General features: G+C 39.5%; 5 protein-coding genes, 1 long non-coding RNA gene and 1 other non-coding gene across 8 annotated transcripts; 3 read left to right on the top strand and 4 right to left on the bottom strand.

Moving 5' to 3' along the window:
- Positions 1-4,091: 4,091 nt before the first annotated feature.
- LOC131020194 (uncharacterized) lies at positions 4,092-4,843 on the top strand. Its single transcript, XM_057948886.1, has 3 exons — positions 4,092-4,266; positions 4,344-4,454; positions 4,756-4,843. The coding sequence occupies exons 1-3, from the start codon at positions 4,102-4,104 to the stop codon at positions 4,810-4,812; spliced, it is 333 nt and encodes a 110-aa protein (XP_057804869.1). The 5' UTR covers positions 4,092-4,101; the 3' UTR covers positions 4,813-4,843.
- Positions 4,844-19,203: 14,360 nt separating this feature from the next.
- On the top strand, positions 19,204-21,819 carry LOC131020193 (uncharacterized). The gene is made up of 2 exons (XR_009100633.1): positions 19,204-19,603; positions 21,548-21,819. It is a non-coding gene; the product is annotated as an uncharacterized LOC131020193 (long non-coding RNA).
- A 3,495-nt stretch (positions 21,820-25,314) lies between these two features.
- On the bottom strand, positions 25,315-26,274 carry LOC131020192 (uncharacterized). 2 transcript variants are annotated; one of them, XM_057948884.1, is made up of 3 exons: positions 25,899-26,274; positions 25,780-25,814; positions 25,315-25,601 (listed from the first exon to the last, which is right to left on the bottom strand). In XM_057948884.1, exons 1-3 carry the CDS (start codon positions 26,155-26,157, stop codon positions 25,482-25,484), a joined length of 414 nt encoding a protein of 137 aa, XP_057804867.1. In that variant the 5' UTR covers positions 26,158-26,274; the 3' UTR covers positions 25,315-25,481. The 2 variants fall into 2 exon arrangements, with proteins under 2 accessions (XP_057804867.1, XP_057804868.1); XM_057948885.1 differs by having other exon boundaries at positions 25,315-25,598.
- A 3,941-nt stretch (positions 26,275-30,215) lies between these two features.
- LOC131020190 (aldehyde oxidase GLOX) lies at positions 30,216-32,186 on the bottom strand. Its single transcript, XM_057948883.1, has one exon. The coding sequence runs from the start codon at positions 32,116-32,118 to the stop codon at positions 30,457-30,459; it is 1,662 nt and encodes a 553-aa protein (XP_057804866.1). The 5' UTR covers positions 32,119-32,186; the 3' UTR covers positions 30,216-30,456.
- Positions 32,187-32,844: 658 nt separating this feature from the next.
- LOC131020189 (NAC domain-containing protein 83-like) lies at positions 32,845-33,952 on the bottom strand. Its single transcript, XM_057948882.1, has 3 exons — positions 33,641-33,952; positions 33,304-33,554; positions 32,845-33,225 (listed from the first exon to the last, which is right to left on the bottom strand). The coding sequence occupies exons 1-3, from the start codon at positions 33,846-33,848 to the stop codon at positions 32,995-32,997; spliced, it is 690 nt and encodes a 229-aa protein (XP_057804865.1). The 5' UTR covers positions 33,849-33,952; the 3' UTR covers positions 32,845-32,994.
- Positions 33,953-58,803: 24,851 nt separating this feature from the next.
- LOC131020188 (mitochondrial import inner membrane translocase subunit TIM8-like) lies at positions 58,804-61,312 on the top strand. The gene is made up of 2 exons (XM_057948881.1): positions 58,804-58,972; positions 60,921-61,312. Exons 1-2 carry the CDS (start codon positions 58,925-58,927, stop codon positions 61,101-61,103), a joined length of 231 nt encoding a protein of 76 aa, XP_057804864.1. The 5' UTR covers positions 58,804-58,924; the 3' UTR covers positions 61,104-61,312.
- Positions 61,313-62,979: 1,667 nt separating this feature from the next.
- On the bottom strand, positions 62,980-63,051 carry TRNAQ-UUG (transfer RNA glutamine (anticodon UUG)). Its single transcript has one exon. It is a non-coding gene; the product is annotated as a tRNA-Gln (tRNA).
- Between the last annotated feature and the right edge of the window lie 6,009 nt (positions 63,052-69,060).

Here is a 69,060-nt window from a genome sequence, read left to right as displayed (position 1 = left end):
TCTGGAATCTATGTGAATTCCATGGAATTTAAAATCCATGGACTTTTTAAAATCCGTGAAAATCCACAACGAATACACCCCCCTTAGATTAATTAAAACATTTATCATGGTAGCAAGTTTCGAAATACACCCTTCATCCTATTATTTTTTTTTTTGAAACTCAAGACGAACTCATATATTAAGGATAGTCCACCAATAGCAAATCACGGAGCCATCGGGGAAATTCAGCAATCCAGCAGACAGGTTGCTGACAAGAGCGCGCAAATTGCGCGAGATTGTGAGCTACAGTATTCGCCTCCCTATACATATGATTAACACTAATAAGCATTGACGAACGAGCTAAAACAAGAATGTCAAGGATGTCATCTGGCAAAAACCGACCCTCTTCCTCCGGCCAAGCCATCACCCTCGCCGCCATCATGGAGTCCGTAAACAGCTCAATGGGATAGAAATCATATTCAATACACCATGTTATACCTGCTACAACCGCCATAATTTCCATCAGAAGGGCCGAATAACTCACCCGAGAAGCCTTTGCCGCTGCAAGCTTAACTCTACCCAAGTGATCTCTAACCACCACTCCAACTCCGTATTGCCGTAGATGAGGGTCATATAGCGCATCAACGTCACATCTCAACCTTCCCACCCGCAGTGGGTACCATTTCTTTTTGCCAAGTCTCATACCCATTAGATTCTCCACAGCAAGCGTGGGTTTAGCATTACCAAAAGCTGCCAAAGCAGCGTGACATTCATCAACCGTAGGGAGCACCGCAGCTTGGCCTTTCTCATGGCAAACCTCGCAGATGAAGCACCACATCCGGTACAAAACCATGCACCACAACGCATAATCATCATCATTAAAGTGCCTCCTTATCAATTCCGCAATCTCCAGCAGCGGAAGATCAGTACTATGTTTTAGAAAGCACCAAAAAATCGATCTTTTCCAAGTGTTACGTACCAAAGGACAAAAGAGAAGGCTGTGCTCCGTAGAATCCCACCTGCTAAAGCAATGCCTACAAATCCCATCAACCGGCACCTTATGTTGTCGTAAATTCACGCCCGTCGGAATAATATTATTTAGAGCTCTCCAGATAAAGACCTTCACTTTTGGCGGAACAGTCGGATTCCAAACAAGCCGAGTCCATCTCTTTCGATCACCCTTGCTCTGATTCGGTTGTTGATCATAATATCCCAAGCTCAAGAGGTAAGCTGTCTTCACCGTAAAAATACCTCTCGTATCCCATTTCCAACTCACCGTATCAACCATCCCAAACTCGCCAATCGGAGTTTGTAAAATAGCTTCCACTTCATGTGCCCAGAACATGTTCGACAAAAGTTCAGCGTTCCAGTTTCCATCCTCATCAATAAGTCTCGCCACTTTCAGCTCATTTTCGGCACTATGCACTCTTCCACAGACCTTACCAGTTGATATGCCATGCACCCATGGGTCCTGGTAAACCCTCACTCGTTCAACATATGTCTATTTTTTTTGTTAAAATTAAGTTTTAATTATAACTTAATTAATCAACTAATTAATTAACCTATAAATATGAAAATCCTAAAACATTTTGGCACACACCCGTCGTGCGGTGCGGACAAAATACCTGTGTAAGCCCAGTACGGACAATACACGCTCCTACTTCTCACGACAAGGACTTAGTCTTAGCGGTAAGCGTAGGGTCGAATCCCACAGGGAGTGAGGAACCACTTTGTTCTCCGTTGACAAACTGAGGTGTCACAATTCTCAATCTGTATATGCTGCACAAGAAATAAACACAATCAATAATAACAAAGGGGTGAGGTTATTCGGTTAGGTCATAACTGTTGTTAACATTCGTTTCGGTCATAGGCACACTGATGATCCGTCTATGATCCATGCAATTCCAGGGCGTGGCCCAAAGACATTGGGGCGTTTCAAGGAATTGTACTTCACATTTAGGATGGTTGATCTCATTGTGGTCACTTGGTCCGAAGGTCACACAATCCCCGGTCACAAGGCAGCGCTTCACTTCTCCTTAGATAGTAGTCATACCCGTTACTCACCAAGCATGACCCTCACCAACCTTCTCTCCCGAGGTCCCCAACTCCGTACTAGAGTGACACATGCCTCCTGGACTCAACTATTTCCGGCCTTGTCGACCGACCAGTCATAGACATGCTACGGCGCCGAGATTGCTTTCCTCGTTTGATAACCATGGCTTTATGCCTCGTCACAGTTGATGGATAGTCTCTAGAGAAGCCCAAGACTGAGGGAGGGCAGTGTATCCCATCAACCCTTTCCCCACCTTTCGGATCTACAACGCCTTTTGTTGACGTTGCTCAGCTACTCAGTCTTGGGTATACCGGTTATCACCCCCTGGTATACCCTGGCCTTTGCTTGACACGGACAATGTTTACCGAACGAGGGTCTCCCGTTAGGTCTCTACTGCCCATGATTTCGAACAGATCTTTCCGGAACCACGAAATTCAACCGAAAGAGCAAGTGCCTCACGAATGTTTACATGTTAACAACAATTATTTCCTCCCCTAAAACCTCACCTAAAGGACTACTCACACATAATAAAATTCATAGATGCAAAAGGAATTAAACTCATGATTGAACGAAATGAAATACTGAAATAGATAAAATAATACCTAGGCTTCAAGCCTTCGAACTTTTTCCAAAAGTAATAATCACGACGAAATTAAAGTACGGAAATGTAAGTGTTTTGGATGCCACACACGGCGAATAAAAGTAATAACTGGAATGAAGTAAAATGTTCGGGGGTGCCAAGAACTTCTTCACGCTGCACAACATTAGCCTTTTATACTGCCGAACGGTAGAGGCCTAACCCTAGCTGCGCCGGTTCCAAATCTTCGCCGGGATCTTCTTTCCTTAATTAGCTCGATCTTTGATTGATCCTGATTGAAGATGGCGTCCAGCTGCAAGCTTAGTCAACCTTTCCCATCCCTTCGGTCCTTCTAGTCTCTTCTTCAACCTTCCGCTTGTTCCATGAGATCTCCGAGATTGACCTTCCTTTTATGGCTCTGGCTGTCTGCTTCTTCTGGTAACGATCAGACCGACTGCTCTTATCGGTGTGGCTCATACACTACTACAAAAGTTTACATACATAACAGTGCATAGATAACGGTTTTTTTTAAAAACCGTTATCTATGAGCGCATTTTTGGAATAGATAACGGTTTTGAAAAAATCTGTTATCTATGTACTGTTGTCTATATCCATAGATAACGGTTTTTGAAAAACCGTTATGTTTTTGCGTTATCTATTAGTTGCATACATAACGGTTTACAAAACCGTTATGCCACCGTTATCTATGACCATCTTTTATAACGGTTTATTCATAACGTTAAAGAACCGTTATGTATAAGAGTCATTTACAACGGTTTTGGAACCGTTATCTTTGAGCGTATCTAAAAACTGTTGTGTATAATTTTTTTTTATTAATTTTTTTAAAATTATATTATATTATATTATATTATATTATATTATATTAAAAAATAACATATAAATTGTTTATCCTAAAATCTGAATTTATTCCTAGATATAGACTTTGAAAAATAAAAAAATCATAACATTTTTTTGTTTTATCATTAAGTAACACTTATATAAAATCTAAATTAAAAATCTAAATACCAAAAATTGAATATTAAAAGTGAAAAAAAAGAAAAAGACAAAAGGAATAGATTTTGCCCTTATTTCTCTTCAAAATTTCCCCCAATCTCTTCAAAAATTTTCTCCAATCCTGCGCTGAATCCAATCCCGTCCTTCCTGTCTCTCGACTCTCTCTCTCCCCTCTCAACTCCGCCGCCGGCGCCGCTGCCCTGCACCGGCCCGTCGCCGCCCACCCTCGCTGCTGCCCCGCACCCTAGTTCTTCACATTCGATTGGTCGAGCCCTAGTTCTTCTCTGTTCGGTACAACCCAGCCGTCGCCATCTCAGGAAGACCGGCGAGCTACGCGACCTAGAGCCCGCCCATCGTTGCTGGTGGTCCGAGGATCGGCGAGCCGATGGTGTTCTACGGCCGGTTCTCTTCTCAACTCCACATAATCGAGGCAGGAAAGGGGGAAAGCCCTAATTCTCCAATTTGCAATCGAGAGCAGATGAGGTTGACAATTGGGCGTCGAACAAGAGTTTTGCCCCTTCTCCCTCTCTCTACCTCCTCTCTGCGCTGCCTTTGTCTCCGGCGAGCAGCCGCTAGCCGCCACCTTCTCCAGCCTGGCGTCGCCCTCCATCCCCATCACCTCTCTCTCGCTTCCACCACCACGGTATACTCTCTCTCTCTCTCTCTCTCTCCATTTTCTATATGTATTTCTATCTTTGCGTAATTTTTGAATTTGGGCAGAGCAACCTCCATCGTCGGCTCAGCGCCCACCACCGCTCCAATCGCACCACCACTACCCCTGGCACCTGCCTCCAGCCTCTGACTCCGACAACAGTCGCCCTCATTCTTCAGGTAACAACTAAATGAAATTGAAGAGTGCATTAGGTAGCAAATTTTAGGGCATTTTGGACTCGAATTTTAGGGATTTATGGCTTGAATTTTCGCTAGTTTTTTTTTCTTGTTTCAGTTCATCTCATCTTTTTGTTCTTGGTTATTCTGAATTGAGAATATTGAACACTGCTTTCTGAAAAGAAGTTGCTTAAATTCATCGCCATTGCTGCCCCTATCTCTGATGAGCGCCACTTTCTCCTTCCCAATAGGAGAAATTGTTTGTTTTCCCAAAGTTAGGGCTGAAACTGTGCATGCTAATTAGGTTGTTCGAAGCAGAAGAAGTGTTGGAATAACAAATCTGCTGCTGTTGCTGCTTTGATATGTAGGTTCTTTATGTTTTTTTTGTTTTTCTAAACTTTGTTTCCTGTTTTGGGTTGCACCTGATTAATGGATTTTACCTCAAAGTGCAGAAGAAGACCAAAAACTCATGGATTCTCAGAATGTTTATAGTGCTGATGCAGTTAAAAATGATATGCATTTTCATCACTTTGTATCAACATTGTCAGTAGTTATTAACTTGGTGTGCTTATATTCTTGTTTTTTATGTGAAGGTTAACTTAGTGAATGATGGTCTGGTGACAATGCAGCTTGAATAAAGGGAATCATCTTAAGTAAGTTAGCCTCTTGTAAGATACTTTAATTGTTGACATTCTATTTAATGTTAGTTGTGTGCATTTCTGATTATATTAGTGAAAAATAGGATCTTTTACTCCGTATTTTTGTGTGTATTTTATTTGGTGCATTACCATTACTGTGTGTATGTCAGTGTGCGTAATAAATAGGCATGTGAACTGATAATGAAAATGGCCCTCTTAAATTGTAGTTGTAGTCCCTCTCTCTCCCCTCCTCTCCCTTTCTCTCACATGAAAGTAACTTTAGTCGAGTGTTCCAAGGTTTCGAGTTGAATTTCATTACTTACAACAATAAAAAAAATTAAAAAACTACATGTGCAGATAGTTGCAATAAAGATCAAGAGCCATTATTATTAGTATGAGGGAGGGTTGTCATTCTCCCAGTCACAACCACAGAGGAGGAACCATGGCTGGAGCCCTGATGTTGCTGCTTCCCCTTCTCTTTCCAACTCTTTTCACTCCTTTCAGCCATGCCTTTCCCTCAGTTCTCTCGGTATGTATTTGATGTTTTGGCTTTCATTTCTATGTTGATTTATGCGTTGTATGTGTGAAGTTGTCTTTGTGTTTGGTAATTTTGCTTTTTTGTTCGATCTATGCCTAGTATGTGCGCTTGTCATTGTGTTTGGTAAATTTTGCTGTTTCGTTTATTAGTTATAGGAGAGAGGTGGTTGCAAAAGGGGTGAGATTAGAATAGCAAGAAAACTTTTACCTTGTATGAGAAATGGCATTTTGTGGAAGTTTGGGAATTGTTAGGTAGGTAAGGAAAGATTTGTTTTTTGAAATACTATTATCTACTTTGCTGCTGTTGATGTGAATATTGTCACTATAATTTGAAGTGGTATGTGAGTTTTTAACTTTAGTTAGAATTTCAACTTTAGTTTCTGCAGTATGTTGTTTTAATTAAACAAATTATTTATCAAGGCATGTGTTAAAACCCCATATATTATCAAGTTAGGTATAGGTATAGGCTACCTTATTATTGCTCAATGAAAATATCTTTTTTAACTTAATTTTTTTTAGTATACTTATTATCTAATAGTATACTTTTTAGAAATTTGCCTCTTAGTGTCACAGCTTGAATCTGAACTTTAGAAATTTAAATCTGTTATTTCTGAAATTGTTGGATTTGTTTGATTTTTGTATTTGGACTTGCAGAGGTATGGGCCTAAACCTTTGGCTGATATAATCTGATTTTCTATAGTTGTTTAATTCATGTCATGTTTCTTTCTTGTGGAGGATGACAAAATCTTGGTTAGTACTATTGTTGCTTTATAAAAAGAAGGAAATAGTGCATTTCACTTGGTCAGTATAGATTTCTGTAAGAAAGAAATATGTAGCCAAAAGAATAAACTTTATGATTGTTTGACTACGTACTTGATTGAAGTCTTTTGCTTTTCCTTTTTTCTGTACATAGTGTAGCTTCTTGATAAAGCTTATTCCTACTGAGTTGATCAAAGCTTATCAAAAGGCCATACTGAATACACATCCGTCGCTTCTTCCAGCATTTGGTGGAAAAGGGTATTACGGTATGAAGGTGCACGAAACAGTAATTGCATCTGGAGCAAGGTATGAAAAAATGCCAACCATTTTCACTTTTTTTTTCATTATCAGATGATTCTGCTGCTTCCGTTTTCCTTCTCATTATCACTCTGATGTATTTTTTATTATAACTAATCTGATGTTTACTTTTACTATCAAACTATATTTGTTGTTTACTTTTATATTAAAGGCCCTTGATTATTTGGTTTGAAGTAATTAAATGGAGGATATGCATCACATCTAACTTATAACTTCCAGATAAAGAAGAAGAAAAGTGATGCAGGAGAACCAGTAAAGTACATGGGCTGTGGGGACTGCGAGAATCTCAGTAAAGTACATGGGCTATGGTAGCTTGGGATGGCTTGAGGTCAAAAGACAACCAGAGAATCATAGCAGGTTGATTAACTAGTTCTTGAGGACTTGGTGCTAGAAACATTGTATGATAGATTTTTGTTTTAGCTATAAGGTAGTTGGTATCTTCAATTTTGAATCGGAATATGCAACGATGATGTATACTTGATATTTGGTTCATTTGTATAATAATGTATGAATTTTTTGGATGATATATAATATTGTTATCGTTGATTTTATCATTTTGTCGTTTTATAAAAATTGCAAAATTTAAAAATATACTACAATTATATAAAGTGCAAAAAACTGTTATAAAAGGTGCAAAAAATCGTTATGTATTCTAATTAAAGATAACGGTTAAAATCGTTATAAAAAGTGCAAAAATCGTTATAAAAAGTGCAAAAAATTGTTATAAAAAGTGCAAAAAACCGTTATGTATTCTATCAAAGATAACGGTTAAAACCGTTATAAAAAGTGCAAAAAACTGTTAACTATGATAAAAAAAAATGAATACATAACGGAAAAATCTTAATACATAACGGTGAAAAACCGTTATGTATTCTATCAAAGATAACGGTTAAAACCGTTATAAAAAGTGCAAAAAACTGTTAACTATGATAAAAAAAAAAAATAATAATAGATAACGGAAAAATCTTAATACATAACGGTGAAAAACCGTTATGTATAACCTTTATAGATAACGGATGCATACTGTTATGTATGACGCATCGTACCGTTATCTATGCTACTATACATAACGGTTTTGAAACTGTTGTGTATGACGTATAGAATAGATAACACCACTATACACAACGGTTTTTTTGCTCATAGATAACGGATAAAATCCGTTATCTATGAGCGTTTTTCTAGTAGTGATACCAGGTGGTTGCTCCAGGTTCCCATGCCCCAAGTTGAATTGGAGAGGTACTTGTTGGCCGAAGCTCCATGCTGGCAAACATGATTTGGCAGTCTGGGCTCGGTAATGCCCATTCTGACCGCATTTCTTCCGTTTCCGCTCTACTGATCTTCCTTCCTCCACAACTTTGTTTTTCCCCTGGACAGACCTGAACTGACACAAATAAAGAGAAAAAGAGGGCCAAATGGCCCAAAAGTCGAAGACGCATCACACCTACACACTTAAAGCATACTTGCCCTCAAGTATGTAGGTGGATTCACAGAAGACACGGACGAAAAGGGCGAAAGAAAAGAAATAAAACTAAGAGACACGAAACTTGCATATATTTCAGGATCAGATCATACCAACATGCATCATTCAGTTCAGTCAAACCACAAACCAGAGTACTGATCATGCATAAAGTGTGATGGTAGTCTCTCTTCTCGCTCAAGCACCGGGCTATGTGTTTGCACTCATAATTTGCTGTGCTAGTTCCTCTAAGAGTTTGATCGAAGACCACAAATCAAGCACACTAGTATGACTTATCAAAGGGTCTTTGTTGGGTTGTAATGGGTCATACGGAGCTAAGGTGGGAAAATATGGTCCAGTGGCTAATTTCAGTATCACCCTTACTCAGCATACACATTCAGTACAGCTATAACCAACCCTTAATTTCCCCGCTTTCAATGGGGTTCAGTTCCCTTTTGATTCTTCTTATGGGCAATCATTTTAATTCACAATTTTTTTTTTTTTTTGTGCCCAGATTTCTTTCTTTTCTTATAATCCCCTGTTCACCATTTCATTCATTTCACAAATTCTTCCTCCTAGATATAGCATTATCAAAGCTTAAGAAAGAATGAGTTCGGCTCAAGTTGGCATACTAGGGATTATTTTCATACTAGTCATCAAAGAAAATCTGGGGCCATAAGTCAAAGAATCGTGCCCAAATCACACAAGTCATGTACTAGCAAAATTGAGTCCTCAAACAAAACCAAGATTCCCTAGTCACAGCAAATTCTCACCACAAGCATGCATTTTTTTCAATTTGGTCCTGATCTCACCGGTGGGGTATTCTCTGTATCCTCACAACTACCATCATGCATTTCATACTCAATCCACCAATCATACCAAAACAGAAATCAGCATGCATAATCTTTCACCATCAAACAACGCAAGTAGACTCGACATCAAAAACAGATTAAACGGACACTAAAATAAGAAAAGCAAAAGATAAAATAAATCCTAATCTACGAGTTCAGGGGAAAGTACTTAGTCATTTTGGTCGGAGGATCTCACCTCCGCAGCCATCATTTCTTTGATTTCCTTAAAGCAAGCTTCCATCGCTTTGAATCCTTCCTCCACAGTGTCCCTCAGTGTGGCCACTTCTCCTCCCAGCATCACCAGCTCGTCCTTGATTTCTTTCAGTTCGTCCGTCAGTTTGATAATCTCGCCATTGAGTGGGCGAGAAGTTCCTTGTTCCCTTGCAACCTTCGGTTCAGGTCGAACTGAGCTGCCTTCTGGTTGGACTAAACGGTAGCTTCCTCCTTCATCCATCTCAACAATCCGCCACCGCACCAGCCTCCCGATATCAAAGAGTCGGGTTTCTGCCACAGCTGCCTCGTCTGGGGTTTTCTCGTCGAAACCAGCAAGCTTCTTCGCCAAGAGGGTCACCAGTGGGCATAGGGAGAGATACTTGTTGGTATGGGTTACCCCATACTGAAATTGTAGTGCAGCGGTGAACCCAAAGTTCACCCTCTTTCTCTCCACCATGCACCAAAGCACAAAGAGCTCTTGCTGCGTGATGACGTTGGATCCCTCAATCCGGCCATAGATGTTATAGGCCAACCAACGATGGCAAATCTGCAAGGCTGGGTCGCGGAGTTCGTTGGATTTGCTAATATTCTTCACATACTTGGTCCCTGTTGAGAGTTGGGACCAGTACTGGTCAATCTGACTGCGCCACTCCGGTGAGGCCATGGTCTCGGCTTGCCTGTATTCATCATCATACACCTCCTTGTCCTCGATTACCCCCAGGTGGATGTTCAAGTCGTTGATGGACAGAGGGAATATCTTCCCTCGCAACTGGAAGCGGAGGGTACCTGGTGTTTCAATCGAGTAATTTCCCTTTGGCTTGAATTCCACCGTGCTCATGAACTCTTCCGACAAGTTCTTGAATGCCAACGCATTCCACTTCAGAATCTTTCCCCAACCAATGCTCTTAAATATCCTTCCACACGCTCTTTTATTCCGAAATTCTCCAACACTTCAGTCACCAGAAAATACCAAGGGGTGATCTCCCGGCTTTTTAAGACGGCATACCTCTCACTGTCTCTCGGTATGACCGTTTCCGTAGTGCTGGGTCGCACTACTCCCTTGCGCTTGACGCCTTTGGATTTTGAGGTGAGTGTGCTCGTTACCGGCTTAGCAGGGGCAATCACATCCTCTGAGTTGGAGCTTTCAACCGTCTCGGTTCTCTCTGGATCTACTTCCATTGGCTCCTCCATCTCCTTGGCCTTCCCTTTTTCGACTGCAGTGGGTTTCCGTGGCTTCTTGCTCTGTGCAGCTCTGATTCGGGTCTTACTGCCTGCCTGCGTCGGTTTGGCCTTCACTGGTAGTGGGGGTTTTGCAACATCTAGCTTTCTCTTTACTCCAGGTCTCTTGCTCTGGGGTGTTGGGATTTCCACTTCCTTCTCTCGAATTGCCTCAACTTCCTCTGCTTCATCAGCCTCCTCCTCATCCACCTTCTCTTCTTCGCTCTTCTCCTCCTCCGCTTCTTCTTGTTCTTTCTCCTCCGTATCCTCGGAAGCTGTCCTTCCTTCCTGCATGGAGGTTTCCAGAATTTGTGGTTGGGGTTGAGTTTGAACAGGTGGTGGCGCGACAGTTGATCGCGCCGGAGTTGCTTTGCTCTCCTGACCCTTCTTCGATTTCTTCACAAGAGGGGTGAGCTCGGGCTCCCCTTCTCCCGGTTGAGTTGACTCAGCGGCTGTTTTTGCTACTTCTCGCTCCTCTTGTTGAAGGACTTCGGCACGCCCTCTGTCTTCGGGCTGGATTTTCAGCAAAGGATCTTCAGTGATTTTGGTAGAAGTCTCCTCCGAAGCGCTTCGCCTTGTAGTGCGCTTTGGAGGTGGAGGTTTGGTGCCTTTCTTCTTTGGTGGTTGGGTGTTTCCGGAGCCTGCTCCTTTGGTCTTTGCCATTGTGATTTGCAGAGCTCAAGAAGATTTAGGATTTGTGCGGAAGTTTTGGATTTTGTGGGATTTCCGGAGGCGAGGTTGGTCTTTAAGAAAGGTGATCGGCAGTTATGGAAATTTAGGGTTTGAGGTGAGTGGTGATCGTGGTGTAGCAGTTTTCGGAGGTTAGGGTTTGTGGAGAGGAAAATCGTGGGTTAAGGCTTTGAATATGGTAAGTGTGACGGTTATGGCAGAAAAAGAAATTTTAAGGAAATAAAAATCATGGCCAAAATTTGAAATTCAAATTTTCTGCGGAAACCGAAGGGTTGCAGTCACTTCGCCGCCTGCCCCTGACACGCTTGCGTCATTTCTCTGCGTAAGCCCTTTCCCAGACCGTTCCAATCCCTAGCTCTCCACCTACACACTTTGCAACGCAAAGTGGGCTCGGATCAACCTCTGGGCCTCTTCCAAATTATCTCGGCCCGATTTCCCTGCAAGTTAGTGCATCCAAACACAAAACAAAACAACTTAAAAAAAAAGAAAAGAAATTTTGGTATAGACCATACCGAAGTAACCACACTGGGTTGCCTCCCAGCAAGCGCTCTTGTTTTCCGTCTTGAGCTCGACCTCCCTTCACTCTTCACTCGTACTCAGGGTCGAGAAGGTAGCATTCCTCTTTCTCCTTCTCTATTTCAGCAAGCTCGTGATAGGGCTTAAGGCGGTGCCCATTTACCACGAACGTATCAACTCCGTTGTGATCATATACTTCAATGCTTCCGTTTGAAAAGATTTCTTTGATCACGAATGGTCCTGACCACTTTGATCGAAGTTTCCCAGCCATCATCTTGAAGCGTGAGTTGAAAAGTAGGACCTTTTGTCCCGCCACGAACTCTTTCTTCCTGATCTTGGCATCATGGACCCTTTTGGTTCGTTCCTTATAGAGTACCGCATTGTCGTAAGCCTCCAACCGCAGTTCCTCTAACTCACTCAGTTGCAGCTTCCTTGTTTCTCCAGCTAGGGTCATACTGAGGTTGATCTGCTTGATTGCCCAGTACGCCTTATGCTCGATTTCCACGGGCAGATGACATCTTTTTCCATAAAGTAGGCGGAACGGGGACATTCCAATGGGTGTCTTAAAAGCAGTTCTGTATGCCCATAACGCATCTCCCAAGTGGTCACTCCAGTCTTTACGATTGGGATGCACCACCTTTTCCAGGATGCTCTTGATTTCCCTATTGGAAATCTCGGCCTGCCCATTTGCTTGGGGGTGATATGCAGTGGTGACCTTGTGTGTCACCCCCATCTTCTTGGTTAGTGATCTGATAATGGCATTACAGAAGTGCGAACCTTGGTCACTGATTAGAATTTTTGGTACACCGTATCTCCCGAACACTTGCTCCTTCAGGAAACCTGCCACGGTATGGGCATCATTGCTTGCGGTTGCCTTGGCCTCAACCCACTTTGATACGTAGTCCACTGCCACCAGAATATATTCGTAGTTCTTTGACTTTGGGAAGGGTCCCATAAAGTCAATCCCCCATACGTCGAAGACTTCGACCGGCATGATTGGAACTTGTGGCATTTCATCCCTTGCGGTAATACCTCCAGTCATCTGGCACTTCGGGCAGCTCTGCACCCATTTTCTTGTGTCCGCAAATATGGTGGGCCAGTAGAATCCACTCTCCAAAATTCTGTGGGCCGTGCGCTTTCCTCCAAAGTGTCCGCTATTTGCCGTTCCATGACACATGTCCATTATTCGGGCATGCTCATCCTCAGGTATGCATCTTCGTATGACTTGATCTGCTCCAATTTTCCAGAGATATGGGTCCTCCCAGTAATAGTAGCGTGCTTGCGCAAGTAACTTCCGTTGTTCGAACCTTGTCAATCCTGACGGCAACTCTTTGGTAATCAGATAGTTAGCTATATCCGCATACCAGGGCTCCTGCTTGGTTAGAGCGTATAGTTCTTCTTCATCCTCCAGGATGCTCATGGAATAAAGTTTTTCGTCTGGGAACGTATCGGTAATGGGCATACCGTCATCCTCCTCTAGTTGCAACCTGCTCAAATGGTCTGCCACGAGGTTTGCAGCTCCTTTCTTGTCCCTTATCTCTATATTGAACTCTTGTAGTAGCAAAATCCACCTGATGAGTCGAGGTTTGGATTCCTTCTTGGCCATCAAGTACTTCAACGCGGCATGATCCGTGTAGACCACCGCCTTCGTTCCCAAAAGGTAGGAACGAAACTTCTCTATGGCAAATACCACCGCCAGGAGTTCTTTCTCCGTAGTTGTATAGTTGCACTGTGCTGGGTTCAGTGTTTTGGATGCGTAGTAGATCACGCAACTCTCCTTGCCTTTCTTCTGTCCCAGTACTGCTCCAACGGCGTGGTTGCTGGCATCACACATGATCTCGAACGGTAAATCCCATACTGGAGGTTGAATAATGGGGGCCGACACCAGCTTGCTTCTCAGAATCGTGAAGGCCTCCTTACAATCATCATCAAACTCAAACGGCACGTCTTGTTGGAGAAGTCTGGTCATGGGCTGGGCAATCTTGGCGAAGTCCTTGATAAATCGCCGGTAGAAGCCTGCATGGCCGAGGAATGCCCGTATGTGCTTTACGGTTGACGGGTAGGGTAATTTGGCGATGGAATCAACTTTCGCCTTGTCCACTTCAATTCCCCTTTCTGAAATCACGTGCCCGAGCACTATTCCTTCTCTCACCATAAAATGGCATTTTTCATAATTGAGGACCAAGCTCTTCTCCACACATCTTTTCAAGACGAGTTCTAGGTGTTTTAAACATGTGTCGAAAGAGCTACCATACACGGTGAAGTCATCCATGAATACTTCAATGCAATTCTCCAATAGGTCGGAGAAGATGCTCATCATACACCGTTGAAAAGTTCTCGGTGCGTTGCAGAGTCCGAACGGCATTCTCCGGTATGCAAATGTCCCAAATACGCAGGTAAAAGTGGTTTTCTCCTGGTCCTCATGTGCCACAAAAATTTGCATGTATCCGGAGTATCCGTCCAGAAAACAGTAATAGGCGTTACCGGCCAACCTTTCCAGCATCTGGTCGATAATGGGCAGTGGGAAGTGGTCCTTCCTGGTTGCATCATTCAGCTTCCTATAATCAATGCAAACTCTCCATCCAGTTTGCAAACGGGTGGGCACAAGCTCGCCTTGATCATTCTCTACAACCTGTATCCCTGACTTCTTCGGTACGACATGGATTGGACTCACCCATTGGCTATCGGATATGGGGTAGATGATTCCCAATTCCAACAGCTTAAGAATTTCTTTCAGCACTACCTCTTTCATGACCGGGTTCATCTTCCTTTGAGAGTCCCGAACGGGTTTGGCTCCCTCCTCAAGGTAAATGTGATGCATGCACTCCGTAGGACTGATGCCTTTAATATCAGCTAAGGTCCAACCGATGGCTTCTCTGTTGTCTCGTAATACCCTGACCAATCGATCTTGCTGCACGACGGTTAGATCAGAACTGATGATAACTGGTAATGTTTCTTCTGGTCCCAGATAAGCATATTGTAAATGCTTAGGTAGTTGCTTGAGCTCCAAAACAGGTGCTTTCTGGATTGAAGGTAGCAGCTTCTCGTTCTGCCCATACTGAGCCAATAACTCCGGTTTGCTTGTCTCTGCTCCTCCAGCTAGATAGACTTCCTGGATTAATTCCTTGATCTTCTGGTCTACCTCCACCTCGGCTTCAAAGGTGCTTTCTCTGAGGGAGTAGAGTTCCATGATAGCTTCCTTCATTTCATTGTCCTCCATTTGCTCAGCATCCCGATCCGTTAGACCATACTGAATCACCTTCTCTGTGGTATCCCTGGAACCGAAAGTAATTCCTTGTTCTTGCACCAAGGGTTCAAATACATCGACCATGTCCACCGTCTCCATTGCTTGTTTCCTCTTCATAGTCTCATAGATGTTGAATTCTACTTGGACTCCATCGAACTCACATGTCAATATTCCTGTTTTCATATCAATCTTGGTTCCGGCGGTCATCATGAATGGCCTTCCCAATAATATGGCATTCTCTCCAGTTTCAGGTCCAGTATCTAGGACGTAGAAGTCTGCTGGAAAAATCAAATCCCCGACCTTGATCAGCACGTCCTCCACTACTCCTTCAGGGTAAGCGTTGGACCTATCAGCTAACTGTATGACCACACGGGTGTTCCTCATCTCGCCAATATTCAGTCTCTTGTACACCGCCAATGGCATCACATTAATGGAGGCTCCCAGATCCATCATTGCTTTATCCATATTCGTCCCCCCTATGTTGCATGGAATGGTGAACATCCCCGGATCTTTTCGCTTAGTGGGTAGCTTCCGCTGGATCACTGCTGAAACACTTTCTCCCATCACGTAGCGGACTTTTTCCTCCATTTTGACTTTTCTTGAACAAAGGTCTTTCAAGAATTTAGCATATTTAGGAATTTGCCTGATGGCATCGAGTAGAGGTACGCTCAACTCAACCTTTTGAAACATCTTCATCATTTCACTTGCTTCTTTCTCTCTAGCTTTCTGTTTCAGGCGTTCTGGGTAAGGTGCTTCGGTTGGGTTGCTACCTTCAACTTGTTCATCAGCTGGACCCTTCCCGTTCTTATTCCAACCTCCTCGAAGCAATTCAGCTTCTGCTAACAATTCTTCCTCCTTTTCTCCCCCCTCAGGAAACTCGGTTAACACCACTTGGGCATGCTCTCTGGGGTTGATTCCCATGGCTGGGAGTTTACCAGCGTTCTCCTCCAGTTTGGCCACTGCCTTAGTCAAATGACTAATTTGCTGGTTAGTTTGATTCATGCTAGTACGAATTTCATTGCGAAACTTCTCGCTCTCCTTAGCCATGCTTTCAATTGCTTCTTCCCAAGGTGCCCTCCGATGCGGAGGTTGGTAAGGAGGTTGTTGCTGATTCGGGTTGTGGTGTTGAGGCGGTCCTAACTGGTATTGTTGTTGATGTTGGTTCTGATTATACTGAGGACGTTGCACTGGTGCGCCCATATTGTTCTGCTGTTGGGGCTGACCATCTTGCTTCCACCGAAAGTTGGGGTGATCCCTCCACCCAGGATTGTAAGTATTTGCATAAGGATCGTACTTCCGTGGATTCCCATCATGTCCTCCAATGGCGTTGACATCAACAATATCCTCACCAAAATTTGGACAATTTTCAGATTGGTGTCCAGTGGCATCGCATAAGCCACACTGGCGAATCTTCTTCGGTATAGTCAAGCCCGAGAGAAGTTCCTTGAGTTCATTCATGCTCTTCTCCATTGTCTTTTCTAATTTAGACATCTCCTCTTTTTCCTCAGCCTTCCTTGGTTTCTCCAGATTCCTCTCATGTCCTTCATCACGTGATTCTTCTGCCATGGTGCCCAATAGTTGGAAGATCTCCAACGGGGTTTTGCTCATCAATGATCCATTACAAGCTGCTAGGACCAGGCTGCGATCGTTCCTCCGCATGCCCTTTACAAAACCCTCCACCTGATCTTTTGGAGAGATTTGGTGATGGGGGCAATTGCTTAACATTCTCTTAAATCTCGTCCAGTATTCGTAGAAGGATTCTAGCCCATCTTGCCTGATGCTTCGGATGTCCCACCGCATCCGCTCTACTCGTGCTGCTGGGAAGAATTCCTCCAAGAAAGCCTGTTGCAGTTGTGCCCATGTAGTAACACTACCCTCGGGTAGATCATACAGCCATCTTCTTGCGTTGTCCACCAAGGTAAAAGGGAAGAGTATCAACTTGACATACTCTTGCTGCTCATCGTTTGATTGGTGCATGATTGTCATCTCAAAATCTTGAAGATGAGTATGAGGGTCATCCCCTTGATATCCATTGAACTTCGGTAAGATTTGAAGCAATGAGGGCTTCATTTCATACCGACGAGGTGCGAACGGATTTGCGGGTAAGGTGATTCCGTTCGGCCTCAAGTTGAGGTTAGTTGGATATGCCAACTGTCTGAGGGTCTGCTCCGGTACGGCTTCTGCATGCTCTGCGTCTTCTGCCATAGCTTCGCGTCTCGCTATCCGTGCTCCTGCGCGTAGTCGTCTTTCGGTGCGATCAATATCAGGGTCAAACACCAATGCTCTTACAGCTCTACGAGTTCCACGCATACACCAGTAGCGGAAGATGGAATGAGGAGAGAACAAAATTGTTGCGCGTCACTCCCCGGCAACGGCGCCAATTTTGGCACACACCCGTCGTGCGGTGCGGACAAAATACCTGTGTAAGCCCAGTACGGACAATACACGCTCCTACTTCTCACGACAAGGACTTAGTCTTAGCGGTAAGCGTAGGGTCGAATCCCACAGGGAGTGAGGAACCACTTTGTTCTCCGTTGACAAACTGAGGTGTCACAATTCTCAATCTGTATATGCTGCACAAGAAATAAACACAATCAATAATAACAAAGGGGTGAGGTTATTCGGTTAGGTCATAACTGTTGTTAACATTCGTTTCGGTCATAGGCACACTGATGATCCGTCTATGATCCATGCAATTCCAGGGCGTGGCCCAAAGACATTGGGGCGTTTCAAGGAATTGTACTTCACATTTAGGATGGTTGATCTCATTGTGGTCACTTGGTCCGAAGGTCACACAATCCCCGGTCACAAGGCAGCGCTTCACTTCTCCTTAGATAGTAGTCATACCCGTTACTCACCAAGCATGACCCTCACCAACCTTCTCTCCCGAGGTCCCCAACTCCGCACTAGAGTGACACATGCCTCCTGGACTCAACTATTTCCGGCCTTGTCGACCGACCAGTCATAGACATGCTACGGCGCCGAGATTGCTTTCCTCGTTTGATAACCATGGCTTTATGCCTCGTCACAGTTGATGGATAGTCTCTAGAGAAGCCCAAGACTGAGGGAGGGCAGTGTATCCCATCAACCCTTTCCCCACCTTTCGGATCTACAACGCCTTTTGTTGACGTTGCTCAGCTACTCAGTCTTGGGTATACCGGTTATCACCCCCTGGTATACCCTGGCCTTTGCTAGACACGGACAATGTTTACCGAACGAGGGTCTCCCGTTAGGTCTCTACTGCCCATGATTTCGAACAGATCTTTCCGGAACCACGAAATTCAACCGAAAGAGCAAGTGCCTCACGAATGTTTACATGTTAACAACAATTATTTCCTCCCCTAAAACCTCACCTAAAGGACTACTCACACATAATAAAATTCATAGATGCAAAAGGAATTAAACTCATGATTGAACGAAATGAAATACTGAAATAGATAAAATAATACCTAGGCTTCAAGCCTTCGAACTTTTTCCAAAAGTAATAATCACGACGAAATTAAAGTACGGAAATGTAAGTGTTTTGGATGCCACACACGGCGAATAAAAGTAATAACTGGAATGAAGTAAAATGTTCGGGGGTGCCAAGAACTTCTTCACGCTGCACAACATTAGCCTTTTATACTGCCGAACGGTAGAGGCCTAACCCTAGCTGCGCCGGTTCCAAATCTTTGCCGGGATCTTCTTTCCTTAATTAGCTCGATCTTTGATTGATCCTGATTGAAGATGGCGTCCAGCTGCAAGCTTAGTCAACCTTTCCCATCCCTTCGGTCCTTCTAGTCTCTTCTTCAACCTTCCGCTTGTTCCATGAGATCTCCGAGATTGACCTTCCTTTTATGGCTCTGGCTGTCAGCTTCTTCTGGTAACGATCAGACCGACTGCTCTTATCGGTGTGGCTCATACCAGGTGGTTGCTCCAGGTTCCCATGCCCCAAGTTGAATTGGAGAGGTACTTGTTGGCCGAAGCTCCATGCTGGCAAACATGATTTGGCAGTCTGGGCTCGGTAATGCCCATTCTGACCGCATTTCTTCCGTTTCCGCTCTACTGATCTTCCTTCCTCCACAACTTTGTTTTCCCCCTGGACAGACCTGAACTGACACAAATAAAGAGAAAAAGAGGGCCAAATGGCCCAAAAGTCGAAGACGCATCACATTTCACTCTCATTCATTACTCTCTCTCATTTGCGCAACTATCTCCTCATACTTCGCCCTCCTCTGTGGACCCTAATCCTCTACCGCCTCACTCAAATTCTAATATGCTGTCGGCTCTTCTAAATTCCCCCCCTCCCCCCTCAAATACTCACTGTGTCACTATGAACTAGGTTGGAATGCCTATTTGAGTGAAAAATCTGCGCCCGATTCGGAGGACTTTCTACCTTTAGATTCGTTGGTGTTGGTGCTCTATTTTTCGTTCGTTTTGACGGAAGGAAGGGGGACACCGAGGAGGGCTCCATCGGTGCGTCAGAGATGGAAGTCATTCCAGGAGACGTGAGCTTGGAATTCGTCCCCTCCCTGGTCCATCCATCGATTTTTCGCCGCCCATATGTTGTTGTGAACTCCCTATCTACTGACGAATCCCTCATCTTGTCCAATGAAAAGTGGGATTAATTGTTCCCGAGCGAAAGGGAGGTGTCTGGAAGCGATGTATGGTGCGAGAGGTCTGATGGCTTGCGCAGGATGCTCAAGATCTTGCTTCATCCACTGTTTTAGGTGTGATCTTTCTTTTTGCTTTTTGATCTATTTTTGCTTGAAAGATCTATGTGGTAGATAGTTTTGGCTTGTGAAATGATAAGATTATGCGAGAGTACTATGTGGTAGATAGACTTTGGTTTATGAAATGATAGGATTATGCTCATATTGTTTTTGTATTTGATGTAATGCATCTATGATTATTTTCCCTTGAAAATGAGATTGGTTCGACCTTGAGTTTGATGGGGTTTGCTTGTGTTTGAGGTTGTGTCCCTACTTGTGTTCATGCATACCCTATTTGTGGATGCATACTTGCTACAATTGTTGTTGTTTTGGGTTGTGTCCCTACTTGTTTGTAAGGGTTGTGTCCTTACTTGTGCTTGAGGTTGTATCCATATATGTGCATACTCTATTGAGATCATATTTGTTGCAATTGTTGTTGCTTTGGGTTGTGTCCCTACTTGTTTATAAGGGATGTGTCCTAGATTTTATACTCATAACATTACAAAAAGTTTACAAATATTTTGTGTCCTAGATGCACTTTGATGCCCTATTATAAAATCTATACAAAAGTTTTGTAAACCTCATTACTAGGCCGTGGTGCATCTTCAATCAACATAAGTTGATTGAATGCGACTTCCTTGCCTTCCAATGTTAGTTGTTGAAGACCTTATTGTTGCTTGAGGTTTTCAGTGCCATCCACAATCCATTTTTCAATGAGATACGAAATGCATTATTCAATTAATTTCTCGGGCACTTCCAAACTGATTGGAAGTATTTCTTGTCTTATAAGAGCTCATTTCCTCATATGAGGGAGCTTGTAGCAGTTATGTCTTCGCACATTCATTATCTCCATCATCCACCATTGTAAACTTGAGAATACATTGTTTAGAGTACTGGGTGAGAGTTCATTAAATGAATTCTCAATTGCATGAACTAGATCATCCACATTTGTACAAATTGATTATGTTTGTAAGCTTTGAATAGCCCTAAACTAACTCAAATCATTGATGTTGGTGTCTGAGTTGTTTGGTAGCTGATGCACAAGCTTTACGTCAAACCCATCTATTGTTGTGTAGCCCTAAAGTCTGGGTCATTGTCCTTTATATGAGGCTTGGCATGCATTATCTTGTTGAAGCAATATAGTTTTGCTTGCAAATGAAGGTCATTTAGCCTTAATTGCTGGTATAATCTGTATTGAATTGACACAAACTGAAATTACAAAAACATTAATTAGAATGTCTAAAAGTTTTAAATAACATTCAACGTATGAAACCCTAGCATCTTAGCTTTACAATGCATACATAATTCATTGTCTTGGTGATGACACGGTCTTTGATAACTTCTTTAGTGATAGACTGTATTGGTTTTTGCTCAAGTGTCACAGCTTGTCTATTTTTACTTGACCTCTTGGTTGGTACCATTTCAGTGAAAGGGAATATCCCTATTTTTCATAAAAAAACACACTCACATCTGTGGAAAAGAAAGGCCTACACACTGCATACATAAACATAACTTTAGTTATGAATTTCTTACTCTTGCATGTCATGTGTAGCTCTGCTTCTTGTGGAGTAAAGTAGAATCTGTGGTTGACCTTTGTGATGTAAAATCATTTTTCATGTATACACAGTGCGTTGTCCATACTCTTGAACTTTAATGCAATGCAGATTCTGTCAAACTCTATCTGCTCAAGTGAGAACCATAACCTTAATAGCTTATTTGGGACAGTTAAATCGAGTTTAATAATACTTGTATGAGCTTTGATCAGGCCTTGAGCGATCCATCTACCCATTGTGCTCTTGCTGCAGCCTATACTTGTTGCTAGTCTTCTAAATGTTCCTCTTTTGTGCAATTTCAGACTTGATATCAACTCTAAATCGATTTGAACTCTCTTTCTTCGTGGCTTTTGAATTTTTTTGCTTTCCATGTTGATGTGCTGACCTAATTCTTGTTGTTTTTTTGCAGACGTCCACAAACGAGCAATAGAGCTCCTACAACTGTTGAACTTCATCATGGCTATTTTTTGAGTGCCTCAAGCTAGCATGCCATTACTGTTGTTTTGAAGGAGAAATAGAATTATAGAATGTATTTCTTGTGTTGTGAGGTCTTTTCTGCTAGTCATTGTGTTCCTTTATTGTAAAGAAGTGTGTAAATTTTAATGAGAATTATGATTGTATTTACAGACAAATGTTCTCCATTTTTAGTGGGAAATTTGAATCAAAATTTTTAGCTTGAAATTTAAGTTTGCCGCATTTTTTTAAATTTGTGCTCCTTAATTAGCTTGAATTTTTTCATTCTGCCACCTCTAAAATTTGGTTGTCAACTTAAGTTTCAATTTGCAATATTGCAGAGTTGAATTAATTTAATTTAATTGAAGAGCTTAATTAATTAAATTTAAGTTAAAGTCATAATGTTAATTGAATTAAAGTTCGCCGTCCTAATTTTAGAAGATCTAATTAATTGAATTTAAGTTAAAGTGAAAAATGTTGACTTAATTAAGTAGGAACAAAATAAATTTAATTAATATGCATTAAACATGTGGGCTAATATACTTTTCTCCCTAATCTAACTCTCTTAAATATCTGTGTCGAAAAATTTTGTATCTTCACTATTGGGACGGAGGGAGTACTTCCTTTTGAGACGAGGTTTGTTATTACTATAAAGAGGGCCACTTTAGTGCGTATGGGCCATACCCGATCTAGCATTCAATCTTGATCCTACTCACTTATTTTTATTATGAGCATTATCACTTTTTTTATGAGAACGATTATAGCAAAAAATAAATAGGTCCTTAACATTATGTTTTGTGCAATTAAGTCCTTAACGTTTACCAATTGGCCCAAATAAGTTCTTAACGTTCATAAAGCGGGGGCAAATAAGTCCCTCAATTTGACGGATGTGAATGTTAGGGACCTATTTGTTGCAATTTATGAACGTTAGGGACCTATTTGCTGTAATTTATGAACGTTAGGGACCTATTTGATTTTCAGTGTAAATGTTAGGGATGTGTTTTGTTACTTAAGCATTCTTTTTCCTTTTTCTAAATTCTTAATTTATGTCTTTCTTAATTTCATGGTATTATATTTTTTTATATAATTTTATGAATAAATTATTACAATTAAACGTAATTTGTGCAATTATTCAAGAGAACTTTATGTATAAATGATTATATACTCCCTCTGTCCCACTTCAAATATCTTGTTTCTTTTGGGTACAGTAATTTAAGAGGAGGTTAATTAAATTATTAAGTGGTGTTGTGTAAAGTTAAAAATGATGGGCCCTAGAGATTCTCACTTAATTTATTAATCAAATATAGTATGTGGCAAGCAAATATTGTGCCTAATTGTTTCTTGAAATGGAATATGACACTTGAAGTGGGACAACCAAAAATAGTAATTCAGAATCTCTCTTTTATTTGAGATCTTACGAGCATCTCCTACATCTATTTATATTTATCTTAAAGTTCTAATTTTTGTGCATTTTCAATTGATATACTTTTAAAAATATTAACCACATCAAATTTTTAGTGGCTATCACCGACTAAAGATCATATATAAAAATATATAGTAGGAATAATATGAAAATGTAATTTAATCTTCTATCCTATACAACGTCTCTAAATTCTCAATTTAATCTCTTTATATTTTAGACATATTTAAATCAAAATCTTGATTTGAAAAATTATATTATATGTTAGGAAAATTATATAACTTCGATATATTTAGTTCGATACAAATGCACATTGGTGAATACCGGATGAACACTTAAATAAAATGTATTAAATATTAGTAAAATTATACCTAAGTCGGAGAAATTGCCTGAAAACTTGAAGAACACTCAAGAGAGAAAATGCAGGTAGCGTGGTTTTACAAATGGAGAGAACCAAATATATATAAGAGATATACAATTGAGGTTAAAATAGTAAATCCTATATGATTGACGTACTCCTAATGCAACAACTACTTTTCCTATCACCATTGTTAGATATCTCATTAGTAACTAACTTGCAGCTTTTGTCGGTGTTTTCCTTGGACGTGAGATCAACATCGTTCTCTTCTTTTACTTGTAGACTGCTTGATCAGTGCCCGCTTCTTATGATTTACTTCAGAGGAGGCAATGGGTTGACGAACGTTACTTCTTTCTGTTGACTGTCATCCCTTCACGCCATTTTATGACCGACACCGGCTTCTCTAGTCAACGCTGACCTTGTCTTCGCTTTATTTAATTTTCCACGTGGTCGGTGTTGGACTTGTTTACTTTCACGGATAATATTTCCATTGCCCTGCTTTCATTCATAACGAGTTAACGACTAAGAGCGATTACAGTGTTAATAATAATAATAAAATAAATATTTTAATGAAAGACAACGTTGATACAGGAATATATTACTCCTCATCACACATAATAAATTTCTTTTTGTAATATTATACTCCTCATCACACATAATATTATACTCCCTCCGTCCACCATAAGTATGACACTTTTGGTAGGCACATGTTTTAAGAAAATTGGTGGTGATTTTTATATAGTGAAGAAAGGGTCCCACCAAAATTTAGAATGAGTGGTTGAGATTGAATTAAGGATGATATTTTTTTATGTGTTTGTAAGGATAAAAGATAAGAAAAAGTGGTAGGGTCATGTCCTAAAATGGAAAGTGCCACATTTTTCGTGGACACCCAAAATGGCAAAAATGTCATACTTTTCGTGGACAGAGAGAGTAACAAATTAATTTATGTAATATTATATATATATATATATATATGTGTGTGTGTGTGTGTGTGTGGAATTAAACAGCGTAAATTAATAATTTTAAAAAAGGAAAAAGAATGATTAAGTAACAAAAACACACCTCTCTAACGTTTACATTGAAAATTAATTAGGTCCCTAACATTCACAGCCGTTAGACGGAGGGACTCGATCGTTTCCTAACATTCACAGCTGTTAGACGGAGGGACTTGTTTCCCCAATTTGTGAACATTAAGGACCTACTTCCCCAATTTGTAAATGTTGTTGTCCTAGTTGCACAAATCATAGCGTTAAGGACCTATTTGTTATAAACGTTTTTATAACTTTCACTTTTAATCATAAGAATTATCACTTTTATGTTACACATAGTTTTTGTTCATAATAATTGTAACTCTTTTTATGATGAATGAACAAGTCATTTTTTTTCTTTGAGCGTAGAATGACCAAGTAAATTCAAAGATCACATGACGATGAACTCAAATTTGAATTTTTTTTTTATTATTTTTTTTTTAAATTTTTTTTATCTCAAACATTAATTACGCTGGCACTAAAATAACATACACGCACATTAATGACTATCACTCTTATTTATAAAAATTGTTACTTCTAATCAAAACAATTACTATCACTTTTATATATACGGCGAATTTGTAAAATCACCATAACATCTGACTCTTGACATATACTCCATATAATATGATTGAAGATATCCAAAAGAAACGAAAAAATAGGGGAAAAAGAAACACTAGAAAGAAAACCAATCGATGAGTTTTATTAGTCATATATACATGAGAGTATGAGAGGGAATATCGTTGGAAACATTATTTATCTATGAAAATCAAGCATGAAAACTTCCTTTGTTCGAAGTATTATTTATGTATGGAAATCAATCGTGAAAAATCTAATCGTAGATATAATAATAATAATAATAATAATGTACAAATGTTATTTCAATATTATTGAAGAGAATTTCCCCGATGGGTTAATTTGATGTGGACTGTGCAACTAGGAATAGTTTATTCCAACATAGTAATAATTGTATAGTATGTACATAGTAAAGAGCTTAAATCGTGTTTGGAAGTAGAAAATAGATTGTACACTATATATGTACAAGGAGAGAAAAAAAAGAAAAGAGAAAGGTACTCAAGGCTAATTAAAAGTAGTGGTGCGCTTCCATGGTTAGCTTCTTCACTGCTTCTCTTCTCTTTCTCATCGCACTTTTAATGTGCCTCTTCATCTTTCTCTTCACTTTCTTCTGCACACTTTTCTCCTGCTATATAAGCCAAATTTATCACTCTTCAATATTTACATTTATGGATGTTTCGTTATGTAAATATTTTGATTCATATCCAATTCAAAGTACTACCTATATGTAGTAAGGATTGAAAAAATGCTAGTACTAAAGAATAAAATAATCAAACATATATATATTTTGAAGAGGAGACATGTACCTTGGACGGGGCGGCATCGTGTGCCTCATTTTTACCTATCAACAATCAATGAATTCTTGTAATATCAAAATTTGTGAATAAATAATATTTGGATCCAAACTCATATGTAATCATGTTACCAATTTGTTGTTGATGGGCATGTGTAGCAGCATCCTCGAAAAATATTCGGAAACTGGGCGATGAGGGACAGGCGCTGATCATTCTGTCTTGAGGTTGTGCAAGGTGGGAATTGGTGACGGAAGGTTTTTGTTCCAAAAGAAGGCTCTTTTTGGAAGGGCGGCATGCCCTCATGGCTGCAACCTGTTGGAGGAGGAGCGGCCGAAGCCTCATCCGCCGGAACACGGCTCCCTCGGAAAATTTGCACCCCATCATCGTCATCACATCATCCACCTGCAAACGCCAAAATGCACTCACACACGCCCACGCCCACAAAATGGACAAACTAACCGAATCTGCTTCAATTGCGGATTTTTCCTGTTTCTTAGGCCTACCTTATGCTTCGTCTGTTTTATATATATAATGCTACTTTTGGTGAAAGAGATGTATTCTTCTAGTCTCGGACCCATTAGGATTGTTAATAATAATAATTTCAAAGTGTGAATTCAAGGGCCAAAAACACCCTAGGCATGACACTCAAATTCAAAAATATTTATAACATATTATCTTTTGTGCAACTTACTTAGCAGTATCGTTCAAATAAATACGCCAAATTTCCACACGGTTGATGGGCCTTGGCTATTTGATAAGTTACATTTAATTATTGGGTTAATAGCCAAAAAATACACCAAGTATCACCGAATTTGCAAATTGCACATGACCTTCAAAATTAGCCCCATAATACATCACTTTTTAATTTAGTTGCAATTTGCACACGCGTTGACCATCACCTTAAGCGTAGTTGACGTGGCAGCCGGAAATTGCAGACGTGGACTAACTGCCAGGCATGTAAAACGACGTCGTTTCTTAACGCGTTTTTTTAATAAAAAAAAATTTAAAAAAGGGAACAGCCTTGTTCTCTCTCAATCTCAATTCCAAATTTTCGCTCAAAAAAGGGAGAAGTCATCGTCCTGCCTTCCGGCGCCGCTCTTCCCTCTCTTTGGAAGAAGTCATCGTCCTGCCTTCCGGCGGCCGCATCTTCCCTCTCTTTGCGTGGTGTGTGTATGGTTGGAGAGGTCAAGAGGTGGCGGCTGGGAGTAAAAAGGGTGAAATCCCCAGATCTTGGACGGCCAGCGGCGGCGAGGAAGAAGAGGAAGCTGGTGGTTTGGTGTTTTTGTTGCGTGGTGTGTGGTGGGGGGTCGGAGGGGGTTTGGTATTGGCGGTGGAAAGACTCGCGAGGGCCGCGATTTGTGGATCTAGGAGGCCGAGGGCCGCGATTTGAGGATCTGCAGCCATGGCGCTAGGATGAAGACGGCGGCGTTGTTGGAGAGGATGAAGGCCGAGGGCTGCGATTTGGAGATCCAGGAGGCCGAGGGCCGCGATTTGGGGATCTGCAGCCATGGCGCTAGCTCCTAGCGGTGGAGGAGGATGAAGGCGGCGTTGAGGGAGGAGGATAAAGAGGCGACTTGGCGGAGGAAGACGGAGTAGGTGAGACGGGAGGAGGTGGCGGCGTCGATGAGGAATGGCGCCCCAGATCCGCTGCCTTTTCCAGACACCGAGCATCACCTCCACCGCACCGCACACCTTCAATTCACCGCCATATCTGCAAAACCTTCAAATCCCCTACAATCCCCTAAGGTCCGACGCTTGATTTTGGTGGAAGAGCTGGCCGGCGGTGGTGGAAATGCTTGAGGAAGGTGAGGATGCGGCTGTAATTTGAGAGAGAGATGATTTTTTGTTTTTTTTTTAATTTTTTTAATAAAAATGACATGTGTATTGCCAAATCAATTAAATTGCCACGCGTATTGTCACCTACAATAAAAATGTCATGCGTATAGTCCATGTCATTGCCGGTCAACTTTATGGCCGGAATTCTCGCCGTGTGCAAATTACAACAAAATTAATAGTTCATGTATTCTGGGACTATTTTTGAACGTCATGTGCAAAACACAAATTTAATGAAACTTCGTGTATTTTTTGGCTATTAACCCTTAATTATTTTCATTCTCTCTCTCTCTCTATATCTCAATCTTTCTCTTGATGCGGGCCAAGATTGGTCGGCGTTTGACGGTGAGCTGGGTTGCAGAGCGGTATCGACGTGTATCTATCAATTGAAGCCTGGCCTTCCACGACATCCGTAGTGGGTATCGTAGAGATCAAATCGTAGCGACCCCGAAAAGGCGGGATGAGATTTAGTGTCCCACAATTTTATGTGTGCCACTGTGTCCCATGCTTATATCTATTATTTAAAAAAAAATTATAATAATAAAATTTATTATGATACTATGAGTTATATTTAATTTTTATTTTAAAAAATTAGATTTTTAAAAAAGTATATACCATGACTTTGAATTTATCAACCTATTATTAGCTAATAAAAGTGAAATTAAATGATAAAAAATAATTATATACCCTAAATTAATGGAATAAACCCTAGTTAATAATCATAAAATTAAACTAAAGCATACAAAGTTGAAATTGAAGAAAAAATATATAAGAAAATAAATAAAATTAAATGTGGGACACAAAGTCGACATAAAGTGTGGTACACTGAATCTAATACCCGAAAAATCTTTTCAATGAAATTTCAAAATCCGATGGAATTCAGTGTCCCACAATTTTGTGTGTACTACTGTTTGCAATTTATTATATCTATTATTTTAATACTATGTTTTACGAAAATAAAATTTATTATAATATTATGAATTATGCTTATCTTTTATTTACACAAATTAAAATTTTAAAAATTAAATTAGATATACTAATTTTTAATTTATCATCCCTAATAATGAATTAAAAGCGAAATTAAATGATAAAAAATAATTATATACCCTAATTGGATGAAATGAAGCCTAGTTAATAATCATAAGATTAGATTAAAGCATACAAAAATTGAAATTGAAGAAAAAAAATGCAAAAATCTAAAAAAAAAAATTGAAAATGAGACAAAAATAAAATAAAATGAAACATGAAGCCTACGTTTGGTTGGGTATTTTCAGAGGTTGGAAAGGGACTCAATTAGTTGAATCAATTACTTATTGTTTGGTTTGGGTAATGAGTTAATCATTACCCTCACTTGAAACTCAATCACCCAATTTGTTATCCATCAAAATAGAGGAGAAACAAAAGAAATGGAATTCCTTACTAATGATTCATTTTCATTGTTAAACCAAACACTCAATATAAATAATGATTATTGTTACCATTCTACTCATTTATTTGATTTTATTCCCTTTATATTCCTCTATTTGAACCGCACGAGCACTAAGTGTGACACATTGAATCTCAAGTGCCTAACGTCACACCTAGAGAACAAAAATTGGAAAAAAAAAATCGAATTTTATAAAACATAAAATTATACTCCTTATTTTCGAAATTTTGGTGTCAACAACACTAAGACTTTTATAGATTTCTGCAGACTTTTAAAGTCTGGGTGTATTAGTTCAAGACTTTTAAAAGTCTATGAAAATCTGGGTGTATTCGTTCAAGACTTTTAAAAGTCTATAAAAATCTGGGTGTATTCGTTCAAGACTTTTAAAAGTTTATGAAAATCTGGGTGTATTTAAAAATCTACGGATTTTAACATTGAACTGATTTCCATGGATTTCACTCAAAAAATACACATGAACAAATCTGACCTCGGACTACGAGAATTCAAATCTTGAGAGTTTCCAACGCTCGCTGGGTGCCAGCGGACGCGGCTGAAGAAGCCAGCGGCCGCTGGACTACCCTAGCGCTCGTTGACAACAATTATTGAAATAGGGCTTAGGTTAATTAAAACATTCATGCATGATATACTATGCGAGCTTATCCTGACATAACAAAGCGAAGCAAATTGAGAAACATTATTATATGTTGATATAATAAAGTTTGTGGGTTCCAGCATGAAATAGGGCTTAGGCTAATTATTATATGCATGCATGATATACTAAGCCAGCTTATCTTGTATATCAAGTTGTATTAGTTTGGGAAGTTAACGATTGTTGGAAGATAACACTCGCTGGGTCTCCAGCGAGCCCAGCGCTCGCTGGAACCCAGCGGTCGCTGGGTATTCAGCGATCATAGGCCCCTAGCGGTCGTTGGAAGTGGGTCTAGCGCTCGTTCAATTTCCACGCTCGCTGAGTTTGTGGATTTCAAGTCCGAAAATATCACGCCAAATTCTTGCTAATTCATTAAAAATCCGACCAAAAATTCATTCAAAATCATGAAGAATCCGTGAGAATTCTATAGACTTTTAAAATCCACGGACTTTTAAAATCTACATAAATCTTGAACTAATACACCCCCTAAGAGTGTTTTTGACCTTTTTCTCTATTTCATAAAAGATACAACAAGAAGAATTGCAGCAACAATAAAAATCATACTATTATTTGTTGTCTCATTTCTCTGTAGCTTTGGTGTACAATTGAAAAATCTGATATTCAATGAATGCGTTGTTTGTGAAGTATGTATCGCGTGTCACTTATTTATATATATCTCACATTTTCTATTTATAATCACGACCTCCGAAGCCCATTCGAGGCAACTAAACTGTTGAATACATCCGCCATAAACAATGTATTTTGAAATCCCATGCACATATCACCGAATCTGAATCCATATTCCGGAACTCGGAACTTGAGCGTGCACGATGAACAACACGTAATACCCCGGCGGCGCGATCTCCAGCGCCGACGGCCCCAACGCCGCAATCGCATACGTCTCCGACCCCATGCACGACACCTCAATCCCCCTCAGCACCACCATCCTCTGATTCATCGAGAACGAGTGCGTGTTGAACGGCGGCGCCATTATCCTAACCGACACGGCGCTCGCCTCCAGGAACTCCGCCACTTTGAAGCTCAACGTGAACGACTTGTTGTAGCTCACCGCGCCGCTCATTCTCACGATCCGAGGCCTCAGCGGATCGTACTCCGCCGACAGGTACGGCGGAGAGAACGACTCTAGGCTCAAATCCGTGGGAAAATCCACGCCGGTGAAGTTGTAGTATATATGAGGATTGCTGCCGCCAACCAGCACCCGGCCGTCGGAGAGAAGGATCGCCGTCGAGTGGTACATCCGCGGCCGTGGGGAGGCTGCGGCCACCGTGAACCTTCTACCGGTAGGAGAGTCAGGTTTGTAGATGTGCGGAGTAGTAACCGGATTCCTCGCCGATTCCCACCCCGCGGCGCCCGATGCGGCGCCGTTGATTATGATCACGTCGCCGGTGGGGAGGAGCAGCATGTCGCTCATCACCCGCGCACTCGGCATCTTCTCCATCTCCCAAACTGGCTGGTCGTCGGTGACTCGGAGGCGGCCGCAGGTGGTGGCGGCGCGGAGGAACGTCCCCCTCTCGGCCAGCTGGAACGCGTTGTGCGACGAGCCGCCGCAGATCATGACCTCCGCGGCTACCGGGGTGCTGTTCTCGTCGATGGGGAGCAGGACGGAGGACCCCGAGCTCGGGTAGTTTCTAGAATCTCCCCCGGCGATGGCGGGAAAATACCTAACCACGCGGTTTTGCTTGTAGTCGAAAATGATTGATTGTCTGTTGGCGAAGATGAAGAGGTTCCCATCGGGGAGCAAGTGCAGAAACGGATACAGATTGTTCTCGTATCCATCTTTTGTTTCGCGGAGGAAATCTAACCGAATTGATTCGGAATTCCCAGGGTAGAACTCGTAGTTGAACTGCGCTCTGCCGCCCACGATGATGATGCGGCCGTCGGGGAGTATCTGGTTGGAGGCGTACCAGCGGCGCTCGGTGAGCACGTGGGGGAACTCAACCCAGTCGCAGGTGGAGCCGGCGCAGGCGGCCAGAGTGCGGACGGCGTGGTCGCCGTCGTTGAAACCACCGGTCTGGACGAGGGTGCCGTTGGGGAGGACTGAGCCGGAGGAGCACCAGGTGTCGGTCTGGACGGTCAAGGCGCGGAAGGCATTCATCCGCACATCGTAGAGAATGGAGTGGGCGGTGCAGTCTGTTTTGAGCACCTTGTCGTTGGGATCGTTGCGGCACCTGCCGCCGGGGAGGGAGAGGTTGGAGGGTCCGAAATCGGTGCGGTCGAAGATGACGACTTTGTTGTTCTTGAGCAGCTGCATATGCATGGCGGAAATGCCGATGCTCTCCTGCAGGAGGCGCCACTCGCCCTCTTGGGCGGTTAAACAACTAGGGGAGAGATGGATCATAAATAAGAGGAGATATGGAAGCAGCATTGTGATACGATGATGCTCAATGTTTGGTGATGGTTTGGTGTTCATCAGGAATTGCATTCAACTTATTTTTTTGTCACTAGGCTCCATTCATTATAATATTCATGTTTCTATATATTCATTCCTTATATTTTATGAGGCCGTTCCAGTATATAAGCTATTAATTAGAGTAATAATATTTTTCGATGAGTCACGAAATATAAAGACGATGATCCTGAATACTTCCACAAGTGTAGGGCGTATCATTTGTTGTGAAGCTTCAAGTCAAGAAGCATGTCGAAAATTTGTGTTTGCATCTTAGCCTAACTCTTTCATTTTCTCCAGCAACTACATCTTACCACTACTGCATATATATATTAGTTTCTTCTTTTTTGAAAAGAAAAAAATAAATCTATTTTTTTCTGCTATATATATATATATATATATATCCAAAAATTAAAGCTCGGCTCCCTCCCCCTTGGGGAAATGCAAAAAGAGAATGAAAATACCTTTGATTTCTATAGGTAAGAGACTTTCTCTGAGTATTAAATTTAGTTCAAGAGGCGCATGCATGTGCACATGTTCTTCTAAAAAGAGATTTTCTTTACATAAAGCAAGAGAAGAAAGAGAAGCATATGCCTTGCTTGCTGCGTATACAACCTCGCTCTATCTAACTATTTCCTTCACAAAAATCTATCAACTTTCGAAGCAAAAGCGCGCGGCGGATTCAATTCAACATAAACATTGCGTATCAGCAGCTACTTACGAATACAAGTTGACTTAAGGTTGTTTTCAACCAGCTTAAAGTTGCCAGAAATCAATCCTTTTTATTTTTCTTGCTCGTTGTCTCACTAATTTGAGCACAAATCGAATCAGTACAACCATATAGCTTGAGCAAATCTATTTATTTTGATGCATACAACGAATATAAATAAATTCTAATGAGTACATTAAACATCAAGGACGGGCGCTGGCCGCACAGTCATCAGCAGAAGTTGAAGAGACCTCACTAAGAACACTTGAATCAGATGCAGACGACGACGAAGAGGACGAACATGAATCCACATCACTCATCTCTGGTGTCGCAAAACGATCGTATCTCTGCTGCCTACACACTTCATCTTTCAAACCCCTTTTCTTGGAAAACACATGGCACAAAACCCATTTCCCTATTTGATTCAAGCCACCCTGCAGCAATACAAGTTAAAATGCCAAGTTTCAAGAATCTTAACAGTTATTCAAGAAATGAGATCACATTCAAGTCACCTGAGACAGTCTGTTATTCTGTGAGAGGGCAATGCAGTAGACGTGCACGAACCAGTCGGTTCGGACAGCACGCGGATGCTTCCCCTGGTAGAACACTAGGGTCCTCCTGATCCCAACTATAGGCATCCTTTTCGAACAAACGATCCGTTTGTCCGAACCGGTCACTTTCCAGAAACCTCCGCTGCCTCTGCCCACATTGCCATGATTCACCTCCCTGCTGCCAAAGAAATACCTATCCCTCTCCGAATCACCTAAACACGGAAATTAAAAATCACAATAAGTTGGAAGAATAAATTCAAAACAAAAAAGAAAAAAAGTTTGGTGAGAAGTAGGAAACCTGGTAAGTTGGAGGGGTGGAAAGCGAAGACGTCGAGTTCAGGGATGACGGAGGCGGGGAGAGGAGAGGAGAAGATCTTACGGGCCAAGTACTGGAAGACGATCTCTTGATCAGTGGGTTGGAATCGGAAACCAGGAGGAAGCTTGCTGGCTCCATCTCTGATGAAGTTGAATTTGTTCATATTGTGGTAGTTGACTTGCATTGCCATGCAGATTGCAGGCCTTTTATATATAGCTCCTACTGCTTACTTTTTCTTTTTACGCAGTCTGTTTAAGAAAAAGATTTATGCGCTTCCCTCACTTTTTCCCCTCTCTTTTCATTAAAGCAGTTTTCATTTTCGAATGATTATGTTAATAATGGCTTCATTATTAAGATTTCTTATGCTCCTCTGCGTTATATATATATACATATATTCAATTCATCATTTATTAACGTACAATTACTCAAAAACTTAATTATATCAAAATCATTAATCAATAATAATTAATACTATATGTTCCGAACAACCCCTAATTAAAATCTAAAATTCTCCAATCCCCTGTTATCAGGATGTATCATGTATGTATGTAATTGGTTTGAAACTATAAAACAATACACAGGGGCGGAGCCAGACTTTCGATTCAGGGGGGCCCAAAATTTTTTTTAAAAGAAAATTAATAATTAAATTAAAAAATAAAAATAAAATTAAATTAAAAAAAATGATAATCACAATAACAGAATTATAATATTATTTAAATTACAAAAAACACATTTTAATAGATTTTCAAGCTCATATTCATGTTACAATGTATTTTATAATAAAATTACTAAATATTGAATATTATATATTTCTTAAGACGAAGAGTTAGAAAGGTAGGGTGATTTAGTGGCGGCAGGCCCCAGAGAACATGTGGTGAGCTTATCCGGTTGAATTTTGATCTATCCGGCAAGCCACCCTTTTTTCTGGCTCAACTTCTATCTATATTCAGGGAGGGATTGGACTTTCCTCTTTGGGTATGAGGCTTAGCTACACATACTGAGTTCATTACGAGACCACTCACGTTCATATCGAGTTAGCTCTCTTCCGCTCATATCGAATGGCCTATGCAAATACATGATACAGTCTCTAATTTGGAGAAATTTTTAATTGAAATGGTACGAAACGACGTCGTTTAAGTCTCACAAAAACATCGTCGTTTTTACTAATCATGTAAGCTCCAATTCAATACTCTAGCGATCGAAAAAAACAGGGGGACAAAATTGCAAAACTTGAAAAAAATAGTGATTTAATTCGCCACACTCAAAAGACGTTAAAATTGCAAACTTAAAATAGTTTGTGATTTTATTTTCCAAAATCCCATGAAACTTTGTAAGGCAAAGTAACTTTCAATATCAAATTCAAAAAAAAAAAAATCTCTAGAATCCAATCCAAACATGATGTGCATAAATTAATTATGTTTTTACTTATTCTAAAAGTCTTAACTCTAAAGTTTACATATCAATTACAGTATAAAATAGCTCAACAAGATAATGATGTAGATAAAATTATATATTTTTTATTTTTAATATAAAATTACAAAAATATCCTAATATTTTTTAAAATCCCAGGGGGGCCCAGTGACCCCCCTGCCCCACCCCTAGCTCCGCCCCTGACAATACATGTTTTCCCTTGATTCCTTATAATATATAAAAGTAACAAACATTATAATGCATGCTTATTCGAGAATTAAAAATTTGAAATGGTTATTTTAGCACTCTAAAGTTCAATGTGCTTTAAGTTGTTTAGACTATGTATATCATATCTAAATTACCATAATTTAATTTCCACGTTATTTTCTTCGCCAAGAAGAATACTCCATTCATAAACAAAGAGGCCATGTGGCTAATCCTAGGTTATATTCTTATTTTACTCGAATCATCATAATTAAGCCGCATCTCCGTAATTTTGTTTTTGGAATAAGACTAACTAATTACTGTATTTCTCTTGCAAATTAAGTGGACCTCAAGCTAGCTACAAACTTTAATTAGCTAAATTAAACAAACATAGAAGTTTTCTCAAAAAAAAAGAAAAAAGAAAAAGAAAACATAGAAGTCTATCATAGGAATGAAATGTATAATCATTACTCAAATATTTTACTTTGTTTAAGACACGAAAATGTGAGATATATATATAAATTATTGACTAAAGAGTTTTAAAGAGAAAAATAATCAGATGAATATTACGTGCACCTAGAGTAGAGAATTATTAAATGAATTTATTTTATTTTAAATGACATTTTCCTCATCAAACATGTCAAAAAAAAAAATCAGCGTAAGGAAGATAAATTTAATTATACTACAAAAATTTTATTTCGCTTTAGCATACTCACACTACTAATTTTTTTTAAATGATTAGCTGTCCCAATTACTCGTATAGAAAAAAATGATTAGCTTTCCCAATTACTCGTATACATAATTACAAACTAGATCAAATATCCAAACAAATACAATTGATCAATATCCAAACAAATTACAATACACATATAGTCGGCAGTGGCGGATTTAAGATTTTCAAATTGGGGTTGTGAAAAATAATTACATTATTATAAATATAAAACATATTTAATAATAAAAATATACATATCCAAATATAATTGTTTAATTTTGAAGTTTATGGTTTATTTTAGCGATAATTGCATAGAATATCACCAACTTTGAAGAAAATCCAAATTCCCCACCATCTTTAGAAAATCCACAAAATATCAAATACTTTCAAGGTTGTCCAATCTCCCCACATTCTTCTTCATGAAAATTACAAATCTACCCAACATTTAGACAAATTATAAAAAAGACCCCACCTTAAACAAAGCATCAACAAGGAACCCCAACATGCTACCATTTAAGGCAAAATTACCCAAAATTATAATGCAATTTTTTAAAAAGGGTCCAACATGCTTCCGTAACACTTCAAAAATTAAACTTAACATAAACCAACATTATACCTTTAGTCGACTGGTCTTCTTCAGGAGTCAGTACTTGTTGCGTTTTACGGACCGTCTGCCCCCAAGGCTCCGTCCAACCACGCGCTCGCAAGGGATGGTTGCAACCTTCCTCCTTCACTAAGTGCCGACGTAAAATATTTTGTTGGAAAATGAAAGAAAAATTTTCTACTAAACCGGAGAGTTGGAACAAGACAAAGCTTTTAAAAGAGGAATTATAAAATATTAATTTTATTTCATAATATCTCCCCAAGGGAGGAGACTAACTTGTTTAGCTACTCATAGTAGCTAATACTTGTGTACATAAAATAAAAGGAAACTACAACTTTAAACGAAAACTAAAAATTTAAAAAAATACAAAGATAATTATTTCTAGAGAGAGGAAGTGGTGTGTGAAAAATGGGTTGTGTTTTTCTGATTATCTTCTTCTCTCCAGCACTTGGGTTTATATAGAAGTTTGAACCCCTCTATTATTACTCGGTTGGTGGCCTCAGATTCCATCTTTGTGGCCAGCTTGCTTGAATATGACATCCACCTTCTTTTGTCGGCCTTGATTGCCGACACTTGTTAGTGGCATCACATGATGCTGGACCCTTGCTTTATCGTCTTGTGATAATGCTGGTAGGGGCCGGCTGCTTTTCTTTCCACTCACTTTTGTCCTGGAGCGTTTGGTGAGTGGTCCTCCTGTTCTTCCACCCACTTTTGTCGTTTCTTTTGTGGGTGCGCTCCTTGCTGTGAATCACATGATTCACTAAGCTTTGTCGGCCACCTTACTTTTTTGGTGCCCGAGGTGTCCTTCCCTTTGGAGTCTGATGCTTATCATGTTCATCAGACCGGAACCTCCTTTTATCCGGTTTTGGAAAGAATCCTTTACCGAATTCTGGCTCCTTCTGCGACGAGCATTGATCGCAGATTTTCTCGATCCAATGGCCCAAATGAGCCATATTGCAAAACTTGCGGCGAGTCTCCTGGCTCCCCGCAATCCTGTTCTTCCAAATCATTTGCCGTTTCTTCTCGAAGGATTCTTCGGCAAAAGGAGTTGTTGTTCCTGTCATTGTATTAACTAGGAACGTTCCCAGATCCGAGCTTTGATAGAACTTGAATCTAGACTTCATTTTGTCCATCTCTGTGAGACAGACCCATAGACCCCATGCTCGTCTAGTGGAGATTTGATCCTCCGTGAATGTTGAGACGATTGCGGCCTGGAATTCGGGAACTTTGATCCTGTTAAGGGCTCCCGTATCAGGTCTCCGAAGCTTAATGAAATGGAAAGCTTCACGGATTCCTTTTCCGACTGGCTCTGGTGCTGCACTGAAACAGTACAATTCCAGAACATCTCCCCTTTTGAGGGACTCGTTGTTCTCCCATGTGTCGAACACCGTTTTCTGGATCCATTTTGGTAAACCCTTGATTTCGGTGAAGGCTGGGGCGGTGGTATAAACTGAGGCCAAAGCCCCAAACTCATACCATTCCTTGACATCGTTTGGATTGGCTCCTGGAGTCGTCCAAACCCTTGGATATTTTCCGGCAACATCAACCCGGCAATTTCCCGAATTAATGCCCTTCCTTATGAGAAGTTTTTCCCATCTGTCCTGGTACATCTGCCAAGAAGGAGAAATTTCAATAAAGTCAGTATCAACCTTAACTTGGCCTGTCATGGGCCTAAGATTGATCTCTCCCTCTTTTACCCCAGAGGTGGAGGGTTGACATGTTGATTCAGGGTGTGACCCCTTAACAACATCTTTTTCTCGAGAGTCTGGCTGTGAAACCATTGTCTCAGGACTTGTGCTAGGGGTACTTGAATCCCCTGCTACAGGTAATCCGCCCTGTACGGAAAGCATTGCTTTAGCCCGATTTTCACGGACCGCGCGCAAAAGCGGCTTGTTGGTTGCTTCCTGAAGATTGAACATCTTCATGAAGCAGACATCGATTTGGCTAGATACTTCGGCTTCGTCAGCCGCTTGTATCTTTCCTGCTTGTTTGGTATGCAGCACACACTTGTGCCACTCTTGTTGTAGCAGCTCTAAGCTTTCAAAGAGCTGCCCCTGTATTGCCTCGATGGTCTCCACTTCAGGGAGCTCCATTCCTTGTAAGGAAATCTGCAAGAACATTCTGATCAGATTTCAAAACGACAATATCATAATCATAATATTGGCATTCTGCTTGCCATCTAATCAATCTAGCCTTTTCAGGTTTAGATTCAATCTTTTTAGTTAAGAAAGCTTTAACGTTAGTGTTATCTACTTTCAAAACAAATTTTTTAGCAAGTAAGAATAGTGGCCACTTTTTGAATGCCTTTCTGACTGCAAAAAATTCTTTCTCGTTTATGTGCCATCTCACAGTCTCGTCGTTGGAGAAAAGACCGCTACAGTATCTGCAAGGATCTTCTCCATAAGGGGTGATCTTTGTGAGCACTGCTGCCCACCATGAATCACTCGCGTCGGTGTAGAGGACCAAGTCATCCTCGTCTTGTGGTATTGAAAGTTTCGGGAGATTTTTGCAAATCTCTTTCAACTTCTTCATACCTTCTCGATGTTCCTCTTTCCATATGAATGGAACATCTTTCTTCAGTAGTGGACTGAAGACCTTTCTGTGTTCTGCAAGGTTTTTGATAAACATCCCCGCAAAATTGACAACCCCGAGAAAACTTTGGAGCTGCTTCTTCTCCTTGAGATCTTCTGGAAAATTCTGGACCTTTTCCACAATATGATTTTGTAGAATGATTCCAGATTCATCAATCTCAATCCCCAGAAACTCCATCTTCTGGGTGGCTATGACTGCCTTCTTTTCAGACAGCACTAATCCTTCCTGTTGACAAACATCCGCAAAGATCTCCAGATGCCTAACATGTTCATGAATGTTTTTTGATGCAATAAGAATATCATCAATATAAACAAACATAAACGAAGAATAATCCTTGAAGAGATTATCCATTTTCCTTTGGAATATCTGAGGCGCGTTGGCTAACCCCATTGGCATGACATTCCAGACATAATGTCCTTGTGGAGTTGAGAAGGCTGTGAACTTCTTACTCCCTTCCTCCATGCGAATCTGGTAGAAACCTGATTTGCAATCGAACTTTGAGAATACCCTCGCACTTCTGATGCAGTTGATAAGGTGTTCTCTGCTTGGGATGAAATATCCATCGAATTCAAGAATGTCATTAATCCCTTTATAATTAATGACCAATCTTGGCTTTCCTCGCTTGATCTCCCCATGATTTCTTACAAGAAATCCAGGACTGCTGTAGGGTGATCTTCCTTCTTCGATTAGTTTCAAATCAAGGTGTTCCTTGATTATACTCATCATATCCTGTTGATCTTGAGGGTTCATCAGGATAGGTTTGTACCTTACGAACTCATGCTCCTTTCCAGTTTTAACTTTCAAGGTTGCTCTGAGCTGGTTCTTGTCCCACCATGCCAAAGGATCCTCGTGGTAACACTTCTGGATTCTCCTTTTGACATCGGCAAGGGACACATGTTCTTCTTCCTTGATATCTTTGTGTGATATCAGGGATACTTTGAGGATCTGAGTTTCTTCCTCAGAGAGATTTGGGAATCCCTCAGTTCTGCATTTGAGCAAAACTTCTCCGAATCGCCTTTGATCCTTCATTTGGGGTCTCCGGAGTCTGCCATCATCACCACGCTTGCTGCGGAATTTGATTGGCATTGAGAGATGAAAAGCTCCATTGAGCCTTTGCACAATGATTTTGTGATCACAATTGGTTGTGAACACTAGCCTCCTGGCTTCATTGTCCTGTATGTATCTCTTGAAGCTTTGCAGAAAATTATTTCCGAATAATATATCTGCTCCGGTATCATGGAAATAAATTGGTGGAGTCTTGACCTTGTACCAAGGTGTCTGTCCTGCTCCGCCGATCAATATTTCCGTTTGTTTTACTCCCTTTGATAGAAGCAAAATCTTTTTGGAGAAATCCCTTCCTACAATTCGAGGTAGATCTTCTTCAACTTCTGCTGGAAAGACTCCTCGTTTTGCTGTACAGATTCCTGCTCCTGAATCCACATAAGCAGCAAAATATTCTGCTTTGTATTTCTCGTATAACATCCCTACAGAGATGTATATCGAGAATGGACTTGTCATTAGATCATCAATCTTTGCCGTCCGATTGTGATCTCCATTCTTCTTGATTTCCATGACCATGGCTTATATTTATCAAGAAAATCTCGTCCTAAGATCAGGACGTCTGCTTCTTGTCCGGCTTGGCCTTCGGTCTGAATTTCAAAACCTCCAACCTCCAGAGTTCCGATGTATCGGTTGTCCCCTGGATTTGCCAAATAATACAACGAACTACAAGGAAACTGGTTTTCCCTGCTTGTTGTATCAAATCTTGTGGAAACTTGTCTCCATCCTTCGGGACATTTAAACTTGATTCTCATGTCCTGAGCTGGTGTTTCCTGAATCGCCCTTCTCTCATATGTTTGAGAGAAACTTCTTGTTATAGGCCCTGAAGTTAGCCTATTTCCTTGGAATGATAGCCTTGGTGCTCCTAGTCTGAGACTCTGGGTGTGGTTGAGCACCTGCTTGTCTCCAATGTCGATGTCGATTTCTCCGATCTGAGGAATCTCCACTCGGTTTGGATGGACTGCCTTGGCTACCTCCTTGAATATTTCTGGAATTTCAATAAATTCTTTTCCCAGAAATAACTCTGTGTGATGGGAATTTGATAAGGCATAAGAAACTTGATAAGTAAGTGAGTATGGCCTATTTTCTCCCGTCATAAGCTCCTTCTTTTTGTAGTCCTGATAGAGGGTCAGGGCTCGACTGAAGGATGAATCCTGTAGATTATAAGAGATCTGTGGATAGAACTCTGTTATAATCCTTTTGGCATAGAGATTGCCCGAGAATGCTCCAAGAACTGATGCTCTAGCATCTCTAATTCTTTTGTCGCAAAGTGCGACGTCAATTGGTTGGTCTGTCCCTGGGGAGAGAGACGATTTGATTACCAACTGAATTGCTCCAATATGAATCCATTTCATCGTTCTTGCGACTTCTGGCTTCATTTTCTTAAGATCCTGCATAATATCTTCGGCAGGAATCAGCTGGATCTCCACCTGATTACTTGTAATCTCAATTGGAAGCGCCGTTTCTTGGTTTGTGACACCAAAATACACATGATGCTTCCTCTTGGCTGGAATCAAGCTATTTAATACTCGATTCAATCTCCCATTAGAAAACCCTTGGTATGTTTGTACCTCTCCAGTTTCCCGGTTGAGTTTCCTTACGAGCTTCTTCACCACTTCTTCCTGTGGAATCAGAAAATGGCTAGTGAATCCATTCTGATCTTCCTTCTGAATGTGATGAACCTCGTGTTCTTCTTTAGTCTGACTCGTCTCCGGTTGATCCATCGGTCATCTCCGAATCTTCAGAACTATAGATTTCTTCTTGCTCATATATACTCTCATCAGAGGATATATCTTCGAATTGATACACGGGTATCAATTCCTGGTGGTAGATGGCATCTTCGATATCTGGTGTGGATTCGAATTTCCTTATCTTGTTGTCTGGGCAATTGGTTGAAATATGCCCCTTAGCACCGCATGTCCAGCAGTTGCAATCTTTAAAACTTTCATTTGTTTTGGCTTGAGTACGCCTGAAAGTTTTTCTTGTCGGGATTCTCTTTTGATTTGAGAATCGGTTTCTTGATGGTCCACTCCGTTGGCCTGACTTGTAGGAGCGCGCCTTCTGTCTGGTCCACATAGTTCTTGGCTTCCAAGAACTTCTTCTGGACTTTCTTTCATAGGGTTGATACCTATGTTTCTTTCGGCTCCTCCTTTGATACAGCAACTCAGCACCAATCTCTGTTGGAAGATCAATGTTGTCGCACATCAATGGGGATTTCTTGTTGAGTCTCCTTAATCTCTTGAGATTCCTTAGGTCCGCCGCCTTCTGGCACCATTCGGACAGCTTCTTGTGAACATAAGACATCCTTCTTGAAGCGCTATCAAGTGGATATCCTCCTGGTGAAACATACTCGTTGATGAGCATCTCCCTCCATGGACTTGGAAACTTGGGAAAGAAGAGGTCCATGGCCTTCTGATCTTCCACCTCCCCCATATGAACATATAGGGTATACAGACGCAGAAATTCATCAAGAGCTTTTGGCTCCAGCACCATCAATCGTAGATTGTAGAGTGCCTGTTGATATTTCTTGCGCTTCTCCTCTGCGGATCCTTCGAAAAAGTTCATTCCCAAGAAATGGATTTTAACCTGCTTAGTAATTTCCTTTATGACGTCATATAAGGATTCACTACTAAACAACTTTTCCCTGGTAATAACTTCAAGTTTTTCCCAGTATTGTTTTGCCATGCCTGCTAAGCTGGCTTCGAAGACTCTGGCAAATTCTTTTTTGTCGTAATCAATTGTGGCAATTACGACCTTTAATGATGAAGCCCAATCGTCGATGAGACCCTCCCATTCCTTGAAACTGGCTTCGTCAAGGTTGAGAATCAATCCGTATGGATGGATTGGTTCTAGTGTGACCTTTCCTACAGGAGTATCCCGTATCTGAGGCCTCCGTCGTTTGGTTCGTTGGAACTGGCTCGCATCATCTTGAGCCGATCCCTTTGTCGACGTTTCTCCTTCTTGAGGTTCATTTTTAGGAACCTCATCTCCTTGGTTCATCTTTAGATCCACCATATTGAGGTTAGCAAAAGATTCTGCTAACTCCTGTAGATCCTCCAATCCGATTCTGTTAAGGCTATCCATGATATTTGCCTTTCATGATTCGGATTATGTCCTCCGGCTGCAACTCCTTGGGTGCTGCATCAAATATGGATGGATTCGTCGGGTCTTTGGACCATTTATTCCGAATTTTTCCGGAACATGGTTTTCGCCTTTCGATCTCCTCCATCCTTTTCTGGATATCACGCAAGAGGGTTAATATTTCCTCTTGTTTGAGTGATATTCTGCTTAGTTCCATCGGTAGATCATACAGCTTGACGCCATAATATTCCACCGTCTTTTGGATCTCCCTCAAGTTGACGTTGTCGGAAGAGCTTGGCTCGATCTTGTGGTAGCTTGGAAAAGCTACTCCCGCCTTGTCTTTTGGTTCCATCAATCGTGCGACTGATGGGCCTCATCTCTGGTTCGTTCAATCGTCGTTCTTATTCCGACGATTCCCATGAGAGTCTTATGGTAAGATTGAATACCCGTGATGATATCACGGATAATTTCCGCATCTTCCCCTCGCCTAATGTTCGTCACGAGGGCTCGATTATTCCAGTTGAGATCGTCTATAAGACGAGTAGTTTCTCTTTCCAAATTTTGAAGAGAATTCCTGTAAACAATACATCTCGGACACTCGTCCGGATCCATGAATTTTGATGGAGTCTCCTCCCAAATAGGTTAATTATAAAATAAATTAAATATAATATAATTCCTCAATTTTAACCCGCTCTGATACCATTTTAAGGATCGCGGGGATGCATATGTTATAATTAGGGTAATTTGAAAAGAAAGTTTGAAAAGTGGGGTTGTTGTGCAAGTTATTTTGTGATGGGGTCAATTTCAGAGTTTCAAGAAAACCAGGGGTATGATTTTAAATAGTCAAAAATAGAACCATGGGCAATTTGAACAAATATCAAAGTATTTGATATAATTTGGATTTTTAGAAGTTCATGGGGAAAATGGATTTTGAGCATAGTTGGTGATATTATATGCAATTATCCCTTTATTTTAAGTTGGGTTTATATTTTCCTTTGAGATTATACTTTTAATTAGGGGTGCTAAACTAAATCTAGATATATATATATATATATATATATATATATATATATATAGGGGAGGGCTAGAATAAAAACTCTTTTAAGTGTATAAAATATAAATGATTTTCAGCCCTTAGATCATCAAGATCTACGGTTGATTCGTAACCATGTTGGATGAATTCGTGGTCCTGAGTTCGAATCCAAAGGTAGCAAAAAATTATTTTTCACAATTCGTAACCATGTTTGATGAATTCGTAACCCTGTTGGATAAAATTCGTACATTAAAAAACGTTTATATTTATATTTTGAAGTGTTTTTACCGTAGCCCTCCCCTATATATATATCTATATATATATAAATATTAATATTATTAAAATAATTCTTTTTTTGGGATGCAGTTGCACCCATGTTCTTAACTGAATCCGCCGGTGGTCGTCACTGCACCGACTTAAACCAATAACCTATTGAAAGAGACCGAGTTTTTTTTTCGCCATAATTTTGCCGTTTGTGCTAAGGAGTCCTCGACATTCATATCTATTAAGGAGCCGGCTGGCCATAGATGTGAGCAAGCACTTGATTATGCAACTCTATCTCCTCCATGATCGCATTAGCTACACCGTCGGATGAATCAGACGAAGAACCGTGGTCGGATTCCGCCATTGTCGGAAGAAATCAGATGAAAGCGCTTGAAAGAGGAACAAGAATGAAAGAAATTGAAAGAAGAAGGAGAATTGTAGAGTGAAAGTGAGGAAGATGAAGGAGGAAGATGTAGTTATAAAAAGAGAAGAAAAATTGAAAAAAAAAAAAAAAAACAATTCCAAACGGTCAAATTTTGATTTAAAATTCGAATTTCCGATTTTTTTTTTTTAAAGAGGCGCGTGTAAAACACGCGCCTATATATAACCGTTTAAAGGGCTACACGATAGAACGTGTAGCCCTCGTGTAACCCGAGGCTGCAACGCTTACACGATAGAGCATTTACACGATAGGGCTATCGTGTAAGCTCTATCGTGTAAGCGTTATGGATGCTCTTAGCAAGTAAATACAGTTATAATTAGACATGATTAGCTTTATTTTCAATCACTTTGATGATTATGGATATCTGACATCTAAAGTTCGCTGTTGGGCCGCTTTAATTAGGTGAGAATGTGAGATCCACTTAAAACAGGGACATAATTATGTCTAATTTAATTGACTTATTTTGATAATTGTTAGGGTTGAAAAGAGCAAAAAAGAATATAAAAGCTTAGTATACTTTTTTTTACTAAAAAGTAATAAAACCTAAAAAGCTGAAATGGTTGAAGAAGATGATTGACTCTTGAAAATTGAAATGGTAATGGATATGTGCTTTGCTTCATTGAGAAGATGTTACTTTTGTTTTCTACATTTTCTATTGCTTGTAAAAGTCATAAAGTCAGCTCACGGGTGACAAAAAAGTAAATAGCTAATGACTTATGTTTATGTTTACCCAAAAAATGGTGCTAAATGTATTTTGCTCCTTGTGATTTCTATTACATCTTTTATTAATCAAGTTTTTGGCCGAAAAGTAGAAATTATTGAATGCGTTTTGAATATACTCCCTCCCATTCAAATTATGTCTTCCTAGCACACATATTAATAAATAAAAAAAATTATTTAAATTAACCTTAGTTAATGATATTTACCTTAAATTATACAATCATTATCTAGTTGGAAAAAAAACACTAATTAATAAAGAGGAGTTGAACAATAATTACTCGTATTTTCATTATTTGGGAATCGATATTATGCTTTGAACAATTAATGAGGAGTCGAACATAAGGGGGGCAATTTTGGTACCTAAAGCCAAAACAACCATTGTTATACAAAGAAATAAGAACACCAAAATGACTAATAATTTGAATTAAAAGGAGTATTAACTGTCAAACACTGTAAAATTATCATTCATGTCCTTTGAAATATGTACGCACATAAAAAACACACTATTTTAAATTTTTTTTTCCAGAAATATCACTAATGGTGTCGGATTTTCAACTTGGATATGCTGGAATCGTGCGCATATATAAGTTATTTTTTCAAAATTGGATACACATTTATGTTGGAAATCCTTGACATCATCTAATGATACGCAGCGGAAATAACAGTCAAGGAAAAGATCTAGATTTATAATTGAATCATGTGTATGGATTACAAACACACAACAGTTAGAATAACTTACTTGTTGTGTAGCAAACAATCCTGTAGCAATTCTTCTAGCAATCCTGCAGTTGAATCCACTACTATGGTATCCACGCAGATTCGATGCAGGAACAATTCCCGATGCACAATTCAATCATCGAAAGCTAGGAAATCTCCGATTGAATTCTATAGTGTTCTAAGTGTTTTCTCTCTTGTGATTTTACGTATCTCACGTGTGTTCATCTCACAGACAAAAGAAATATAATCCTATTCTTATAGGAATAAGACAAGCCTGTAAACCCTAGGTTAAACAGGCCGGGCTTTTCTTTTGTCTCCAATTAATTAATCCAATAGTCAAACTATTTACTAATTAATTAAAGCTTATTAGAATATATCAAATATATCCTAATCTAGTCCATATATCTTTCAATCTCCCACTTGGACTAGCATTAGATTAAACACCAAGCACTATCTTTGCACCCTTGAGCGAATCAACAATACACATAAAGTGTGACCCAATAGGCCTCCATTATCGTCGATAATCAAATTAAAGTCTACACAAAACTCCTAGACTGCGTTGTGTAGCGAACTCGATATATGAAGAACGTTTACGTGGATTCTGTAAACAAAACCTTTATGCGAAGATATAGTAACATCCTTTCATTCACGAACCACTCGATAGAGCCTAGAATTTGCCATCGTGTCTTTCTAATAGCTCTATCAATTTATCTCATCTTTATTAAATGACCTACATCGATCATGTTCAACCTTTAAAGTTCGAACATATCAATTGCACTGGCCAGTGACTTAACGGTCAAGTAATATAGAGAAACTGAGTGTTCTTCTCGAAATGTTAATCGAGGAATGAATCCTATCTTGGCACAACTACCACCTTCCCTTATATCCCGATATACCCAACACAAGCCGTATCTACCCCTTTGGTTGGAGTGCAAGCATTGTACTTGGTCAAAGTATACCCTTCAATAAGTAAGATAAGTATTGCCCTCAAGTCAAAGGACTGTCACAATCTCACACACCAATAATCATAGACACCAAAACAAATGATATATTGGTTGGGTATGCCAATACTCTCTAAAGTATCCATGCATCTATCACGAGTATCTAATATCTCATAGTCGTGGGAACAACTATATTCTCTAAGAATGTGATACAGATCGCATGCCAACTTATAACATATCATCAATATCCCAATCTTGATGATCCTTAGTTGGGGCTCTTTAAGAGTTATACTCTATTGCTAACCTCCCACTAAATTAGCAACAATATTAACTCATGGGAACATTTAATTGAATGAGAACAAATAATCAAAGTAATCAATCAAATAAATGCATAATGCCATTAGTGACATCAAATGTCATAAATGTGATCAAGTAATAAGTCTCAACACAGATTATTTCTAGACATATTACTTTTACTCCCACTGACTAAAGCTAGTCTCGAAGATATCCAATGCCCAAACACTCAAAGTGTTTGTTATGATTCACAATGCATAACAATTGGTCAAAAGGATTAGCTATGTCCTCTTATGTGGGAACTTGCTCTAACATAATCTCTTGATTATAATATCTCTTAAAATCTGCCAACGATGCTAAGCACATACACTACACCCTGTGTAATGAAAATCATGACATTCATGACCATCCTATTGCCCTAGCGTTAGGGTCATCCTTTGTGCATTAAATCTCATTGTCATTAGAGGGACAATCCTTCCTTGACAAAAAGATGTCATATTCCATTGCTAGATGTCCTTTCGGACTTCTTCATGGAGTATCGCCTTAATATCTTGTCTATGTAAGTGGATTTTGATAGCCTAACAGTCTATTAGCTCAAACTCAATAGATCTGGATCCCAAGGATAGAATAGGCTTTACTCAAATCCTTCACCTTGAAGGAAATTAACATCTGGTCTTTCATGGATTGCATCATGAGTACAATAATTTTCATTTTCAATATGTCATACATAAATGATGATGAAAATTTTGTTCTCATTCTTGTGTTTCCTATAAACACAATGATTTTCTTTGCTTTTGACCAAAATCAAACGATTTGATTTCTTTGTCAAAACATTTGTGTTCCATATTCTAGAAGCTTGTTTTAGTTCATAACAACAAGTAAAATCTCAATGGACTTGACTTTTGCAATTGACGAAAAGATCATAATCCATGCTCTCGCACTGACTATAATCTTTTGCCACTAACCTAGCCTTGCAGGTTTGCACATTGTCATTAGCATCAAATGGATATTACCCCAGATGATGACTCAGTTTAAGGTCTAACCAATCCATTTCAAATTTTATGGCTTCTTGCCACTTCTAAGAATCTATGACCATCATGGATCCTATGACTATCATAGTTTCGCATAAGTTCTAAGATCATAACCAATTTCAAATTCTTTCTCGTATTGATCTTAGACCAATAGATTAATTCTTTGATTGGTTTACGTTATTTAGAACTTATACGACGTTGCATTTGTGCAAGCTCTTCGTTATTCTGAACTTGAGGAAGTTGATTCGCTATATCATGATGAAAAATCTTCGACATCCAATGTCATATCTCCCCCCGTATTGAAGAATGTTGCATTTCTGCAAAATCTTTAATACTGCTCTTATTGGATGTAGATGACGCTCTAAGTAATGCATCAGTACCAATGAGATCGTGAATAGCTCCTACTAAATCCTTGTTTAGACCATCTAACAAGTTTTCTTCCTCCATGTTGACTTTGTGGCTCTAAAATCTTATTAAGATCTAAGTCATAACGATCTTGTTCCCTATAGACCAAGTCTTTTCAAGAAACATCGCAATCCTAAAACTGAGAACTTATATTTTCCAAGAAAATAGTAGTATTCTCGTGTTTTCTTCGGATATCCTACAAAGTAACACTTCTCACTTTTGATTCCAACTAATCAGCGAGCATTTTCTCTACATATGTAGTGTAACCCAAGGTTCACACATGTGTAAACTATGCTTCTTTCAATACCACATTCATATGATATTTACTCAACTAATTCAAGTGGAACTTGGTTCAGAATATAAGCAATAATAAACAAGGCATGGTCCCAAAGATACACTGAAAGTTTTGAGAAGCTCATTATGGATCGAACCATATCTAATGAAGTTCGATTTCTCCTTTCGGATACCCAACTCAAATAAGGTATCCCTAGAGGAGTCCATTGTGGATGGATTCCATATGACTTCAAGCAATCGGCGAACACATGGCTTAAGTATTTCTTTCTCGATCTAATCTTAGAGATTAAATACTTCTCCAAGTTGTTTCTTGACTTCTAACTTAAACTCCATAGATTTCTCAAAGTTTCTGATTTGTGTTTCATAAGATACACATTTCCATACCTTAAGAAATCGTCTGTGAAAGTTGTGAAGTACGAAAATCCACTTTGTGCTTGAGTTGAAAACGGTCCACATATCAATATGTGAATCAACTCAAGTACTTCTTTAGCTTGTATTCTTTTCCTAGAAAGTGGCTCGTTGATCATTTTAACCTTGAGATGTGATTTCACAAGCACTTTAAGACTTTAAGTCAAAAGTGTGAGATAGTCTAACTTTCTCGATCTTGTTAATCATTTCTCATTAAGTGACCAAGCCTACATGCCAAAGTTAAGTCGGACTATTCGCATTGCTTGTGATGGTTTATTTTACACACTGAGGATATTTTGTTCGCATTGAGAAAATATAAAGTATTCTCAAGTGAAATATTTTCATCTCCATTAAGTAAAGTGGAATAAATTCTATTCGCAAAATGGAATGAAAAACTTCAATGTCTAACACGAGAATGAAAATTATATTCCTCATAATTCCAAGAACAAAATAACAATCTAACATGTCCACAAATCCAAAGATAGATCAAATCTATAAGACCTTATGCATTTAGCAAAAACTATTGCTCAAAACAAATGCGTAAGTCAAATTTCCTTGGTCCCACTATCCTGTTTTAGTTAGACAACACACATTTTAATAAATGTGTGAACTATAACTCGTATCTAATACCCAGGAGCATGAGTTGTTAGTGGACATGTTCACCTCAATGATAAACATACCAAATCCTGCTATCAAAACATCCAATGTTTTGAACATCAAACATTATTCCTTCCAGTGTCCTTTTCTTGACAAAAGATATTTCATCTTTGGGTAACTTCTGCTTCTTTTGGTTTCCACCTTAGGATGCAAAATTTAGTTCTTTGATCTTCTACCTTTTCTTTCCTTTTGGGTTAGAATTGACAGAAGCATTAATCATAAGAACTTATTTGTCCTTAGTGGAAGACGATTCAAAATCGTTCTTAACATGTCATGAAACTCATGGCAGTGTCACTGTCCTATTGTTCATTTTGAATTCACTATGAAGTTCACAAATGAGACAGATCATTACTGCAAGATTAAGTTGATTGAGACAAATATCGGATAGTCTCGTCCCAATCGTGGCCAACCTCTCAATTAACTCAATCCTTTTTATGACATCCATAGAGACCTTGTCTACTCCATGTAGATTAATCCTGAAGAGATCCATGAGTATCTTATACTTTATGGTCTTAGCTTCTAAAGCATTAACACTCTTCAGGTGTATCAACATCTCAATCGTAACATGTGATCATGTTGTTTATGTAGTTCTAAACTCATTGACACAAACATGACACATTTAGCAGAAGTTACATCATCCATATGCTTCTTATAAATTTCAATGTCAAACATTTTGAAAGTTTCTAAAGTCACATTAAGGATGATGTGGATTGATTTCTCCAAGACATAATCAATCCTATCTAGCCTTAGCACCAAACGCAAATAACGCGGTCAATCCAGAAAGTTTGACCTAGTCAATATACCGTATCCAACAAACATAACAAAACAGTTGCAGATAAAACAGAGATAAAAGAAAGCAGTAAAAGGAATCAAATCAAATAAGATCACATTCATTTTACTAATCAAACAAGGCATTTTGTTTTGATTAGCTCCCACTAATTTTAACATATCTTATGCCCCCAACATAAAATACGGATTTATAATCAATATAAATCTTAGTGGTCCAAGATCCAAGTCAATATTATGCAGCCTCTGCTTTGCTGATGACTACAATAATATCACTTAGTAGGCCTCTAAGCCAATTGCAACAACAATTTTGCAATTCTTGGTTGATTAATCCAATTAATCTGCGTCCTTAAATCATTCTTGGTCGCTTTGCGTTCCAAAATAATTTAAGTAAGTCAACCCCATCACACGGTGCCAACCTATGAATGAGCCTTGGCCTTGTAGATTAGAGCATACAATTTTATGTAAATACTCTTGATCGAAAAGGATGGGTTGCTCAGACAATTATGATGGACGACGCGTTTTGTGCTCACACAAAGACTTATATTTAATGGGGATTTAGCATGTGATACTAATTGCTTATATTTAATATCTAATATTAAATAGCAACACAATTACTGGGTGCCGCCTACCCAGACATACGAAATGCGGACCACACATATTGGGTGCCGCCTACCCATACATAGTAACGCGGACTACATATAGTGGGCGCCGCCTACCCAAGCATGAAAGCGATCTCTAACTACTATAGTTAAATAATAAGCATAAAATCAAATAGCATGCTTATCACAAAACAAAATAGAATCTCTATGAATAAAATTCATTAATCCAATTAAAATTTTATTCTCCAATTAAAATATGGGTTAATCAATTCGTATTAATTCCAAATTAATACAACATTATTATTTCAAAAATAATAATTTCATATATTAATTCAAAATTAATATAAAAACTCATCAAATATTATTATTTAAAAAATAATAATAATTCATGATTTATAAATCAAATTAATTAATTAGTCAATTTATATCAATTCCAAATTAATATAAATATAGATTCAATATTATAAAAAATAACACTAAATCAAGATTCATTAAACTAATTTATAAAAGGATTAATCTATATTAATTCCAAATTAATATACAATTAATATTATTATTTCAAAAATAATAATAAACAAGATTTATTAATCTAATTAATAAATTCCATTCTGAAATTGGGATTAATATTATTAATTCATGAACAGTGGCTGCCCAAGTAAAATCCACAAGCCCAGCTGCCCTAGGCCCAGACCAGGCCCAAAAACCATAAGCCCAGACCAGAACTAGGGCTTGAAGAAGCAGTGCAGCTGCAGCCGCTCCCTCCAATTCCCGTCAGCATCCTTTTCGCCGTGCTCGGTGCCGCGCTGGAGGAATGGCTGCGACGTCCGGCTAAGGCACGCCTTCGCCGGTCATCTCCACCTCCAGCCGTCGACGAACAGGCGTCCAGGAGCAGTAGCAAAGGTCTCCTCGCCGCCGCCCCTCTAAGGGTCCGACTGTGCGAGTTCTCCACCGGCAGTCTCACCGCAGCGGCGTTCAAAACCACGTCGGCGGGACTGTGTGACGCAGACGACGGGAGGCGGTCGGGCGCGGCACACCGGCGAGCCCCGAGCCACCTGCCGCCGCCTTGTCTTCGCCTTCCACCGCCGGACTCCAAGTCCGAGATGGTGGGCTGCCACAGATATGCAGCGGCGCGTCGGCTTGAAGCCACGACGCAGCTGCCGGCAGGTGGTCGGGCGCTGCACACCGGCGAGCCCCGAGCCACCGTCGCCGTTCTGTCCAAGAAGGCGGTCGGCCAAGATCCGGTGAAGGTCCCAGCAACAAGATCCCAATTCCAAAATTCAATTCCAATATCAAATTCTCAATTTAATTTTCGTAAACAGATTTCTAGAATCAAAATTTAATTAACCCATAATTAATTAGAACATAATATCAATTATAAATCGAGCCCCGGGCTCTGATACCACTGTTGGAAATCCTTGACATCATCTAATGATACGCAGCGGAAATAACAGTCAAGGAAAAGATCTAGATTTATAATTGAATCATGTGTATGGATTACAAACACACAACAGTTAGAATAACTTACTTGTTGTGTAGCAAACAATCCTGTAGCAATTCTTCTAGCAATCCTGCAGTTGAATCCACTACTATGGTATCCACGCAGATTCGATGCAGGAACAATTCCCGATGCACAATTCAATCATCGAAAGCTAGGAAATCTCCGATTGAATTCTATAGTGTTCTAAGTGTTTTCTCTCTTGTGATTTTACGTATCTCACGTGTGTTCATCTCACAGACAAAAGAAATATAATCCTATTCTTATAGGAATAAGACAAGCCTGTAAACCCTAGGTTAAACAGGCCGGGCTTTTCTTTTGTCTCCAATTAATTAATCCAATAGTCAAACTATTTACTAATTAATTAAAGCTTATTAGAATATATCAAATATATCCTAATCTAGTCCATATATCTTTCAATTTACACGTGAGGCTACGGCATGCTAAGTCACAATTTCTTTTTTTTTTGGAATTATGAGTAATCAAATAAGTCATCCGCACGCAGACGAGACCTTTACACTACATAAAGGTAAAAAAAATAACTTCACGCAGACAAAATTGAACCCAATAGTCTAAGACCTCTCACAAAGAAGAGTTTTTTAGTGCCTCAATTTTGTCACTTGAGCTAGGCCTCATTTGACTAAGTCACAAAATTTGATTCATGAAATGTTTTATTCTAAAGCATTTAATTTGAAAAATATTGTAATTACCGATTCTTTTTACATATCTCGAATGTTATTAATGTTTTTAGAGGAATACATATTATATTATCTCGAAGGTCATTATATTATATTTTTTGGAAAATAGCATCAAAATCCCGATAGTTTCGCCCGTTTCGCATTTTTCTCATGACCTAAAAATTTCTCATTAAAATCTTTAACCACAATCCCGATTCTTAATTTTCCCATAAAATTAATCGGCCCCTAAACTTATGCTGACATGGCTGGCGGAAATTCACGTAGGATTAAATTTCTGGCGAATCGCTAACTGTGTTTAAGTGAGAGCATTAAACGTCGTCGTTTTAAATGAAATTAGGGTTCTTCAAAGATCATCTGCCCCTCTCATCTCTTCTCCTCCGGTCGCCGCGACCAGGCCGCCGGCCGCCTCTCTCCCGCTAACCCCTCTCTCCTCTCTTTACAGATCCCCTCTCATCTCTTCTTCTCCAGCCGCCGCGACTAGGCCGCCTCTCCCCGCTAACCCCTCTCTCATCTCTTTACAGATCCCTTCTCCTCTCTTCTCCTCCGGCCGACCAGGCCGTTTCTCTCCCGCTAACCCCTCTCTCCTCTCTTTACAGATCTTCTCTCATCTCTTCTCCTCCGGCCGCCACAGACACACAAGCATGAGGCCGCCACCGCTGTAACTCCGGCGAAGAGCGTCGGCCTCATCCTTCGTCTGTACTCCTTCAAACTGAAACACCCTCTGAATCTCCCTATCTGTCCACTCTCATCCGCCCTTGGCTGGGCAGCAGCGACACCGCCGCCGACCCCAGCCTCCTTCATCTCTCTCAACTCTGCCCCTAAGTCAGACGACGGCACACAACCGCCGATCGCCTTGTTCCCTCAACCAAACCAGACACCCTCAACAAGAAGCTCAACAAAACGGCGAGAAAACGTCATTTTAAGGTCAAGGAAAAATTGAGAATCGCGCCAAACTTTAGGGATTTTGATGCTATTAAGTTAGACGCAAAATGACGTCGTTTAGCTTCTAATTAATCTACTCAGCATAGTGTGCCACGTTGGTGGCACGTCATATAATTAATGGCCGGAAAAACGTCACTTAGGGAAAAACGAGAATTGGAGCAATGGTCATGGATTTTAACGAGAAATTTTTAGGTCATGGGAAAAATGCGAAACGGGCGAAACTACCGGGATTTTGATGCTATTTGCCCTATATTTTTTTAAAACATGCTAAAGTATAGGCCATAAGTTGATAATGTCCAAATTAAATTCTTCATTCTAGAACAATTGTTTATTAGAGCAAGAAAAGTTAAAGAATATACACCACGTTCCCACTTCCGGTATCTGTTTTGGGGCAAACGAGATTGGGGGACAACAGCTCATTACCTATTCTTTTGTGATTCGATGAAGCAACTGTGGAAATATAATCCTTGATGGTGTTTTTTAAAGGCGAATTCTTACTAGTCTTTGAGGATATATGCTGGAAGTTTAGTAGTGACCATGAACATGAGGAGGTGGAGCTCTTTATAGTTTGTGTCTGGTGGATATGGCGCAAACTCTGCAACGTCAAGCATGGCAATCCCTCCGGATAACTTGGCGTTTATTGAGAGTTGTGGACTTTTTCTGAAAAACTTCCAGCTTACTCAATATCATGTACTTGCGCAACAACAACTCCTACCTAAAGAAGGCAATGCTAAATGGAGCCCGCCAAGGAAATGGGATTAGATTGAATGTGGATGTTTCTATACATGAGGATGGTGTCATAATGGGTGTGGGTTTTGTTCTTCGCGCGAGACCATAGAGGCAGACCGATTGCTGCTGTTGCTCAGAAGATTGGTAACACTCAAACGACTTTTATGGGAGAGCTGCATGCGATGCTTCTAGGGATTAGATTCTGCCTTCAGAATGACATGGGTTCTTTTGTTGTCTACACGAATTCTATTATTGCAGTGCATATTGTGCATGATGGGAAGAACCTTGACTCTCTTTGTGAAGATCTCTACGTGGCCTTTGCTCATGCGAAAGAGCATTGTGTTCTTGATTTTTGGCATGTCCGAAGAGAAGCTAATGGCTCTGCCCATAGCCTTGCGAATTTCGTTATTTCTATTGATGATGTAATCATTTGGAAGTCAGATCTCCTGAGCTGGCTATTCTTCATCGAGACATAATTTAAGCTTCTCTTTTGCCCAAAAAAAAAGTTAAAGAATATAGAATGGACGGGAATGGAGTAACTAGAAACGTAATAGCTTCTTGCTCTCAGACATGTCCAAATACTGGTAAGGGCGAGTGCAAGTTTAAGTCCAAAAAGTCTCACCAAGTGTGCTCGTGCCTAACTGCCTATGTGGATATTAACTTTAATAGATAAAAAAATGTTAGTTCTTTATTTTATTTGATAGATTGGAACTTTATGATATTCCATAGTCCTTGATAATTTATATTATTTGAGCTAGTTTTGCTTGATTCATATCTTATTGAAAGAGTGAAATTGAAGAAATTCTAGTATTGGGGATAAAAATGTTCAATCATGTGTCTTATTAATCATGCAAATAAACGTCTTTTAAAGATACTGAACATCGGAATTCAAATTTTTAGGCAGTTCGTACACTACAAAAAATGTCATGAATAGTGATGAAAATTAATGACGATAAAAATTCCCATCGAGAAAATGGCGGCATTAATGATGGCAACTTAATTTGATGGTTAAAAAAATTGTAAATTGTATATTTAATTGTTATAAATTGTAAAAGGTTTCAAAAAGGTTTGATTATAAATTGTTATAAATTTGACGGCATTAATTTGATCATCTTAATTAATGACTATATTTAATTGTTATAAATTGTAAAAGGTTTCAAAAAAAAAAAAAAGATTGTAAATTGTAAAAGAGCAAGCTGGATCAATTTTGGCCTTGGCATATACTTGCCACTTGTGCTTGTTCTTATGGTAAGAGGATCGTAAAAATTCAAGTATGATGATATACATATTTATTTTCGACATTCCTGATTCTCATATCACGAGACTCATTTTAAGGAAGAACATGAAATTAAAAATAGCCTAAAAGAAAAGATCAAACACCTTTTTTTTTTTTTTTTTGAGGGAAACGACGAAATATATTAATCAGAATCAGAAGAAACAATATCTAGAAGCCAATTTGAAAAATCGGCCTTCCAGACAACATCAGAAACAAAACAAGAGAAATTAACAAGCTCATGAGTTGCTTTGTTTGCATCCCGGCGCATATGCATGAAATCCACCACCACATACTGTCTAGCATGAGAGAATGCCTCCCAAAGATCGTCACAGAGCGACTCTGAACCATGGTGGGTATCCTGGAGCACACGAACAGCTAAGAGCGAATCCGAATACACAACAACCGGGCCCGAATCATTCTCCAAACAGTAACCCATAACAATAAGGATAGTGTGTAATTCTTCGAGCAGAACGGTTGCCGTATACCCAATCGTTTGACATCCAGCAGCCACCAACGTTCCAGACGAGTTACGGATAACGAAACCCACTCCATTCCTTCTACCATCCTCCCTAAAAGCAACGTCAACATCCACACGCAAAATACTGTTAGGAGGAGGAAACTAGGGGTGAGCAAAATATCCGAAATCCGAATATCCGATCCGAACCAAACCGAAATTTAAAATTTGGTTCGGATTTTTTGGATTTTCGGATCGGATCGGATTGAATTTTAAGCAAATTTCGGATTTTCGGATCGGATCGGATTGGCACCTTAAAAATCCGAAAAAATCCGAAATCCGAATTATATTTATAATATAATTAATATTATAATATTATAAATAAATATATATAATTATTAGTTTTTAAATAGTTAAATATTTCTAATTTCTAACCCTATACTCCCATTTTGGTTGATTATAATTAATGGCTTGTTAATTATGACCTTAATTTGATTGTAATTATCTAATATGTTAGGTTGACATCTATTTCGGATTTTTCGGATTTTTTCGGTTTTCGGATTTTTTTTTGACATTTCGATTTTTTTTTCACATTTCGGGTTTTTCGGTTCGGATCGGATTTTATCCGAAATTTTTCGGATTTTCGGATTCGAATTTTCGGATAATACGGTTCGGATCGGATTGAATTTTAGAAAAAATTCGGATTTTCGGATCGGATCGGATCAGGCAAAAATCCGATCCGAAATCCGAATGCTCACCCCTAGAGGAAACCAATGAGAGGAGCCCTCCCTCAGAAGAAGTTGTTGCTCAATCAGAATTTGGCTTCGAGCCCTCTGGTAAGACTCTAGGATTCTCTCTCACGCAGATAAAACCAAAGTAAAGATCAAACACCTTGAGTCGTTAGGTTTCCTCATGGTTTTTATGCATATTATAGTTTGCATTTCACCAAAAAACAAAAAACATAATCGAGATTCGAGACTCTAAAAAAGGGAAATAAAAAAAATGCAAAATTAATATGAAAAATTATTTTTCGTAGACCAAAAACGTTGGATCCTATAGGTGATAACATTTCATTTGCATTATAAAGTTATATTTACAATATATTAATATTGCATACATAAAAATTGAAATGTGGACTAATGTTGTTGATTTAAAAGATAAAACTTAGAATTCCGTATATCATGGGTCCAAGCCCATATTACTCCGAATTCCGCATATCATGGGTCCAAGCCCATATTACTTACTCCGAATTCCGAATATCATGGGCCCAACCCATATTACTTGATCCCAATTTTTAGCTTTGGCAGTTGTTGAGGAAGGGTTTTGTGCTCTGCTAGGGTTTTGGGTCTCATTCCTCTAGCATTCGAATTTCTACGATTACACCTTCTCTCAGAGCACAATTCGACCCATTCTTCCATGGATCCTTCGTCATTGAACTCCCCAGAGTTGCAGAACCTTCTAAACGTAAGTCTTTCAATCTATAGAATAACTTTAGTTCTATATCGATGTGCTTTTTTATCACCAATGCTAAAATTCAGTATTATAGATTTTGCTGCTCTTTGGAGTAACTGCAAGATGGGATTTTTTACGTCTCTTCTTTTAACGACAACGTTACTTTTGGTTAAATTCCCTATGCGGTGAAGCTGTCCAGTCCAACAAGAATTACTACTATTTTTTAGGGAATAATTTGCTGATGGCTTTATACGAGAAGAATTTTTTAGTGAATTTGAGTGTTACTCAATGTGGCGTACAGTTTGATTGTTTAATTGTACCGTTCATCTGCTAGTTTCGAGTTGAATCATTACTTGTGAGTGTTAATGCAGATTGCAAAGGGGGTTTAGGTTTTTTTCTTTTTATGTTCTAGTTTAATTGGCGAGGATTGTCAGTATAGGACAAAATGTTGCAAGTTTAGACTCTCTGGCTAGTCTCGAAGGACCCATCATCCTCAATTTGTCTTTGATCAAGTTGTTTAGGTGTTCCCTGTGGGTTGAGTGTTTTGGTGCCATACTGGGGTGCAAGTCACACAACCGTCACCATTCTACCAAATATAGTAATGAGAGTTGGATGATTCTTGGGTGTCATCTTTCTTTATCTTTAGACCTTTGAAAGTTTTCTGTTAACCGAGGGTATGCTTGTTAGTTGTTACATAACAATTTTTATTTCCTTTTCCATCCCCAATAGCAACCAGCAACCAGTTGCTTTCATGTTTTCGGATACTTCTTTTCTCACTCATATATTATTTATACTTCCCTATACATAACCTAAAGTTTTCCTAAAAACTTTTCCCAGACTCTCCAAAATATAACATATGCACTCTATGTAATTGGGCTAAGAATATTGTTGCCAGTTGTCTTACGATGAATAGATTGGCTTTATCCTATCCTTCTCTACCAATATTCTTCTAGTATTTGTAAATCTAAAATCTTTTCAACCTCCTGATTCTTGGATTCTAGATGGGCTGCTTGCAAGCTTGTTAATGCTATGGAAAGGTTGCACCATTCTTAAAGATGGGTTTAAAAGTTTATTGCTTGTACATACATGTTATTCATTCAAGACTATCTCATGGAAGCGATAACATTATATGCCTTATATAGTATCTACTCCGTCATTTTATTCCCTTTGTTTTATTTCTTCAGTTCTTTCTCAACCACAGCTCTATCCTCTGCATGCATATATTCAAAATCTCAACCTTTCAATTTTCAAATAATGGTAAAACTCTTCTTCTGTTAAATTACAAAGTTATGCCTGGCAGATCCTTAGTTTTATTAGTACCAAGAGAAAAGTTCGCCCACAAACACTTTTCAATTGTAATTTCCTCCAAGAACTTTTCTTTTTGTGATTATAATTTGGACTGCAAGCATAAACAAGACTGAAAGATAACATTGCTAATAAAAAGCTGTTGGAGGCTCTTATATTTGTTTTCCAGCAATAGCAATCCGATGCTAAGTAACAATATTCAACACCATTGACTTCCTTATAAACTTAATCGAATTTGGATGGACTGAAGCCACTTGCAGAATGAGTCCTCATTCTGCAGTGTCCTTCCTCTTAAAAGAGACTTTGTCACACAAATGCCAGACCAATTTAACTTATTGTGGCAATACTAGTGCAGTGTAGTTTTTGAATAGTGTATCATTTATACGAACTATTACGAAACCCATGTTTATCTTAATTCTCGTCACAGTTATATGGGCATTCAGGGTTTATTTTGAGCTTAAATATCAACTGTGCAATTAGTGCCGTTGACGTGCAATACTGTGTTGAACTCTTTATCTCTATTTGTCTGTAAAAAGCACAATCTAAATTTTTTGTAAGCATCCCATAATTAGCATTTGAGCTAGTCCTACTTGATTTAGACTGATCTGTTTATTACTTGATAGAAATCTAAAATTCTGTTATTGAATATTTTCAGCAAGAAAAAGAGAGGGCCATGATTAGTGAAATGATCTCAAAGCTTACATCTGCTTGCTGGGACAAATGCATCACAGGCACTCCCGGAAGCAAGTTCAGTTCCAGTGAAGCTAATTGTCTCACAAACTGTGCTCAACGTTACATGGATATGAGTCTCATCATCATGAAGCGTCTTCAACAGTGATATTTAGTCCAATCTTCCATTTTGATTTGAACAAGTCCTTTCGTTACTGATATCGATGGCGTGTACCCCATACTTCACTTACTGTCTTTTTCAGGGATATGTTTCTTGTTAGGTTCTGTTCTGCCATCGACAATATTTATGTTTCCGATTTTTTATTATGAAAAGCTAAGCTCAGTTTCTATGATCGAGAGATTGAGTTTTTTGTTTCATTATAGTGATGGAAAGTGACTGCAAGTCGGGACGTCAATTCAATTCAAAGCCCATAAATTTGCCCAAATAAATTTAAGAAAGTACATAGTTTTATGGTTGAATTTTAATAATTCGAAATAGAAAATGGGCTAAGCTAATTAGGAGAGCGAGTTAAATGGGCTTGACCCGATGGGTTGGGGGTAAGCAAAATATTTCATTCTTGTATTGGCTGCGACTTCGGATTTTGCACCTTTGCTTTGTCCACTACTTCAAACAAGAATTATGTACTTGAGTGGGCGTAGAATTTCATCTTTCTAGAATTTATCAAACACTTGGGTCTATATATAGTTCAAATTGGAAACTAACAAAACTTGATTATCCTTATATGATTTTCGTAATCACAAGACTTTGTAGCCCCATTAATGTGTCAATCTCGACAATTTTTTTTAATATATAGTAATTTAATAATTAAATAAAAAAATGTAACGATTGTGAAAGATATTATGTATAATAAGTCGGTTAATTAAAAAATAAAGCTGGAAAATATCATAGAATTGAAAGATATTGTGTGCGCGACTACAATTTAATTAGAAACAATGCGGTCGGCTAGCCATAATGAAGATCAAAACTCAAATTTTGGCCACTAATCTTCAAACTACAAAATATGGCCATTAATTAGGCAGTATACCTAATTTGCCCTTTTACCCATCTCACGCACCAGATCTCAACTTCCCTCCCCTCTCTCTCTCTCGGAGATCCGCGTCAAATCCGACTCGGAGTTGGTGGTGTCGAGAAAGGTCCGCAGGGCGGCGCCGCCACCGATGGAGGACGTATTCGTCGGAGCGGGGTTTGAATCATCGTCGTCGCCGATGGAGGAGGTCGGTCAGGTGGCGGAGGATGAGGCGGCGGCAGATCTGATCTGATGAGGCGACGATGGATCTGATCTGATGAGGTGACGACGGTGGATCTGATCTGATCGTTGCGCCGCCTCCTCCATCGGCAGATCTGATCTTCGCCTCCTTCGATTTCAGCCATCGACAGATCTGATCTGATCTGTGCTGCACGTATGGCACTAGTAGTGCCATAAGTGCCATACGTGCACACTTCCTCCTAGGGTTTAGATATTCCATTTAGGGTTTAGATTATTCATTTGGGGTTTAGATGTTCCATTTAGGGTTTAGATTATCCATTTAGGGTTTAGATGTTCCATTTAGGGTTTAAATGATGTTGTTTCTGTATTTGTGCTGATGACCATTTTACTTAGTTTTATTTTGAATTTCGTTGGCACTTATGGCACTAATAGTGCCATAAGTGCCAAAATGACTATTTTACTTGGTTTTATTTTGGATTTCCGATGGCACTTATGGCACTAAAGTGCCATAAGTGCCAAGATGACACTTATGGCACTATTAGTGCCATAAGTGCCTAACCCGACCCGGCACGCGACCCGCGTGCCTGATCCTACCCAGTCCGCCTCATTAAGGGCAAAAACTGTCCAAATCAATAAAAATGACCAAAATTTGTGTTTTTTCAATGTGTGGCCATAAATTGTGTTTTATGCTTCATTTTGGCTACTTCAAAATTTTACTCATTTAATTATACTAAAAAATGGAAGTACCTGGAATCTCGAGATGATCGCAGGTTCTGACTTACATGCAATTAGCTTATTTTTCAACTCAAAATATAGAGGTCCTACCGGGAGTCGAACCCAGGTCGCTGGATTCAAAGTCCAGAGTGCTAACCACTACACCATAGAACCTTATTAAATAAAATAGTTTTTATTACATATTTATAAACATTTTCTTCGTTGGATCCATCTGGTTTTTGACAAGTTTCTTTTTCTATTTAATTTCTTTATTTTTTGCAAAATATGTTTTCTATTTTTTGATGTTGTGATCTCTGTGGTTCGTGATTGCTTCTTTCCAATTTTTATTGCATATTTATGTTGATATTTATTGCGATTGCTCTCTTCCCTAGAAATATGAAGTTGTTTATGTTGGAAATAAATAACTATATGGGAGGATTTAATTTGGAGGACATAAGAAAATATGTGAATTTGTGTGTAGTGGACGTGAATGTGTATCTTTCAACTCACTTACTTACTTCCTTACTTGCTTCCTTACAATTCCACAACATGGTTACATATTTATAGTGGTGAGTTGTATATAGATAATTCCTACTTTCCTCTAGAATTCTCTCAACTATTACTTTCTCTAGAACTATCTAAACACTCTAGATTATCTCGCTCTAGCTTATTCTCAATTATTCTAGATCTTTCTCTTTTCTCTATCTCGTTCTCAACTATTCTAAAATACTCTTTACAAAATATCTATACAAATCAAGTTTACTACTTTATTCTAATAGTTTATGGTGTTCGATCCGTTGTTTATGGTCTAGTGTTTCCCATTGATGACATGGTGGTTGAGTTGCTTTTTGTTGATGAATCTCAACAAATTTCATGTTTATCCTAGATCACTTGATAATTAGTAGCATAAGTAGAGAACAATGCATTGTGTCTGAGAATCATTATTTCCAAGTTCCCATCTAATAACAAACGAATCTTACTTCTTTGAGCAAAGATAGCAATTAGTTGTGTCTGCCATTTGCTGATAGTGTATTTGAGAAACACTACATGTTATGATCCTAATACTTGTGCCATCACAATGACATTTCGCTTGTGAGGCTTGTGTGGTGAATTTTTGACATGTTCGAAGAGAGGCTAATGGTGTAGCCCATTCTTTAGCGAATTTCGCTATTTCGTGTGCCAATGTAATGTTTTGGGAGGCCGCTTTCCCGGGCTGGCTCCTTGACTTGATTCATCGGAATTTTAGTTAATATATTTCGTTGTTTTTACCTCAAAAAAAAAAAAAAACTCTACGCATGGTTAGCTTATGTTTTTTTTAAATGTATATTGTGACGTGAGCATTTTTCTACTTCTCCCCCTTCAACGTGAATGATGCATTTTTTCTATAATTTCAGGAAATAAAAATAAAGGTTTCCATCAAATACGTGGAAAATTGAAAATGTTACTTTGAAAATAAAATAAAATAAAATCACAACACAAAAATATATTAAAATCTTTATAGTACATAGTTGTTGTAAAAGCTAACAGATTTGAAGTCACGTAAATATCGAACATATAAATATAATACCTCAATATTAGTTTTTTATAGTTAAATATAATTTTACCAAGTTTATCTTAATATAAATACTATTATATAAAATATTTAAATTATTTAATAACTATAACTATTGTTACACTTTTTACAAAGTTAAAAATGTAGTACTCCCTCCGTCCCACTCCAATAGCCTCATTTTCCTTTTTAGGGTAAAAAAGTTGTACTTAATTGGTGTGAACCATACCACTTTACTACTAAAAAGTAAGTTTTTTTAATCTTCCGTGCTCAAAATAAGTGAGCATATTGGAGTGGGACGGATGGAGTATATGTTATCGAATTCAGGCTCTTTATTAAGTAATTGATTTGAAATCTGATTTTATTTTTAAATAATTTATATTTACTTATATTTTGGTTATATTTAATATTAATATTTATTTATTTTATATGTTGTGCAATTTCGATACCGGTCGTCGACTCTGTCGTGCATAGGGATGACAATTTACCCGCGGGTAACGGATATCCGCGAAAACCCGAACCTATTAGGGTGGGTTTGAGAGGCATTTGATATCCACAGATAGTTTCGTGGTTGCAAATCACTATCCATTTAGTTCATGAGTATGGGTTTGGATACTTACTATCCATACGAAATCCGTTTACCCGCGAAAAATATCAGCGAAAATACCCGTCAATTATCCGTGAAATACCCGTTAAATACCTACAAAAAAATCCTAAAAATATGGGCTTTTAAAATACATTTGAGATATGGGCCAACATATTATATCTTAAAAAAAAGGCCATAACAGAATCTAAACCTAAGGCCCAAACACTAATTCAGCCATTGGAATTTTATATTTTAGTTGATGAATTTGGATTTAAACTTTGTTATTTGTGGATTTCAACATGGATGAAGGATGTTAATTTGAACTATGTTATTTGTGTTGATTTTTTTTTTTGGTATTAAATTTGTTATAAATTTATATTTAAATTATGTTTCGCGGGTATACGATTCCGATGGATAGTGGGTGGGGGTATCCGACGGATAGCGGGTGGTGGATACCCGACGGATAGTGGATTGACGAATACCCGATGGGTAGCGAGTATCCGCGGATAGCGGGTTTGGATACCATTTGATATCCATGGATAGTTTCGTGGTTAAAAATCCACTATCAATTTAGTTCGCGGGTATGGGTATGGATACTTACTATCCGCATTCGTTGTACCCGATTACCATCCCTAGTCGTGCATCACAAATGGGTGTACACCGTGTACTAATTAAAAGTGAACTATTAGTGGGTCCCGCAGAACACCAATATTACTTCAGTTATTAATGTTTCACTGTATATATATGGACCAAAAATATGAGAAATGCCCAATAGAGTCCATATTGTTTTCTTCAATTACTGGAGTAGATACGCCCCATAAAGTATACTCAAAATACATTACTTTACATTATTTCTTTAAGCATTATACATTATGGTATCTAATCAATTTCTATAATATTAAATATTAATTATATATTGGTGTAGGCGCCGCATGCTAATTAAAGTTTATCGTAAAACATTCACGTGAGTTAATTTCAACCACTTATTTTCACAAACAATTAGTACCAACTATGAAACAGCTTTGTTAAAGAACATGATAATAATAATAATAATAATAATAATAATTATTATTATTATTTCTTCTTACATAGTTACATTCCACATACTGCTATGACATATATTCTAAAAAAAAAAAATCTTTCTTCTTCCCCCTTTTTTTTTTTGCTTAAATTCAGTAAAATTTAAGACCATCCCCTGCGAATTGCGAAACATAATGCTAAAGAAAAAAAAACTTCTTTTATCACACAGCAGAAGCATCTTTTTTCTGGATCCCACAATAAACCGAAACATACAAATTATTTAAGGGCATCTTTGGAATTGAATTCGGCGCCACAACTTTTTCCCAGCCTTTGATTAGAGATCAAAATGTCGAAAATATTCCCTTTTATATTCTTTTAACAATTTATTTCCTCCTATATTTATATTTAATAAATATTCTTAGTGGCAAACAAATATAGATAAGCAGCTAACCCACCCAAAAAATTGTGAGAGCCAAGAGAAAAGCATGATTTGATAATTGATAATACTCTAAAAAATAACTGTTGTTTTTCTCTCTTCATCCAATTGTATTCTTATTTTGCGCACGAATCATGATTGGACGCATATATGACATAACTGATGCATACAAGTATTAGAAGAAATTTTATTCGGCAATATATGTTGCATGATTCAAATATATAGCTATATAGTATTTGGTATGTGATGAGGAGTAATATATGCAGAGCAGAGAAAAGAGTCTTATCAGAGAAATGGACCTCGCCAGAGGAACGAGTGTCGCCAGAGAAACGGATTCCGCCAGAGAAGCCACTACAAAAAAACGCGTATTTACCGGCGAAAACTACCGGCGGCGATTTTGCCGTCGGTATCTAACGGCGGCACGGCGGCGGCATTCCAGGCGACCCGAACTTTCGAAATTACCGGCCAGTTACCGACGGCAAACTCGCCGCCGTTAATGTTAAAATACGCATTAATTAATTAATTTTATAGAATTAACGGCGGCATTTGTCGTCGGTAACCGTTAAAATATAGGGCAGCGGTTCTCCTTCTTTTTTCAGTTTCTGCGCCGCACACACACACGAACAGAAAATCCACCCCCCCTCCCCTGCTGCTGCTGCTTCCGCTGCTGCTCTTCCTTCGCCGCCGCCGCCGACCGCCGCCGCCCTTGCAGGTAACTCTCTCTCTCTCTCTCAGACCACCACTAGATGTGGGGACCAAGGGCTTTCAGACCACCGCCGCCGACCGCCGCCGCCGCCGCCCTAGCGGTCTCCGTTAGAGAAGCCACTCTCGCCAGAGGAACGGTTTTCGCCAGAGAGATCACCAAAAGAGTGGGGAAATCTCCCGCCTAGGGACGAATTTACTGTTATGCCCTTGACCACGCGAGGCGCATGTTTTAGCAGGGAATTTACTATTTTGCCCTCAACATGTAATCTATAACTACCCATGCACACGCACCTTGTAATCTTACGCTATTTTTACTCTTAATATCAGTGCAATTTACTCTCGTGCTCTCAACTGCTTAGCAACTTTCTCTCTTTTCGATCATCTACTAGGTACAATTCGTAATCTAGTAGTAATTCACCGATTAATCCTTCACCCGTTCATTAACGATTCACTAGCTGGCGCCGTATGTGGGAAATCTGGGCTAAGGCGTGAGTTTCCATCACCTGCGCATGCAGATCCGTAATTATGATCGGATTTTCATGTGCAGGCCCCGATTGAGCTGATAATCTGGATACCTAAGAGAATTCGGACCGATAATCATGTTTTTTATGCGGATCTATTTACGAACCTTGGAGATCTATGGTTTTTTATGATTTTCCTTGCATGTGCATGTTGGGAAGATGGTGGAAATCGAGGATCGGGTGTCGATTTATGAGTATGTTACGTAATCATGATAATTGTGTGTGGTTATAATGTTTCCTTGTGTAATTTATATTTTTCTGACGAATCTAACGTATTTTGCTAACTGATCAGTTGGTTGGTGCTCTGTTTTTGTGTTTTTGGGTTTTCACGGTTAATTTACCGAGTAATACGTTCTCTCTTACGAGTTTGACTCCAAATCTACGGGAAAATCTCCACCGTTCTCTCAGCTTACGTTTTAAACCGTGTTCTGGGTTTATTTCCTAGTGCACGGGGTGTTTCTCATGGGATTTCTTAATGGCCTTCGCGCCAGTGTTCGGGACATTCTATATTTTGGGTTCCTCTGTCAACGGATGGTCTGCTCTGTATTTTACTTGAAATATCTTCTCACATTTTTCATGTGTAGGTACTATGGGTTATTCGGATCCTCACCGCACTCTCGAGAAGGAGTTTGACAATGCCGGGTTCAACTCTGTTGCTCACACTACCGAGGTTCCTACTGCACTGATCAACAGTCTGCCAACTGGCACCGTCTTCACCACACTAGGGGTTTCACACTGTCTCTGCTACTCCGCTGACGGGTCAGCATGCTAACACCCAGAGATCTGCTCTGGTGACCCAGGGATCCGACTTACCAAGCTTGGTCCCCACATCTAGTGGTGGACCGCTAAACTTTGTGCTGGCGGAGCAAATGATGGCTCTGCTCAACTACGCCGCCGTGCGTCAGGCATTGGGGACTCCGCTGCTGTCAACTGTCCCCGCTACGACTCCCTTGATGGGAGGGCTTCATCAACAGGGCACTGAAGTCCCGCTTCCCGCTGCTCTGGAGGGGAATGATCCGCTTGCCAACAAACAGGCTATGCTGCCCAAGGAGACACAAAAACTCGCTGCTGAGAGGGAACCGGAGCGAAGGCCAGAGGGGAGCCGAGTTAGGCTCAATAGCGTCATCAGGAGAGAGGGGGTCGACGAGTCCGATAGTCGCTCCATCACTCCCATGTTCGAGGAGGAGAGGCCAAGGGAGAACATGAGGCTGAAAAACCAAGTGTCACAACTGAAAAACCAACTCAAGGATCTGGAGGATAGTCTGAGGGAGAAGTCTCAGAGGAACGAACGGGTGCAGAGGTCAGAGGGATCTCGCAGGGCAGAGAAATCGTATCGGTCAGAGAGGTCGCACCGGTCAGAGAAGTC

The sequence above is a fragment of the Salvia miltiorrhiza genome, chromosome 4, assembly GCF_028751815.1.
Source record: "Salvia miltiorrhiza cultivar Shanhuang (shh) chromosome 4, IMPLAD_Smil_shh, whole genome shotgun sequence".
Taxonomy (NCBI): Eukaryota; Viridiplantae; Streptophyta; class Magnoliopsida; order Lamiales; family Lamiaceae; genus Salvia; species Salvia miltiorrhiza.
Note: the sequence above shows the minus strand (reverse complement) of the source record. Positions and strands in the feature narration are given on the sequence as shown.

What these genes read in the sequence shown, in the direction of transcription:
- LOC131020190 (XM_057948883.1), bottom strand. Translation starts at nt 32,118, where the DNA reads ATGCAATTCCTGATGAACACCAAACCATCACCAAACATTGAGCATCAT.
- LOC131020194 (XM_057948886.1), top strand. Translation starts at nt 4,102, where the DNA reads ATGAGGTTGACAATTGGGCGTCGAACAAGAGTTTTGCCCCTTCTCCCT. An exon ending in CTCTCGCTTCCACCACCACG is followed by an intron (nt 4,267 to 4,343) that starts GTATACTCTCTC and finishes GAATTTGGGCAG; the next exon opens with AGCAACCTCCATCGTCGGCT. An exon ending in CAGTCGCCCTCATTCTTCAG is followed by an intron (nt 4,455 to 4,755) that starts GTAACAACTAAA and finishes CATGCTAATTAG; the next exon opens with GTTGTTCGAAGCAGAAGAAG.
- LOC131020188 (XM_057948881.1), top strand. Translation starts at nt 58,925, where the DNA reads ATGGATCCTTCGTCATTGAACTCCCCAGAGTTGCAGAACCTTCTAAAC. An exon ending in AGTTGCAGAACCTTCTAAAC is followed by an intron (nt 58,973 to 60,920) that starts GTAAGTCTTTCA and finishes GAATATTTTCAG; the next exon opens with CAAGAAAAAGAGAGGGCCAT.
- LOC131020189 (XM_057948882.1), bottom strand. Translation starts at nt 33,848, where the DNA reads ATGGCAATGCAAGTCAACTACCACAATATGAACAAATTCAACTTCATC. An exon ending in CCACCCCTCCAACTTACCAG is followed by an intron (nt 33,555 to 33,640) that starts GTTTCCTACTTC and finishes TTCCGTGTTTAG; the next exon opens with GTGATTCGGAGAGGGATAGG. An exon ending in AGAATAACAGACTGTCTCAG is followed by an intron (nt 33,226 to 33,303) that starts GTGACTTGAATG and finishes GTATTGCTGCAG; the next exon opens with GGTGGCTTGAATCAAATAGG.
- LOC131020192 (XM_057948884.1), bottom strand. Translation starts at nt 26,157, where the DNA reads ATGACGATGATGGGGTGCAAATTTTCCGAGGGAGCCGTGTTCCGGCGG. An exon ending in TGCCCATCAACAACAAATTG is followed by an intron (nt 25,815 to 25,898) that starts GTAACATGATTA and finishes GATTGTTGATAG; the next exon opens with GTAAAAATGAGGCACACGAT. An exon ending in ACGATGCCGCCCCGTCCAAG is followed by an intron (nt 25,602 to 25,779) that starts GTACATGTCTCC and finishes TGGCTTATATAG; the next exon opens with CAGGAGAAAAGTGTGCAGAA.